This window comes from Prionailurus bengalensis, chromosome C2, assembly GCF_016509475.1.
Source record: "Prionailurus bengalensis isolate Pbe53 chromosome C2, Fcat_Pben_1.1_paternal_pri, whole genome shotgun sequence".
NCBI lineage: Eukaryota > Metazoa > Chordata > Mammalia > Carnivora > Felidae > Prionailurus > Prionailurus bengalensis.
In genome coordinates, this window is record NC_057350.1 from 39,826,343 (window position 1) to 39,898,431 (window position 72,089).

At 37.3% G+C, this 72,089-nt stretch overlaps 1 protein-coding gene across 4 annotated transcripts; it reads right to left on the reverse strand.

Moving 5' to 3' along the window:
* Positions 1-7,688: 7,688 nt before the first annotated feature.
* On the reverse strand, positions 7,689-56,530 carry VGLL3 (vestigial like family member 3). Of its 4 annotated transcripts, none has more exons than XM_043593888.1 (4): positions 55,991-56,530; positions 42,142-42,424; positions 33,137-33,667; positions 7,689-13,808 (listed from the first exon to the last, which is right to left on the reverse strand). In XM_043593888.1, the coding sequence occupies exons 1-4, from the start codon at positions 56,114-56,116 to the stop codon at positions 13,765-13,767; spliced, it is 984 nt and encodes a 327-aa protein (XP_043449823.1). In that variant the 5' UTR covers positions 56,117-56,530; the 3' UTR covers positions 7,689-13,764. The 4 variants fall into 4 exon arrangements, with proteins under 4 accessions (XP_043449823.1, XP_043449822.1, XP_043449825.1 ...); XM_043593887.1 differs by having other exon boundaries at positions 42,142-42,427; positions 55,991-56,521; XM_043593890.1 differs by having other exon boundaries at positions 42,142-42,259; positions 55,991-56,492.
* Between the last annotated feature and the right edge of the window lie 15,559 nt (positions 56,531-72,089).

Genomic DNA, 72,089 nt, shown 5'->3' on the forward strand with positions numbered 1-72,089 from the left:
ACACAGAGCAAAAACCACTGCCCAGTGAGGAGCACATCAGGTCCCATGTATGCAACCCATATATAATATGTTTAGTAGGGGGTGAAAATTGGACAAGGATATGTTAGGATATTTACTAGGGGTAAGAAATTGAGGATAAACCAGTATTTACTTACAGATGAAGGACATAAAATAAGATTAATATGGCAAAATTATTGCTAGAAGGCAATGTGATTGAAATCCAAATACATGGTACCCCCAGACTAATGAGGTTGAACATATTTTTAGGGCACAGGGACTGAGTCCATTTAACTCATTTTATCCAACATGAGAGATGGCTCCCTGAGGAGATTCAGATTATGATGATAAATTTTTCTTCTTGATGACGTGTGAGTGGCTATAGGTATTGGACACAAGGAAATTCCATCAATGAATGTTTATTGATATTGAAATATATTCAATCATTAGTCTTCCAGTGTAAATCATAGAAGCTAAGGTGGTTTGTTAAAATTAAACTGGACACATTGCAAGGATTTTGTTTTTTAAACCAGTCATAGCTAACTGAGTGGGGGGGGGGGTAAGGAGAGATAACCTGTTACGTCTTTAATAATATATGTCTGTAACTTTGTCTACTGTGTTGGACATAATTAGCAATAAGTATGCTGTAAGCAAATTTTTTTTGATTTCTACATTTCTATTTTCCACAGCTGACTAATTCAAACCAGGACGTGGAACACATGGGATGAGCAAAAAGTCTAAATTATACACAGGTTTGAACATTGGCTCCTTGAGGAATAAATTGTGTTAGAAATACAAATTCCAGAATGTCTAATTTCTAAAGGAGTTGTGTCTCTCTCTCTCTCTCTTTTTTTTTTTTAAATCTTCAGATTATATAAATGCCAATGGCATTTGTTACAAAGAGATTCTTTGGAATTTTTGTTCCACTCTGTACAATAATATCATGATCGAATTTTTTTATAGCTCAGACTTACATTGACATCTGAAGAAGTTGTCAAATAATCTTTTCCAATTAGGTTATTCTTTCCAAAGTATTTCAGCTCCAGGAAAATTTTAATTCTGATGCCTAAATAGGTTAAAGTATTATATTTAAAGAAAATACATGGAGAATCACAGAACTTTTAGAACTAGAAGAAGCCTTAAAGACTGTCTAGTTTTAATGTCTTTGTTTTACAGATGAGAAAACACACCAAGGACATTTAGTGATTTTTCCAGAAACACATAGCTTGTTAATGACAGAACTATGTCAGAAATCTTTCCCCCTCCCCCACCCCCAGGTAATCTAAGAAAGCATTCTTTGCTTCATTATGTAGTAAGAAAATGTTATATAGTTCTGGTTCATGGTCATGAATAGTTGCAAACATCATATAGTCTTTTTTTATCCTTAAGAAACAAGACTGTTTTTTCCAGGAGGTAACTCATTCCTCACTGTTCTCAGCTTCAGGTTATTTGCACATGAATTCTTCAGTCCAGTCATCTTTTAAGCCATTTTCTCCTTGTTTGTCTATGTTGAATAACTTCCAAAAAAATTCAGCCTTTTATTCCGTCTCTCTCTTTCAAACTGAAGCCTTTTTAAATCTTGGTTATTCAGTATGGAACTCTTATCATCTTATCATAGTTTAATATACTGTAATAGATAGGAATCAGAAAATTAACAAAGTGAAGCCACATATCAGTGCTCTTGTAAGTAGGACTTTTTTTGTTGTTGTTTCTTTTCCTTTTTTTTTTTTTTTTTTTTTTTTTACCATGGGAGACAAGTTGAAGAGGCCTGTGCATAGGCAAATTTGCCCTAAGCTAATGAGGATAAAGCTTCTGAGCCTCTTATTGGCATAGGCCACCTTCCAAAACTCTGAGATTTAATCCTAGCATTCATATTGACATAAGTTATGCAAATTGAAAAAAAATAAGCTATTTTAACCCCAATCATATAAAATCACTCTCTCTTTCACTCAGGTGTCCCTTCTGAGCTGTTCTCTTTTTGGGGTGGTAAGGATCAAGCTAAGGGAAAATTGAGTTGGTAGATACATATAGGTTGGATTTGGATTTAGTGGGATATGTTTATACCATTCCCAAACACTTCTAGGTATAATTAAGAAATCATGTCCCAGTGAGCAAACGGTGTCTAGAAATACTACAGACCCCTACTACATTGTTTCAAGAGGGGCTAAGAACATATTACTCTATGAACAGAACCTACCTTTTCTACCACTAAATATAAGAAGGTAAAGACACATGTTTGAAATGTACTGAAGTTAAAATGAAGGTAAATGTGTTGTTGGAAGAGTAGCATGTTACGTTATACATGTACCTGAGCGGGTAGTTAATACAAATTTACATGATGTTTCTGAATTTTGTGTTTATGGTATTCATTAGATTTTCAAAGTTCGTTGTCATTTTTCATTCTAAATAAATACTTTCATGATTTATTATGCCTTTGTATCTTCTTAAAAAGCTCCCCTCTGTATAAACCTTTTATAGGTGTCAGATCCTAGATCAGCCCTTGGGTGATTAACTTGCCAAAGTTAATCCATTCTGCCTTCAGAATAGCCTGATCCTGGTTCACTCCAGAAGATAAAATTCAGTGGGGCTAGGGCAGGAGAGATCTATTATAAGCAACCAAAGAAGTCAAAACAGGTAAAAACTTCTGGGAAGTGCAATAAAGATCAACATCAGAGAATTTGAATTCTATTGACAAATCTAAGGGGATCATCATGGAGCCAGGAAACACAGACAAGTTCAGAAGCCTCACAGGCCTAGACATACAGCAGAGAGCAAGCAGCAGTGGTTGCATCTAAGAATGTGTCCATGAAAAAGCTGGTTTTAAAACTAGTTTTTTCTTTTAATATTTATTTATTTTGAGAGAGAGTGAGCAAGTGGGCGAGGGTCAGAGGGAGAGGGAGAGAGGGAATCCCAAGCAGACTCCATGTTGTCAGTGCAGAGCCTGATGTTAGGCTCGATCCCATGAACCATGAGATCATGTCCCCAGCCAAAACCAAGAGTCAGACACTTAATTGACTGAGGCACTCAGGTGCCCCAAGACTTGTTTTTATGAATGGGCACTGCCTAATAAGAAGGTAATTGGCCTATTTCAAATAGTCAATACAGACACTATATCTACTATCAACTATCTAGGTTAAGAGATTTAACATCCATATGACTTCAGACAAGGGCTCCCAGGAATTGAAATCATTACTTCACTTTACTTGTATGAATATTATTAGCATATTTAGTTGACCCTGTAGAAAAAGTAAATGAAGAAAAAAATATGTTACATACACATACACATACACATACACATACACATACACATATACACATTAAGTTCTGGGATTCCAGGAGTGGAAAGATTTCTACTACTCCATTTTCATAGGATTTCATAGGATTTGTAGAAAGAAGTTGGCTAAGAAATTATTAAAATATGCTCACAGCAAATGCATTCATAGATGTGACAATAGCAAAAACCTTAGAGGGTAGTGTCGTGGTGTAAGATTCTTTTTTTCTTTTTTGGTTAAATCTGAGTTTGAGGGGCACCTGGGTGGCTCAGTCGGTTAAGCATCTGACTTCACCTCAGGTCATGATCTCATGGTTTGTGGATTCAAGCCCCATGTTGGGGTCTGTGCTGACAGCTCAGAGCTCGGAACTGTTTTGGATTCTGTCTCTCCCTCTCTCTCAAAAGTAAATAAACATTACAAAAAAAAAAAATTAATCCAGGTTTGAATCCTCACTCTGTCACTTGAAGTCAAGTGCTCTTGGGCTGTCTTAACTGATTTCCTAAATTCCTAAGTTTAGGAATTACTAAAAAATTACTAAATTTACTAAATTACTAAAAAATAAGCTTAATAAAAAGAAAAGCCATAGTATTTACTTAGTGGTAAATGATTTATAGACTTTATTTAATTCCTTTAACAATTCTATGAAGTAGTTACTTTGCATATCTTCATTTTACAGACGAATACACTGAGACTTAAAGGGGTTAAGGAAATTGTCCAAGGACATCAGCTTCTGAGTTGCATCACTAGACATTAAATCCTCATGTTTTTTTATATTTCAAACTTCCTCTCAAATAATACTCTCTACATATTGCTATTTGTGATATTTCCTTAACATAAATTCATGTAATGTTCATGGTATATGGAAGAGTTTTAATAAATATCAGTTCCTCTTTGTATCTGTGCAATACTTTTACTTTTCTCAAAGCAGTTTACATTTATTTCATCTGATCTTTACATTACTGGTAAGGAAACTGACCAAATGCTATCAACAAATTACCAGTAGAACTGCTCCGAGAACCCAGGGTTTCTCATTTCATATTTGTCATCTTCTCATCTCCATCCTGTTAAAATGATGTATTACGAGAAGAGACCTTCATTTTTAACTTTTCTTGGGTCCTCCCTTCCTCTTTTAGGCTGTAGGCAGAAAGCCGTATGTGCTTATTTTCATAAATGAATGAGTGCCTTGATTTTACAGAAACTGATAGCACACATTTAAAATGATTACTCTGTGTTCTTTAGGATCATCATAGGAAGGCCAGTCTCAACCAGACATTCCCTCTCCTTGCAAGGACAAGCCTTAATGGAATCTGGTCTGCAGAGTGTCTGGGCTGTGTGCAAGGCTGGTGTCAGAGCAAGTGCAAGCAAGTTCATGGAGCTCAGCCTTTACAACATCCTGTAACTCAAACAGTCCTTCAAGGCACCACCCACCTTTTCCAGGGGGAATCTGTTGAAATGATTCTCTTGGAAGCAGCATGGAAATGGGGGGGGGGTGGTGTTAAGTATGTGTTTTTGTATGTGGATGGGTGAGTGGGTGGAGACAGGGGTAGGACGGTGAGGGAGACGAGAAGCTAAGATGAAAAAAACAACCATCACTGCCACCAAAATATTCTGCTCAAGGATGAGGGAGTACATACACCCTACAGCTGTTAGCACTGTTCAGCATATTTTGCATATTTACATATACCAAGTATTTCCAAACAGCCTTGTGTTTGTTTTAAAATCCCACACGAAGATGTCTGGTAAAGCTGTCACTGGAAAGCTTATTTTCTTGGTGATGTTTGCAAAACTGTTTTTAAAATTCTGTATATACATCATAAACCAAGCAGAAGAGTTAACTGTCATGACCAACATTATAATCTAGACTAGTCAGACGACATTCAGAGCAAAACACCCATGTTCTAAGGCCTTTAAAGAAAGCACCTGTTGGTTGAAGCCAATTTAAAAAAAAAATTTTTTTTGGTTCAATGCAAAATGAAACACAGAACATCACCCAGTGATACATAGTTAGTATTGAAACTAGCAAAGTGTGATTTTCTTAATTGCTGTTGACTCTCTTCTTTGATTTAGAAACATTTTCGGTTTTGTTTGTTTGTTTGTTTTGGCAAGGAACATGATTAATACTGGATGGATTTCGCATACAGCCATTTTCTTTAGGAAACATAAAACACAAAACCACACATAGCCCATTTGAAAAAACCTAGGAAACTTTCAGCAGAAGGAATGGGGTAGTTTAGAGCTATATTTTCCTTTTAGCAAGATCCACAAGAAAAGGATAGAGTATCGTGTTTAAAGGGGAACAGATTTTGTATTTTTTGGCAAGATAATAAATCCTCTGTTGCTATATTTGGCTCCCTGCAAATAGTCTCTTTTACAAGTGAGAAGCAAAGATCAATGCTGGTGTTCTTCATTCAGCCACAGCCAAACTTGGTGTGGAAAGTAAAACAGTTGTGTTTGAGTGTTGTTTCTAAGACAGTCTAGCTCATTTATTGATCAACAGCATTCCAAAGCACAGGAACCTACTTTACACATTAAATGTATCAAAATATGTTTGCTTTCCATAACAGTTTTTCCACTGCTTAACTGATAACAGATGTAATGATTCAATCTGGACAAAAATGTAAAAGCTTTACCATGTCAATGTGGTCATATATAGATATTTTGTCAAATGTGTATAAGCAGGTCAAATGAGATGCTTGGAGACTTAGGACATCACAGGATGATCATGTTCCCAAAAAAAGGAAGCAAAACAATTAAATGGTAGTTGATTGTCCCCAGAGAAAACACACTTCAGCTAGGAAGAATCTGCACCAGATGTCCTTCTCTCCACCCCGCCCCCCAACCCCCTGAGTGTTTGTCTGACATAAATACCACATAGCCCTTTAGATTCCAAGGCACTATAATAACCACGTGAAATGTTTGAAATAAGAACAGAAATTCCCTTTGTATGCAATTATTTAAGTGAATGAAGACGAATCCTACACAAACGACCATCGTGAACATGGAACAAGCCTTGCTAGTTTCAGTGATGTATTAAATACTCCCAGATTATAAGGCTGGTAAAAAAATAAATAAATAAATAAACTTAAATCTAATAATAATTGTGGTAGTAGAATAGTGCCCCCCCCCAAAAAAGTACTCACATCCTAATCCTTAGAACCTGTGAATATGTTACCTTATATTTAAGGACTTTACAGATGTAATTAAATTAAGAACTCTGAGTTGAGGAGATTATCATGGTAGAGCCAATGTAACTACAAATTTCTTTAAACATGTAAGAGAGAGGTGAAAGAGAGGGTCAGAATGATGCCTTGTGAGAAGGACTTGATGGCTAATCGCTTACAAGATGAAGAAGGGGGCCTTTAGTCAAGGACTCTAGAAACTTGGAAAAGCAAAGAAAGAGATTCTCCCTTAGGGCATCCAGAAGGAATGCAGCCGACACTGATTTTAGCCTGAGAGCAGTGCCAAATGTCTGACCTACCAAGTGGTTAAGATAATAAATTTGTTTGAAGATGTTAAGATTGTGGTAATTTTTACAGCAGCCATAGAAAACTCATAACACTAGTCTAGTCTAAATATAGCAACAATTAAGAATGCCAAATTATTTCACCTATAATGTTGGAGGGTCTACTGATTTAAACACTTATTTCTAGACTTTTGCACTTCCACATTAAAAATTCATTGAATAAGAAAGTAGATGCCATTGTAGGAAAACTCTAACTTCCTTCAAAAATACAGTCTTGGAATTTTCCTTTCTAGGTGTAGTTCTTCACTGTCAATGAATTGTAAGTTTTTGGTCGTGTGTGTGTGTGTGTGTGTGTGTGTGTGTGATTTTCCATACTACTTACAGCAAGTTCTGTATCAATAAGAGTAAAAACAAAACAACAAAATGTACTTTGTGGAAAGAGTCAATTGATAGCTTTAGAAGCATTGTATTAAAAAATTCACGGTGTGCCTGGGTGGCTCAGTTGGTTGTGTCCAACTCTCGATCCTGGCGCAGGTCATGATTTCACGGTTGGTTTGGTTGGTTCATGGGATCAAGCCCTGCCTTGGGTTCCAGGCTAGCAGCGTAGAGCCTGCTTGGCATTCTCTCTCTCTCCCTCTCTCTCTTTCTCTCCCAAATAAATAAACATTGAAAAAACTTCAGAAGCTTCCTGTTGTTATGTAATTTAATACATTTCACTTGTTCTTCCATTATGAACACTTGTTTTATAACCCACTCTTCACTATTAACAACTTGGCCTTAGAAATTAACTTGGCCTTAGAAATTAACTTCATAAAAAAGACTCACTAATATTTAGCTTTAGTTTTCAAAGATATTTATAAACTCCTTAACTGGAGAAGAAGAAAACAGTGAGCTTGAGTTCATTTTCAAGAAAGGCAGACCAAACGAAAATGCTACATTAAAATATAAACATTAAATTCACATTAAATTATTTATTGAACAAATTGAAGGTGACAGTTTTTACTACAAAGTCCTCCATCATCTTATATCACTGACACATAGTTATGTGACCTGCATTTGAAGAGTGAATAGAAATATTAAAATGTCTCTTTCCACAATCCCAAGAAAAACAAACAAAAATTATGATTTCATAATGCGCTTGTAAACCCAAAAGTTTTATGAATTAAAGACTGACAACTAGGTAAGATTAGTTAATTTGTCTTTCTGGAAATGTAAAATTAAGATAGCATAAAATTGCTCATAAAACTCACAAGTCTGGAATTTCATTGTATTTCAATGTTGTAAGATAATATTTCTATTATTATTTTCAGTTTACCTAACCAAGTGACAAATATAGTCTTCTACACTATTTTTTTATAAAAGTATTTCACCTTACCTAGATGTATATGATAAAAACAAATTAATCCACGTTTTCTCTTTCAATATATGCACTTTAAAATGAACAAAGAATTCACATGAAAACTCTTCCCTATATTGTACATCCAGAAAAATGAATGGAATAGTATTTTAAAATCATATATAATATCCAAGATTGTAAATATCCTAAGAAATTAAATCATGTGTGTAAATAATTATTCATTTTTGCCCTAGCCACAGCATAGAAAAAAAAATGTACATCTCTACTAGTATAAAGAGATATCATGAGAAAAGTTCACATCTTACGCATACACCAAAAAAAGAAAAAACCCTAAAGAATCTTATATTCTAAAAGAGTTATTCTTAAGTCAAAATTTAGTAGTCCAGAAATTGTTAAAAAGGAAGCTACTTGATGGTGACTGTCCCTTTTCTAGAAGGTATCATTGTTTACTTACATAATTACACTTAATTCAATAGTATGCCTTGGACCTTTAAAAGGACATTTACATATTATCGGATCAAGTTAATTTGCAATTTTGACTGAACATTAGTTTGATTAATTATTTGAAACTATAAAAATTTTTCAAATAAAAAAGCATAATGGACAATAAAGGAAATAAGAAAATCAAGATATTTTAATAATAATGGCTATTTCTATACTTTGGGAAAGTATATAGGAGTAAATTCCAAGAGAGCACTAAAAGAGAAAAGCCTGAAAGTCTGTTCTGTGACCAATGTCCATGACCAAGTTACTAAGGTAATTAAAGCTATTGAGACCAAGGTTTCCTGGAAGGGCCCACCCATACCCCAATCTTCAATCATCCATTTTTGTGTAGTTTATGTATTTATTTTCAACATACATCACTGAGATAAAACTATAACCTGATTTTTCTAAAATGACTTTAATAATACTTTTAGTACTTTAAAAATAAGAGATTTAGAGGGCTCTTAGGCCATGTTTTTAGAGAATAAAAGTAAATTTCTCAAAGAAGCCTTAAATTTTCTGACAGATGTGTCTTTCATCCTGGAGGAAAGAAAAAACAAAACAAAACAAAACAAAATGAAACTGGATCCTTAGGATCCTGTACGTTAAAATCAGCAGGCTGATTTCAGTGGTCTCATACAGTTTCTGCTTTTCTGCTGTCCTTATGTCTGCTGTGAAGGTGATCCATCACAGGGATTCTAACTGCTATCAATACCCCTTTGTAACTGCAATGGCTCAAGCGAACTCTTTCCATCTTCAATAACTGACACAGTGTCAACATCTGCTTCCAATAAAATTGTTTCTTTTTTTCTCAAGCAGAGTAAATCTGCTGAGATCGTAAAGGGTTTTCTTTCCCCTCCCCTTTTCATGCAAACGATCTTTTTCCACCATATTCTGCAATTTTTCCTCCAAGGCAAGTAAAAGAAAAAAAAAATGGATAACTTCAAAAGAGATGTTTTTATTCCAGGTGCTAAGGAAGCCCAAAATGTAATTGAAAAATATAAACTTTGGTGATTTAATAAAGATGTTGCCTTGATTTGGGATCCTGGATGAATAAAACTTTGGAATATGTAAGAAAACTCACAGTTGGGGCTACATACCACTAAAAGGTTATTTTCTTTCATAAATGACACACTAAAGTAACAGAAATAATTAAGAAATTTACATTTTATCTTCAACAAATAGTAGTGGGCAAAGATTCTCTTGCAACAATTTGTCATGAAAAAGTAGTCATATATCTATTGGATTGCTGCAGAAATAGATATGGAAAGTATAGAGAAGGGACATTTGGGAGCTCAGTTTTATGACCTACTTAGAAAATTGATAGACATTTGTGGTGCCTGTCATTTATTAAATACCTATAATGAGACAGATATGATTGATCACATATATATGATATATATATATATATATATATATATATATATATATATATATCATATAGATATGATTTCCACACTTCACAGCCTGCCAGTTAGGTATTATTATCTCACTTTCTTCATAAGATAAACCCCAAATCACACATATCTAACTGTGGCCAAGGCAGAATTCAGAGAATGACCTAATATACAAACCAATGATCTTTTCCATTAATTCGTTCTACTTCTCTATTCATCCCCCAGTCAAAACTCCAGCATGTATACATTCCTTTACCACCACTTAATGCCTCATTGACTTAATTTGGCAAATACAGTGTAACAAAGGGAGGGACATCCAGTAAGAAATAGAATTTAGTTTCTTAAAATATAGTTTCTGACTGCAACTTTAAATGACACATGTAACACTAAACCACAGAACAAATGCAAAAACTAGATAGATCCAGTCCTATTCTGCAAGTCTTAGAACAGGAATAGGAAATATGGTTTGCAAAATGAATAATGAGCTCCTCAAGGGCATGTTTTACACCAGTGCCTAGAATTTGTTTTGTTTTTTTGTTTTTTTGTTTTTGTTTTTGGTTTTTTTTTTTTTAGGTTTGTTATAAAGTTCAAAGAACTAATTCCTCAATTATTTGCAAACCACTGGCTCTTATTTGCAACATTTGGAGCAACCCTGGGCATTTTTGCTTAAATGACAATGTAAATAATTTTAAGAAGAAAGAGAAAGAAGAAAAATTACAGATGAAAGTTAGGAAGGGGATGATTAACCTTCTTAAGAAACATTGATTTTTAAAATATTTAGAGGCTCTTTCAAATAAACGATGAGGGACAAAGTAGCCTGTTGAGATCCAACTCATGAGTTGTTCATTAACTTATGATAGTGTAGTGGCCAAAGCCTGGATTAGATGTCAAATAAATGAGATGATTTTATATGGTTTAGCTCACATCTTCCAAAACCTTGAATAAAGTCTAATTTTTAAAATAGTCAAAGGTGGAGTGGTTTCAAATGATTTAGGGAGGAAGCTGGTAGCCTCTTTAAAGCAGGTTAGAAGCCCATAAGTTCAACAGCATCGTTTTGATGTGAGGAAAGCAGAACCAGAGAGTGATAGCATTTTAAACTTAAGGTCAGAATATCATGCTAAATTACAACCCATTCTCTTTTATAACTTCTGGTGGTAAAGGTAAAATGCTCATAACAAGGGGATGCCAGGCAATTATAGAGACATGCACTCTCTTTTTATTTAGACTTTGATCTATTCCTTATCTTGCAAGGATCTAATCCTTGCAATATGTCAATGATGTCTTTTCTCAACAAGAGACCTCACTTGCAAATCTTTCCTAGATACAGCAGAATTCAGGTCCCCAACTTTTCTTGGGCCCCAGAGCCAAGGAATGTTTCATCCTACATTCTACTGTGCACAATGTACCATCCTACAGTGGCACAGAACACAGTCCAAATTCAGGGTGAAGCTATCCAATTGTCTGCTCTCCTTTTGAATTCAATTCAATGGAGAAGAAGGAACGGAGCAGAGAGTTAATACTTTTCTTCTCCCTTAATTGGGAAAATCCAATTGCATGATATGAATGAGTTGGAGTACAACACTGTTCTAAGAGAAACTGCAAAGGAAGTTAATAGGTTCCAAAGGAAGAGGAAGGAAATAAATAATCCCCAATGAGTCATCCCATGGGAACTGCTGAATACTTGTCTTTGAAAACTCAGGAGGACACAAGAGGAAACCAATTTTATAGATTCAATCAACTTCATGCTCCACAGATTGGACAAAGTACATACAACCATAACAAATCAAATTATAGATCAAAATATAGATAATTTAACCAAGCCACTCCCTAGAACTCAAAGTTCGTGTCATTGGTAAGTGGAAAATTCCTTAAGTTTCAACCTCACATTAGGTAAAAATATGCATATTGTGTTAAGGTGAGTCTAGGTAAGAAGAAGCAATTTATGGAGTGATAAGAATACCAAGAGAGTGTATAGATTTATAACTCACAGGAGGCACCAGGAAAGACAACCAATGTAAAAAACAGAGATAAGGGAACTACTTTAAATTATCTGTAAGAACCCTGCCTAGCTGAGCAAAGGTTGTGTTGTTCTTATAGCTAAAATCTTTACACACAAGATATACACAATTTAAAATGGAAAGTGGTATTTCACTAAACACTGTATTTCATATTGGTGAAGACAAGGATGGGGGACATTTGAGAAACTTTTACCAAACTAAAACTTCTATATAGCCCTAACTCTTTAATGTGACCCATCTCTGGAAGCAGCTTTGAGAGAATGGACTTGAATCAAAAATCCCTAAAATATTACTAACTGCTACTGTTATAACCCTAATCTTTTCCCAATAGGGTCTTAATGATAATTCCAACTTCACCTTATTTGGGTCCTGAGGGCCATGTCAAGTTGAATCCTGAGTTTTCATGAATAAATTTCAAATAATAAGTGGCTAATTTATTACCCCAATTTAAGTAATTGTGGCATATTCTAATTTAAATTTCATTTTACCCTAAATCATTTTCTTAAAAAGAGTTCAATCAACTAAGACCAGATTTAAACAACCAAAAAAAGACTTGAAAAAAACCTATGTTTAAAATCACATATACAATATATTATTTTTCAATATATAATGATGAGTAACATCAGAAATAGCCACTGAATTAAAGGCTTGTGCTGTGTCTAGTAGCCTCCCAAATATTTTCCATTAAAAATATCTCGGAAAATAAAAACGAAAACAAACAAACAAACAAAAACATCCACTTAAAATACGACCTTAAAAATTGCCATGATTGAATAATTAGAAACAAGGAAACTAAGTCACTGGCAATCAAAGGTAGCATGGGTTAATGTATTTTTTTTTCCAGTGGTTGGATACAAACCGGTTCCATTTATCAAAGTTGGATGGGCTAGAAAGACAATTATATACTCCAGGCAGTCTCTCCCTCTGACTGAAAGTTGATGCAAACTTTCTTCTTAGTCAAACTCCAAGTACTCTTTGGGACAAATCGAAGTAATGAAATATCCTTTCTTTAGTATGGTCATTAAAAAACTTCCTTTTCAATCTATACCTATAACTCAAAGCTAAGTGAGCTAACATGGAATTAAATCTTCGCTGAGATTTAATGTAAAACAATACTATCTTGGCTTGGCTATGCTGCTACTTTTGTAAAAAGGAGGAACTATCAAACACTTGAGGTAACCTAGAAAGCACAGAGCATATCACAGACATTTTAAAGACAAGCATTTTTAACATTTTTGCCAGTGCTTCTCTGAGAGCAAGTTCTTTAAACAGAACTTACCAATTTTTACAATATTAAAAAAAATACATCCCTCAAAAATAGCCCATCAATGCTAAATCAAACTTTCTGTATTCTACAAAAATAGATACACATAGAGCTACAAAATTGTATTCCTGAAAGGATGAGCATTTTCATATCTGGTTCATCTTTTCCTGACAAGATGGTTGGTTCAAAAAGGAAAGAGAAAAAAAATCAGAATGAAACAAAAATTAAATCATGTATTGATAAAAGCGAGACAAAAAAAAAAAAAAAAAGATTTGCACAGTTGACAAAGGCTCAGATGAGGGGAAAAAAAAAACAAATAAAAATGCTTTTCTTCAATGTCTAGGACCCACTCTGCTTTCTCAAGAAAAGGCTCCAAACCAAAGTTAGCTGGCTGACATTTCCTCTTCTTCTTCCATGTCTATTGTGTCCCACTGCAGAATGGGAAATCCTGGCAGCCTCTTTCCCAGTAGGCCCATGGATTCACACTTCAACCTGACTTGCTAATACTGTGTTTCAGTACCAGGGTGATTCCTTGCTCTTGTCTTGATGCTGTAGACCTAGAAAAGGTGACAGTGAGAAAAACGAAAAGCATTAAAACAGGAATCACTCAAAACTGGGCCTAATCTGCTAGACCAGAGCAGTGCTATTTGTGCAGTATAAATTCTTTACTGTGGTTTTCATTTTCTTGGAGTATAAATGAATAATCAATAAGATAAAATAATGTAAATGAAACCTTTTTACTTCTAATGTCAAAAGGAGCTGAAATTTAGAAAAAACAATGTAACATCTTTGGGGGAATTTAGGTAGCATCTCAGTTAATACTTTTCAGGAATAATAATGATACTTTTGAACTAAAATAGTATATTCTGGTGCTATTTTGAAATGTACTCCACATATTTTGTATTGCTACAAAATATGGTGAGCAATTAGACATGGTTAAAAGCTGGATCTAATATTGCCAGTAAAATAGACATAGTTGGTTCCCAGCTAATAGCACACACCTATATTGTTTTAGAAGTTTACTTATTTTTTTCTCCAGAAAATATTTAACATGGCTTATAAAAATCTATACTTCATAGCAAGAAAATACGATTTACAGATAAGTTTCTAAAAGTAATAACAAAAGGAAAATAAGCGAACATGTATAGCTTCCAACTGAAAACTAAAATGAGTAGGAAGAAGTCTATCAAACAAGAAACAGAAAACGTGACTGATTTTGTTCTAATGGAGTCAGTTGACTAATTTCTGATATGGGTAATTAGCATAGCACCTTCAGCTTATACCCATTTGAAGTCACTTACCTCAGTTTCCTTTATTTTTGGCATAATCATTTGGAAGAATAAGACAGGGAACTGATTGCTCTTAAGTTGTTTAAAACCAAATACTAAAACATAAAGGAAGGCTATGGACTAAGTGGGTGGAAATGCAACAGCACTGCCGCTGGGAGAGTGCTCGGATCACAGGATTTTTTCTTGATCCTTGATCTAAAATTGTGTTAAGTCTGGGCTGGTTGTCAGACATTGAATGATTAAATGGGCCAGTATGGTTCTAAATTATAATTGTTATGGGGCGCCTGGGTGGCTCAGTCGGGCGGCCGACTTCGGCTCAGGTCATGATCTCACGATCCGTGAGTTCGAGCCCCGCGTCGGGCTCTGTGCTGACAGCTCGGAGCCTGGAGCCTGTTTCAGCTTCTGTGTCTCCCTCTCTCTGACCCTCCCCCATTCATGCTTTGTCTCTCCCTGTCTCAAAAATAAATAAACGTTAAAAAAAATTTTTTTTAATAAAAAAAATAATAAATTATAATTGTTACTAAAACAGCTGCAGTGATTTCACTTCTTGTCCCTCCAATTTGTCAAAGAATTTCACAAAACAATGAGTGCCATTACAAAACAGTCAGTGATGGCAGACATTAAGACAATCTACAAAAAAATACTACATAAAGGGAGAACAAACAGAAAAAGTCAAAGAAGCACCTCACAGAACCACAAGTCACTATCTAAATTCTACAGCACTTGCATACTGGGGAAAAAGCAACACTGGCTGAAAAAAGGTTAGTTCCATCTTAATTTTTTTTTCTCATGTGACTAGTATTATGTTTAGATAGAGAGTCAATAGTTTTCCTTTCAAAAAAAAAAAGAGGAGAAAGAGAAGATGGGAAAAAAAGGGGGGAAGAAAGAAAAGGACTTTGGAGTATACCAATTCACTCTAAATTTGCTTTACTTGTTTTCAAATGATCTTGTGGTCGGAATAATTTGCAACCTGACACAGTCTCTGTTTGGTGACTCTTATAATCTAAACCACCTTAACTGACAATCTGCTGACTGCATAAATATTTTTTTCATTATTGAAACGTCTCATCTTCTGTATGACTCAGTATTTCCACACTTGAAGACTCCATCAATCTATAGAATGTCAGCACGGCAAGTCATGAATAGTGTTGGAATCATCAAGCGGTTTCAGTGTCTTTTTTTGTCTTAAACAAAGGCAATCCCTAGTTTGCTTTGCAAAGACACATGAGTCCTTCAAAATCATGTTTGTCTTTTTCTGTGGACAAGTATTGCATTACTTAACATAGCTCTGCATTTTCCAACCAGAATAACAGAGGATATTTTCTCATATTAAAATTTCATCTCTTCAATTCTTTTGTTTCCAAGTCTTTGTATTACTCTAATGCAAACCTTAAAAAAGCCAATTCATCTGTGACCTAAAATGTATTAAATATCTGATGTGGTCCCTATGGTTTAGCCTCTTCTTGGTGATGGTACATTAAATCAGACCTTTGTTTTAACTACCAGGTATTTTGAAAATATCCATAACATTCAAGAATAAGTATAAGTAAAACACAAGAAAATGAACAACCACAAACAAAAGACCCTACTACTAATAAGTTGCAACAGACAGAGAAGTGGTGCTACGATTTTTCTTCTTAGACAATTGATGAAGATAGATCAGGATATTTAAGAGTCAGCTAGTACATTTAGTTTTCTCAACAAGAGTTAAAGGGGACAAAATCATTAACCTATTATCCTTACGTGGTCTCCAGAACCCTTATGTGATCTACATACATTTGGGGTTTCCCCAACTCCTTACCAGAACACGAAATCTACTCTGCTGTAATTTTGCTTCTATTCAGGCTTGTTTTGCCTCTCACTTTCCTAACTCAAATCTATGGGATACTGGTTCATAACATATCCTGAAATCTCTCCACTGGCTGCCTGAAATCACCCATGTTTTTCTTCTTGATACCAGTAACTCAGTTTTAATTTTATTGTTTAGTCTGTGACATTTTTAGTAGGAGGGAAAATAAACATAATAAAAATGTCAGTGAACATCTTCTTCGGGCTGAATATGACAGGCACTGTGTGGAGTACTTTACATGAAATATCTCATCTAATGCTCTCAACTATGCTACAATATTTATTTAATGAATGAGAAAATTGAGATTAGGAGAAATTATGAAACTATTAAATGGTAGAGCTAGGATTTAAAACAAGGTGGTCTGGTGTCAAGAGTCTAAGGTCTTTCTTAGTCACAATGTATATGTCTCCCCCCATATGGATTATATTTGTCATAGACTATGTCACTAGCCTATACCACAACTCTGCAAGTCAAAATCCTTTTTTAAAGCAATATGAGGAAAAAATAATAAAGTTTTATATTTCTTTTTGCACTGTTTAAAAATACTCTGATTTAATAGAATCAATATCAGTTAAAAATATAGCTCTGTTAGTAATCTTTTTAAACTATAAATCTTCAATGTTTTTCCTAAAATGCAGTAACTGATTACACAGTTTACTATACACTTCAGATGAAGATTACTTCAATTGTGTAATAGGATATTCCACATTAACTGATACGGTTTTTTTGATATATAACCTCCTCCCCCCCCCCCCCCATAACTAAAAGAAACCTTCCCCAGTGTGAACACTGAAAACACAGGGTGGTCATTCGGTGGTTTTCAGAAATGAGACCAGAGAACAAATACATTAGATTGTTGGTTTCAGAGTTTGAGAATCTGGGATTCAGTTAGGAAAAAAGCCTGAATGGAAATGCAAGCCCACAGACCCAACTCCTCAATTCAGTTCCAACACCACTAACACCTGACCACCAAAAGAAAAGGAAAAAACGAAAAAAAAATCCAGACTTAAGACAGCAAAGGAAATATGAACACAGAAAAGAAGTGTAGAATAATTAGAAGCAGGAGAGAAGTCTTGGTCAAGGAAGAAAGATTGTAATAGAATCTCCCTTTAAAATCTGAAGTATTTGATTATATAACAAGGCATCATAACTCATTTTCTCACTTTCTAGCTGAGGTTTTTGGGAGGCAACAGCTTCAGAGGCTCACGTCTTACAACAGACTCCAGGAATACGAAAGTATAGATAGCAACAAGGTGTGTCTAAGGGCGAAAGCCTGGAGACTTCCCCCTCTCTAGTTTCCCTCAACTCCTGGGTGTCTTATGAAAAGATCCTAAAGTTTCCATGTGACCCCAGTATATCCAATAGCTATGATATGGGTACCCCGCAGCAGAAGACATGGCCCAAGAAACCCCAACTGAGAATCTTGGAAGAATCACAATGACTAGGAGATGAACTGGACTTAAATAGGTCATTACTTAGTTGGGGGGCGGGGTGGGGGGACTGTACAGAGAATGCCCTGAGAAACAGAGTAGGGGGAGGGAATATGTTTGGAAACACAGGCCAGGATAGGAAGGAAATGACAAAACCAAGCAGCAATCAGCAACCTCTTAATTGACAGTTTTTGTGAAACAACTGATTCTAGGAATACAGAGGCAAACTCAGGGAGAGGGTGAGGAAAGAATCTGAGAGGAAGTGTCAACTCTAAATTGGACATTGCAATAAACTGAGAGCAGCAGAGATATCATTAGACTAAGAATACTCAGAATTAATTAGGTTAGGTTTTCTGCTATTGTGTAGAAATGAATAATCAATTAAGTTACTGAAAAGCTACACTCCAGCACACCTGAGTTTTAGGGAATGTTTGATTGTCGGAGTCACATCCACTATGAAAGCATGTCCTACTTATAAGAAAGCACAATCACTTGCCAACACCATTTACTATAGCTCTTAAGTTGAACATGCTTCCAATTAATTTTATTGCTATAGATAAGATGTAATGTGGTAACCATATACTGGGGAACATGATCCTGATAAAAGGAGAAGATGAAAAATAGGAATGTAAAACCTGGAAGTGTGGGTAGAATGTTTTATGACCTGAAAGTCAAGAATTGCTTAGATGCATAAAAATAAACTTTTCATTTCACAGGTACTAAGAGTCTAGATACTCTTTTGGATCAGAATTCTTGCCATTAGACTAAAAGAAGTTGGTAGCTTATTCCTACATTAAAAAAAAAATGAATCCCCTGCTTTATCCCTGCTTTAATAAAGATAAGTCATATTTATTATAAATACAAATATAAAGATATCTTGTGTTGGATACTGTATCAAAATATCCAACCTTTACCAACAACTTGACATGTAACACTGACACAGTGACAAATGATCACAAACCGATGTGAGAGACAGTCATACTATCTTCTCCTACTTTATAACATTATCACTGGTAATGATCATACAACTGCATTTGTTTGTCTGAGCCCCAGGGCAATCATTTTAAATGCTAGTTAAGAATTTCTAAGTAAGATCTACGTGGAGATAGCACCTCAACACTAAGTACGGGAAACACAAAGTAGAGGAAACACAAAGTGGGGGGAAAAATAAGAGTTGGAGCCATCCAACTCAGGAACTGTAATTTCATTTCAGGTAAATATTTAGATCATGTTTAACCACATAAAAACCTCCCTTCTTTCTTTTCAAAAACCTCCTCTTTTCAAATTTCAAAACATCACAGATTTCTTGTTTAATGCTAAGTTGCAGAATATTTAGAAAGTGTAAGTTCTACATAATATCCCTTGTAACCAAAAAAATTCACCAAGTACACTTTGGATGTATATACATACTCACATCACTATTTATACTGTGCTAAAACATGCTTATTTCACTAGCAATATTATCTTGGAAAACCATTCCGTGTCAGTATATGTAGATTAACCCCTCTGGAGGGATTTATAATATTCATTCTACCCTGTAATATAAATTACCCAATTCTCTATAGATGTACAACATTTGGATACACAGACATGTATACAAATATACTTGTTACTTACGTGATCATTTGGTAGATAAGATAAATTCCTAAAAATATGTTTAGATAATTTGTTGAACCTAAGCATATATATACACTTACATATTTCATTGTGAGTGCTAAATATTTCAGCAAGTTTGTACCAATATTCACATTATTTTTTACTACTAATTATCATTATTACAGATTAAAAGTATCTATTTAATTTGCATTTCTTTTCATATTAGTGAAGGTAAACATTATGCAAATATAGCATTCTTTTCTCTGTGTTTTGTCTTTGGCCAACTTTCTATGCATTTAAGAAAGCGGTGTATTTATTTCTAAATGCTTTTTGTATTGTATGTATAGAAGAATTATTTTTCTCATATTTTACAAATATTTTTGCCAGTTTGATGAGCACTAAATATCTTCATAGTTAGTACTTCAATGTTGGACAATAATTCTTTTTAAAGTCATCACAAGCAAAATGTATTCTTGAACCAGACCAAAGATTAAATTTATTATGACACGTGAATTACAATTATCTTCTTATTATTACAACCCTTGCACACGAAAACAATGGTAAAAGATACTTAACTATGGTAGTGAAATAATTTATTAGCAGAGGGATGTTTTTCTGTGCATAAAGATGTTTTCTCAAGACACATTTAGAACTGACTTAAAAATTTCCATGTAGTAGTACTGTCAGAAACAATGAGGTGAAAACTGTCTAAACTTGCCAAAATATCTTTAAGCTCAGATTCAAAAGAGGAGTAGAAACATAAAACCCACGGAACCTAGCAGACCATAATTTACTGCGTTTTTGTAAGAAACACAGCACCTGCACACCGGAGGCAATCATCGCAGGTTGACAAGCAGTTCAGTGCCCAGGTGTTTCCCACCACCCTGTTTTCCCAGACCCAGACTGCAAGCCCCGCTAGCTTGGCTGCCCTCTCAGAACCTCCCTCCCTCCAAAAACCACCAACTCTTCTGTGCACAGAATCTCCAGCCTTTGCCTTTAGTGACATCCACTTCCTCAGATTTGTGTAGGTTAAAATGTCCAGCTGGAAGGAAACTTGGCAAGTACTGAAACCATCAGGATATGGTCTTTCGTGTCTGAACCAGTCATTTTAAAATTGACCTTGTGGACAAATATAAAATATAAATTACAGAGTTAGGTAGTTTTCCATCACGGTGGCAATTTACTATGTGCCAAATTTGAATATGAATTTGGTAACCTCTTAGGTGAGAGAAACCAGGTGAGAGAAACTTAGGCGAAAAACCAACTAGGAGATGCAATATGTAATAGACACAGCTCACCAATTCCAAAAGCAGATATTAAAACACACACACACACACACACACACACACACACACACACACACAAACTTTGAAGACAAGAGACAAAGAATAAAGGAAAAGCAGAGTGGGGAATAGTGAAATGGAATACCCTTTGTAATTTCTTCTACAGATTTTCTCCCAGAACTAGAGAGGAGCAAGACCAAAAAATGCTTGGATCACTTATTGTAACTGAAACCACAAGTTATAATACTCTAGAGATTCTAACTATCCAGACATCTGTTGGATAACAAATGCAGCCAAACATGCATCTTTAAAGAGGTTTCTAGGTTATGCAGTGACAGCTTTATGATCCAGAAAATAGATAATCCAACCAGAGGAAGAGCTAATCTGGATCCATTGCTTACCCATAAAAACATAATTAGGGACACAACACCAACACAGAAAACCCTGTACCTAGGATTAGGAGTTATTTAAAGACTGCAAAAATTAAAAAAATTACTTGAGAACTACAGAAATACCAATGTATTTTTATGCCCATTTGATTTACATAATCAATCTCTCCATTAAAGCAAAACATATTGGAAAATATTTGGTAAGAATAAGATATGTTGCATATCAATCAATTCTACATTGACATCAATAATTTTTCATCTCACTTATATGTGATATAAACACAAGCTTGTTCTGACATTTTCCAGAAAAGACTGTCCAATCCAAGCAAACATAAATAGGCCTTCAAAGATTATGAAGATAATAAACACTGCCTGATATTGCTCATGCAAAGCAAACATGAAAATAAGCATTGTAACACATGCTTTATACTTGACAAAAATTATGAAGGTAAATAACATAATATATCAGGCTATTTCTAAACAGCACATTTTGCCTCTTAAGTGCAGTCTCTCCTAAGACTTTCCTTGGTCATATCTTTGCCAAGGAATTCACAACATGTTGGCTACAGACAAATGTTTGTGAAACCTTATACTGTTGATAAATAGAACAATAAGAAAAGAGTTAGCCTGGAAGGGAATAAAAAGAATCTGTAAATTCCATAGGCCATATAGAATTTTTGTATACAGTCTTTGCAGCCTATTTGAAAACTGATGTGAAACTCTGAGAACAAGTTCTGAAACAGATTTCTTCATTCAAGCTGTTTCTTTTATATGTACCCCTATATGTGATATGAGAAACAGTAAAGCATTAGTGAAAAGATAACTCACAATACAAATACACTGACCCTGAAACAGGACTTTTAATGCTTTGAGTGATTCTCCATCTTCTCCATTCAGAGTCACACTAGATTATCTTGGGAGTTTTTTCAACCTCTATAGCTCCCCTGTCAGATGAGCACCTAAGTTTCCCTTGGGAAGATATGGTGTAGATTGAAAAAGTATCCAACTCCTAATTATAGCTAGTTGATGAAGGCTCCTTTAAGACAACAGTCAAAAAATGATGTCATTGCCTAATTTTGCTTTCAGTTTTTAGGAAAATATTTCAGAAAGCAAGAGATGCTACCCAATTTATACAGCAATACACAGAAACTTGCTGACTAAATTAATACTGGAATGGAAAATGAATCAATTTTTAGCACACAGCTTTTAAAGATTAGCATGTATTAATGGAGTTTTGGTGAGTCTAATTATACTTGGTCTGTCTCATTCTACACATAAAATTTCCTTTTCATCTATATGAGTGATGAGGATAAATATCTCAACAGTACTTAAACCCAAAGGGATAGGATTTATTTTTTGGTGTCCTCTCATCCTACATGGCAGAGTGTTTTAAACAGAAAAAAGAAAAAAAAAAACAAAACTATGTTTAAAACTGTCTTGGAGATGCACATCCTGATACTCTTTCAAATTCTTTCTTCTTGATTCTTTTTTTAAATTTATTTTTATTTTTTACATTTATTTATTTTTGAGAGACAGAGAGAGACAGAGCACAAGTTGGGGGAGGGCCAGAGAGAGAAGGAGACACAGATTCCGAAGCAGGCTCCAGGCTCTGAGCCATCAGCACAGAGCCTGATGCGGGGCTCGAACTCACAAACCGTGAGATCAGGACCTGAGCTGAAGTCGGACACTTAACCGACTGAGCCACCCAGGTGCCCCTCTTCTTGATTCTTTATCACATCTCTCCAATTATCTGCCCAACCAATACAAAAGCACCCAGTTTTCATCATATGGCAAATAGCAGCGAACAACAGTATTAGGAAATTTAGCTCCAGCAAATACCACAGCTATTCTTCAAGAACAGAAACAAATTAAGGCAGATAAAGTCAGGAAGTGACAGAGGCATTCAAGGCTTGCATCTCAATTATTCATGATGTCTCACATCTCCAGTGTGATTTTCTTTTTCTGTTTTACACGCATGTATGTATTTAATAAGAATAATGAGAGCTTTAGTTCTCCCTCAAGTATACCAACTAGAAAACACAACCATGTGCAATAGTTCATTGGAATCTCCCAGGGACAGCACAGTAGGAAGTATTATCTCCATTTTCAATCTAAGGGAGAGGAGGAACATACAGGTTATGAAACTTGTTCAACATAATACAGCTAAGTGGTGACATGTGTCTTGGAATTTCTTTTTTGGTCCTCTGCTTTTCTCATACACATCTCTACATCTCTGTGAAGATTAAAGTTCTCGTTCTCTGTACTGACCATTAATGTTATGATCCCCTAAGTGATTAGGGGTGCAAGTAAATTATTAATAAGATCAATATCTCTCGTCTACTCTTGACTCTTTCTCTTTCACACACACACACACACACACACACACACACACACACACACACCATTATTTGTATTATTATGTAAATGATCCTGAAACATTTGGAATCTTCTCAGAAGGCTCCTGCACTTGTTCTATAAAGTAGGAGGAAGATTCATGAGACAAAATCCCCATGCTCCGGGCATTGTGACATTATGGAACCATTCTATGGATGAAGGCCCAGAAGACAGCATGGGCAAGATCTACATGGCTATGGGAGAGCAGAGGAAATTCATTAAGGCTCTACAGAATCCAGCCATGCATACTTGAAACTGACAGCAGTGTTCTGGAATGCATTTCTCCCTCTGATTCACCATCCAGTTACTTTTCATGCAGATCTCACTCTCTGGCTAGGATCTCCTGGAATTTTGCATGCATCTCAAAGATGGTTTCCATTACCCTTCTGGTCACGAAATTGTCATTCTGGACATGTGCCCTATACAACTAACACCATTCAAGAGTGCGTAAATATTTTAACATACCTTTCATGGTTTTTTTTTTTTCTCTCAATGGAAAATAGGATTATGACTTATGCCAAAGAAAAAAGTTTGCAGAAAGTGTTAAGCAGTTGGTTGTTAAGTACTAGAGTCTTTATTATTACCAAATCATAATAAACTTTTAAAAGTCCAGAGAAAAGTATTAGTTCAAAAAACATCCCCACATATTTTTTTTAATCTGCAACTATTGCTTTGTGACATCTTAACTATCCTAATTGAGATAATGCCTTCAAGATAAGTATCCAGAAATCTATAAATCTTTATTGAATAGCACAATTGCCAATGACAAATCACATAATCCTATGGGCTGGCTTCTATATAATATTCCATTTATTTTTTTTTAATTTTTTTTCAACGTTTATTTATTTTTGGGACAGAGAGAGACCGGGCATGAACGGGGGAGGGGCAGAGAGAGAGGGAGACACAGAATCGGAAAACAGGCTCCAGGCTCCGAGCCATCAGCCCAGAGCCTGACGCGGGGCTCGAACTCATGGACCGCGAGATCGTGACCTGGCTGAAGTCGGACGCTTAACCGACTGCGCCACCCAGGCGCCCCAATGGTGTTTTAAAATAGAACAGGCACAGAACCTTACTTCTAATCATATGATTTCAGCAGGTAGACATATTAAATGGAATATTATAGGGGCGCCTGGGTGGCGCAGTCGGTTAAGCGTCCGACTTCAGCCAGGTCACGATCTCGCGGTCCATGAGTTCGAGCCCCGCGTCAGGCTCTGGGCTGATGGCTCGGAGCCTGGAGCCTGTTTTCCGATTCTGTGTCTCCCTCTCTCTCTGCCCCTCCCCCGTTCATGCCCGGTCTCTCTCTGTCCCAAAAATAAATAAACGTTGAAAAAAAAAAATTTAAAAAAACCACCATTAAAGTTGGGGTGCCTGGGTGGCTCAGTTGGTTGAGCGTCTGACTTCAGCTCAGGTCATGATCTCGTGGTCTGTGAGTTCGAGCCCTGCGTTGGTCTCTGTGCTGACAGCTCAGAGTCTGGAGCCTGCTTTGGATTCTGTGTCTCCCTCTCTCTCTGCCCCTCCCCCACTCATGCTCTGTCTGCCTCTCTCTCTCTCTCTCTGTCAAAAATAAATAAAACATTAAAAAAATATTTAAAAAATAAAACACCATTAAAGCAAATTTCCTAATTTCTTCATCACTTATAAAAATTACTAATAATGTCAGGAAAGGCTGCAATGAATCACTAACCCCATAGCTTTCATAATTTAGCATATATATGCTCCATGAGAAGACATGAAGAGGAAAAGAAGGAAATTGTTTTTAGTTGAGCACCACCATATATGTATATGTTACTTTGATGCCCCCTTTTCTCTAGAATAAAAATTACTTTAGTGATTTAATATTTTATATAAATCATACTATCCTGTCAATTATTACTGAAGCTTCCTGTTGATTTCTGCCCAAGCTTACCACATTTCTGTCTTATTGTAAAGCCTGGAATTGGAGCATTATGATATCAAGTAAATATCCAAATGCACAGAGTTGGTAACTACTGGTTTCCTATAGTCTTTTTTTTAATTGTCTATTTTTAGATAAATAATTTCCAAAAGGGCAATGGATATAAAGCTCCATGATGTTAACCCTTTGATATCCCCAGTGAAATTCAAAATTTGGCAACATTTTACAGGGGATGTTAAAATAGTTTAGCATAGTTATTTTGAGGACTTTCATGCAATCACAATCTTATTTGCCCAGGCTTCTCAGCACCAGACCACTTACAAGAAAGCACAGGTCTTGAGATGGGATCTAGAGAGGTGGCAAACTTACAGGTTGAATGACAAAGCAAGTGGTAACTTGATGTCCATCTCTCTTTCATGGAGATAAACTGCCTCTCCATTTGCTGCTCTAGTTCTCTAGCTACTTTTCATCTTGCCTTTTATTTCCTGTATTTGATAAAACAAAGATATGTAGGCTTCTACTAATGGATTTCAATGTAAAGCATCCACACAGTATTGAACAAGACTGACCATCATTGTCTTAACAACCAGTCATTTGACTAGTCTATTTCAAAGGGATCACTGTATAACAATCTTGAGCAATAATAACTTAAATTGCTTTAAGATATAATTTTTGCCATTTGTGAATGAGGTCCTTTCACAAAATATTCAGATTAGAAGATTCAAATAAAACCTAGTTTTTAAAAAACTGTAGTACACAGAACTTATACAATGAAAAAAATAAAAGAATATGCTGATTCTTTTATAATATTATCAGACACCAAGTGTCCATGGAAAGAAAAAAAAAATAGATAAAAAGGACATTTGTATATTCCTAACTTTCCCATTGGTACCCATTGCTCCCTATCTGTTATCAAAATTTAAGTTCTCAAATAATTTTTTCCAGAGTCCTTGACAGAGTCACTTTCCTTACAGGTTTATCAAAGCCATTATTATTAAAGTATTTTCAGAAATAATTCAGTTTCTCTAACATCTGAGAGAATACTAGAAATATAGCTTCTTGTGCTTATGGAAAATATCACAGCCTGTAACCAGAAACTTGTTTTTAGAATTAGTAGCCTTTGTAGTTTGTTTTTCTGTCTTGCAAGAGCCAATGTCCCATCCTATAATACATAATCTTGATTTCACTTGATATCTGAAGATATGCTCATTAGTGAGAGATAAACCGGACACTGTTAAATATCTGGCTATAATCATAGTTTGGAGCAGAATCGTATCATGATCTCCTCATCACATCTATTACTTGCGCAAATGTATGGCTAATGCTTTACATGACACATTTTTTAAGAAGCCAGAAGACACATCAACACATATTAATTCCCTTTTAGAGCCAGATTTCCCAAATCTGTGTTACAGCACAGAATTGTTGTTTTATTTTGTTAGGCTACTTAAATGTATTTTAGCAAAACGCTGTTTATGTATATTTTATATTGAGTTATTATGGCATTCCTCAAAGTAAAAAAATAAATTTGTAACAAAATTGTAGCTAAAATAACATGAGGGATCCTAAGAAAAATAAATCTGTGGATCTGCAGATGAAAACAATCTCAAGCCATGAGCAGCTTGTGTTTATAGAGAAGAAGTCATACCACAAACATGACACTTGCTCCTTTTGGTAAATTTAAATCTAGTGGATGAAGTGGAACGTATAAATAAAGTCAACTTTGTATTTCAGTAAAAAGGCCTCATGAGCAAAACTTTACTTGAAAAATTAATTCAAATTGGCTGGAATGTCTTACATTGTATATTTTACATTAAGTCAATTATTGGCAATAACAAGAAATGCGAATGACACCACTTCAGTGAAATGAATTGTATGGCTCTGGCTACTGGAAGGTGAATACTAGAACAGAATTTACTTAATATCATCATAAAACAATCTGAGCATGGTTATATATCCATCTGAGCATAGAGATATATCCTTTTATTTATATGTACATACCAAATAACATGTTGTATCACAATAAGATAAAACCAAGAAATACAGAAGTATGTAAAATAAAAAGTGAAGTTCTCTCAACCCCATAATTTCACCCCTCGGTACATACCTAAGAGAACTGAGACTATCTGTTCACACAAAAACTGGTATGTGAGTGTTCGTAGCAGCATGAGTCATATTATTCAAAAAGTAGAAACAAACCAACAAGCGAAGAATAAACCAAATGTGCTATATCTATACAATGGAATAACATCTACTCCTAAAAAGGAAATGAACTTCTGATTTGTGCTACACAAATGATCTACAAAACACAGGTTAAGTGAAAGAAGGCAGACACAAAAGGCCACATACCATATGATTCCATTTATATGAAATGTCCAAACTAGAAAAATCCATGGAGGCAGAAAGTAGATTAGTAGTTGCCCAGGCATAAGGGGAAGAAAGAATGTATGTTGGGGATATATTTTATATCCCTGAGATATACAGATTTTTTGTTGAGGTGATGGAAATGTTCTGGATTTAGATACTGGGGATGGCTTCACAACATCATGAACATACTAAAACCATCAAACTGTACTTTCAAATGGTAAAGTGTATGATATGTGAAATACAGCTCAATAATATGTTTTTTTTTAAGATTTTACTTTTTAAGTAGTCTCTACACCCAAATGGGGCTCAAACTCAACCCTGAGACCAAGAGTCATACGCTCCACTGGCTGAGCCAGCCAGGCACCCTGTCAATAATTTTTTTTAAAGCTACAAAATGTGAGTCTCTGATCACCTTCTCTTGTATAGCTAAAATGTATATAGTACCTATTGTCAGAGCACATTTGTAAATGTTTTAGTTCATTAATTCATTTAATCCTCAAAACAGCCCAATGAAGCAACTTTTAAAGATAAGTTGAGGCACCAAGGAGGTTCAGTACTTTGTATAAAGTCCTGTAGCTAATTAAGTGATGGAGCTCTGCTTATAAAACCAGGCAGTCTGGCTTCAAAGCTCAGGCCACACACTAATTACCAGGACCAATGACCATTAAAAGTTGTGATATATACTTCCAGATATTTTTATTTAGGGAATGGAGGTACACATATGCATACGTGTGGGTGCAGACGGATAAAAACTATACACATGGAACTATACTAGAGGTCAGCAAACTATAGCCCATGGGCCAAATCAGTCTCACTGTGTGTTACCTATGTAGCCCATGAGCTAAGAATGGAAAATGGGATTTATACGTTTACATTTTGGAGAAAGAAGGGAATTAAAAAAAAAAGAAGAGTAGCATTTCATTATCCATGAAAAGCATTTCATGACACATAAAATTCAAATTTCAGTGCCCATCAATGAAGTTTTATTGGGACACAGCCATCTTCCTTTATCTAAGTAAGTCTGTGGCTGCTTCTACACTATCAAGACAGAGTTGAGTAGCAACAGACATAGTATGACCCTGCAAAGCATTGAATATTTGTATCAGACCTTCTATAGAAAACTTTTGCAGACTCTTGGATTATACCATACATGATACTCTAATATTTGTCTCTAAACATTATGTCATTTTCAACATTCCAGATTTCCTTAATTTCTTTAAATGGCTGCAAAATAAAAATGCACCTGAAATTATCAAACCTTTGCCCTGATGCAAATGTCATATCCTTCACCAAATTGCTCTCAAAATAGTGGTATTAATTTATTTCCCTCCTAACAGAATGTGAAAATGACCTCCATTTTGGTGGCCTGGGTACCAGCATTTCAAGAAGTTTCATACCTGTCTCACCTGAATACAAGTTCTTCCCCCAACTTCTTAGTAGCCACCCAGCATTGATGCTGAGTTCTGAGCTAAGCCACTCCTTTGGGCTACCTGGTCCAATCAACTTTAGAGGGACCCACTTTGCATTCTTTTCAATTGTCTTATCTTCTTAGCTTGGACCTATCACATGGAAACATTTCTTCTTTTTAAGTGTTAGAAAAGTGGAAAGGTAGCTACCTCCTGTACTTGTCCCCCTGCACTGGATACTGTTGTGGGCCATCAGATCCCTCCCCATTCCATGTTGAGACTGGGGAATTGCCTTCAGTAGTACAAAGCCACCTTGCCTAAAGTCATGTCCCCTTTTCAGAGACAAACACATCCAATAACTGGTCAATGTAGTTGTATAAAAGCCCATTCACTTCAACTTAAGGTAGTGCAATTAAAAAGTATCACCCCAACTCCAGAGCTCCTTACACAATCCACTAAGTCTCGCTGAATTTAATCACAGTGAGATTTCTCTTGCCCAACTCGCTCATTGCACAGAGATGCATTCCTGAGAACACTACCACACAAATTGTCTCCAATCAAATCTGCATCTTAGAGTCTGTTTCTCGGGGAAACTGACCTAAAACACTCCTCTATAACTCTTCCCAAAGGAAGACAGATGTGATATTTGATATGACTCCTGAGTTTAGGAGAATACAGTGAGTACACATAGCTCAGCCCCTCCCACCGTCTCATTTTCTGGGCCAACATCCATGCAGACAGGTGCGTGCCCTTCCTGCCACTGTCCTTTGCAGGGCAATCACCCAGCTTCATGCCACAGACTATGCTTTTCAAAGCAAATCCGAGCAGCTACCAGTCTCTTTTCAGAGTAATGAGGCTTAAAACTATGTGACAATGGAGAGGTAGGTCTAAGGGAATCTTCTCTGAAGTCTACTTTTCCTAGGATTCTACCTTCCAGAATCTAAACTTTGGTGAGGATACTAGAAGTCCAATTGTGGAAATAAACCTAATTGAGGATCTCCAATTTGTCAATAATTATATCAATGATGTGATCTTTATCGGCTTTATTCCTTTGCCTTTGTTTTCAAAACTATGGGACAGATATGAATCATGAGCATTATCCTAAACCACACTGAAACGAATAGCACCATGTACTTCCAATAGGTAAATCTTCATTTCTCATTAGTAACTATTAACAGTCTGACTTAACAGTCTTACTTAATAATCTAATTTACCTATATTTACAGAGATGCTACTGCAGCAACTCCTTAGATTTGGGGAAGGTTTTAGTTTAAATCTAGGTTGAACATTTTAGACTTAAAAAGCAGTTTTCAAATAGGAAAACTAAGCCTTGTTTCCTTATTATTAATGAATCTGGGAACTACCAACTAAGATTTAGTTTAAGAATTAAAATCAACAACACAAATAAAGTGCCTCTGACAAGACCTTATAAAGTAGGTATTCAATAAATGTTAATTCACAACCCAGTAAGTACTAAGAACTATTATATATTATACCCAAATGGGTCTGCTGTAGGTTTTTCAGAAAAAAATAAAAATACTCTCTCCTTCACTTCCAAAAGATAGCATGACTTTTTATCCCAAGGAGACTGTTTCAAGTCAAAATTCTGAACAATGAGTAGGTGAATAAAGCTCATACCAAAAATAAGCAAAAGTAGGTAACAGGTGACAGAGAATTAGAAACAGAGCAACAGGCAATCACGTCCATTTTCCCCTTTATGTTATGGAATGCACAGAGAGGATGGTATATAGCCTGAATGTTTGTGACCCTCCCAAAGTTCATATGTTACATCCTAACCCCCAAGTGATGGTATGAGGAGGCGGACATTTTTAGGGAAGTGATTATGTCATGAAGGCAGAGCCTTCTTTAATGGGGTTAGTGTCCTTATAAATGAGATCTCAGAGAATTCCCTTGTCTCTTCTACCGTGTGAGGACACACTGAGAAGATAGTGTCTATGAACCAGGATACAGGCCCTCACCAGACACTGAATGAGTTGACACCTTGATCTCAGACTTATCAGCCTTCAGAACTATGAGAAGTAAATGTTTGCTGTTTGAGCCACCCAGTATATGGTATTCTGTTACAGCAGCCCAGACTTACTAAGATTCTATGCCTTTGAAGAGCACTGTTAGCTTTGGCCACACAGTATCCCAAAAATGAGATAGAGAAGAGCCTCCACAGACTGGCTGACCGTGATGGCAGTTACCAGACTGGGACTCTAATCAGACCTGGCCCCATGCATCAAGTCACTTAAGAGCTGCCTTCATTCTGTTAGTATGTGGCAAAGAAAGAAAGTATGTGGTGATTAGCCCCACTATATTCTCTTCTCCTAGAGAGAGAGAATCAAGTCTCCTGATACTTTTTTAGAAAAGCAACTTGAGGGGTGCCTGGGTGGCTCAGGTGGTTGACTGTCTGACTCTTGGTTTCAGTTCAGGTCATGATCCCAGGGTTGTGGGATCAGATTGAGCTCTGCATGGGGCTCCATGCTCAGCGCAGGGCCTACTTAAGATTCTCATTCTCTCTCTCTCTCTCTCTCTCTTTCTCCGTCTCCCTCTCTCCCTGTCTCTCTCAGGGTGCCTGGGTGGCTCAGTAGGTTAAGCATCCCACTTTGGCTCAGGTTATGATCTTACCACTGGTGAGTTTGAGCCCTGCATCAGACTCTGTACTGACAGCCCAGCACGGAGCCTGGAGCCTGCTTCCGATTCTGTGTCTCCCTCTCTCTCTGCCCCTCCCCCGCTCATGCTCATCTGTCTCTTCAAAAGTAAATAAACATTAAAAAAATTAAACCAAAAAAGATTCTTTCTCTCTCCCTCTGCCCCCTTCCCCACTTGCACACACTCTCTCTTTCTCTACAATAAAAAAAAGAAAAGAAAAGCAGCTTGAACCCAGGGACTTAATAAGAAGCTGAACTGGGTGTGTTTAAGCAATGACCAACACTTGAAAGCTCACCAGAGAGAACCACTTAACCAAGATAAGAATGTTCACTTATGTCAGAGTGAATGCAACTTGATGGTAAGCATTTATTACTCTGGTGACTTCTCTGCTGGGAACCAGCATTCACTTGAAAGATCTTGCACACTAAGAATAGAAGAAAAACTAGAAAAACTAAGAAAAGAGTGAGTTCCTTTAAATGTCTGGACAGTCTAGGACAAGCACCTGGCACTGGAGGTGGAGGTGGGTGACTTTGGGATGCAAACTCTGGGGATGCAATCAATGACTTGGTTTGTATTTTTAGCCTCTGATTTTTGTGAACTCAGAACTATTAATACTATTAATATGAGTCATCTGGTCTAAAAACTAAGACCAAACTTCACACACTTCCTTAAGAACTAGTGAATTCCAGAGAGGAGCTAAATGTTCCTTAGCAATTTTATTGAAATCTGTTGAATATAAACTTTATAGCAGTCTTTTAAGTCCCGTGTTATTTAAAACAGAGAGAGAGAAAGAGAAGGAGGAGGAAGAGGAGAAGGCAAAGGAAGGAAAGGAAATCCATTCCTTTAAAATATGTTCCCTAACTCTTTTCAAAAGACCATGATTATATTCCATGGGTTATAATCCAGAAGGCAGTTTGTTCTACAAATCATAAGGCCTGACAAAAAGGACAGAAGGAAAAGTCACCACAGCACACTCTCTCTGAATTCTATTAGGCATTCCACATGGTATGGAGCACAGAGACAGGGGAGACTTACAGAATGTGCTCAACTCTTTGTAAACATAGGGTATGAGAGATTCCAGTTCAAAGGAAGATCACTAGTTTAAGAAATGGGAGAAAAGTTTGGAGACCTCTCTCAGGCCAGTCATACCGGTTCCTGCAGGAGTGGAGAGATTACTGCAAAGTAGTTAGCTCCATAAACATATCGGCAAAGCTTAACATTATACAGAAGAGAAAAATACTGCACAGCATTCACAAAACATCGCCCATATTTTTATACTTTTTTCCTTGCTTTCCCTTCTTTTTTTTAGACAGGAAGAGATTCTCCAGCTCACCTGTTTCAAACCCCACACTTGGCACTAAGTCCATGGTTCCATGAAAGGCTCCGGCCCACGCTGAGGTAGCAGTGGTGACTGTAGTCGGGTCTGTCTTTGTGATGTCACACTGGGGAGCAGGAATCCTGGCTGCACGCACTGATGGCATCAGCAGGGGCCCATAGGACGGATCCAGGGCAGAGCCAGCAGAAGGGTGGTGGTGGTGATGGTGGTGGTGGCGGTGGTGCATGTGGGCGTGGGGGTGGTGGTGCCGCATGTACACATCATGCATGTGGCTGTAGGATGGGCTCACCTGAGATGCCAAAGGATAGTGCCAGGACTCGGATGCGGGCGGGGGAGGGGCTGGGCCAGTCTGATGCAGGCCGTGTCCTGGCCAGGGGCTGGGGTCGGCCGCAGTAAAGGTGCCAGGGGGTGCAGTGACCTGGAAGTCAGGATGAACACCCCCCAAGCAGGGTGCAGGTGGGGGCTGGTAAGAGCTGGTCCAAAAGGAAGTCGGGAAACTATTCCGCTGGCTTGAGAGAGCTGAGCTGTCTGAGAAGACAGAAAAATTATTTACATAAGATTCAGTTCTAGGATAGACTTGCCTCTACTTGTCCAACATTTTACAGGCGGGCTAATTACCATGCACTCTTTTCTCCGCACACAGAGGTAAATTGATACCAGGTAAGCCTCTGAGCTCCCATACCAAGTCAGTGCACACGGTTCAAGGTGCTGAATGAGTGCCCCCCATCCCTTGTTTGCTTAGCTTATGCAGTCACAGCCTATGCTGAAGTTTGCAAGTATGAGATTCGAAAGCTTCATTTCCTACTGGGCAGATCGCTGCCACCAGGTCTGAGCAGAGGTTGCAGGTACATGTGTCTCAGGTAAAGAAAGCTTATGCCACAGGTGTGATTCAGGTGGTTGGAAATGATGATGTTTACCAAACTTCTTACAAATGCAAATATAATTTTCACTCGAACTGAACATTTTAAGGCTGAAAGTAATAAATGGAAGATCACACTTAATTATGCTCACCAACACTCATCTTCCTTCAAGAAGATAACAGTTGCTAATATTTAATGACAGTGACCAAAAGCCCAATCCTAGTCCAGGGCTTTTCATGGATGATCTTATTGGAGCCTCACTCCAACCCTATGAGTTACTGTTATTATCCCCATTTTAGAGATATGGAAATTGAGGCAGGGAAGAATCCTAAGGCTTCACAGCTAGCAAGTAGGAGACTGGGCTTTGCAGACAGGTAGCCTGCCCCAGTGGCTGGCACTCTTCATAACTGTGCCACAAGAGGGCACAATTGCAACCATAACATGAACATCTAGAATTTGGTCATCGTTCTGTGGAAATCATGATTGGAGGAGATTCAAGCAGGGACAATAGATTTGAGGAAGGGTTTGGGGGCGGGGGGGGGGATATAAAAAATAGCACTTAGAGATAAATAAAGAGGGAAAACCCTCCCCAACTGTTGCCTTCAGTTAAATTTCTCCAATCAATCATCCTAACTTATTTATAGACGACCTACTATGTACCAAATAGAGAGAGGTCAGGGATGAGCAAAGAGACATCATTCTTAATCACAATCGAGCAGGGGACATATAAATAAATAAACACATGCAATGTGTGACCTGGTAGGGCTCTCATAAGGGGAAGCACAGAGAGAGGGCACAGAAGCAGCCTAAGAAAAGATCAATTGGAAAGGTGGGGAGGGCTAGCTTTGTGAAAAGGTAGGGAAGAGTGGTTTAGGCCAAAAAGTACATGAAAAGAAGGCCAAAAATTGCACAGACCCGAACACACACACACACACACACACACACACACACACACAAAATAGCATATGGGGAACAAGAATTCTGTGGGTAGAAGGTGGCAAAAAAATTAGACTAAAAAGTCAGACTGGGTCCAAGAAAGACCCAGATGGGTATGGCCTTGCAAACTACGTAATGAATGTGGGTGCTGTCCTGAGAAGGTGCCAGTGAGCTTTGGAGGGTTTTAATCTAGGGAATGATACAGTCAGATCTGTGACTATAAACATCCCTACCTCCAGCCATAGCCTGCTCTGTACTGTGTGGTGTAAAAGAGCAAGCACCAGACAGGGAGTCTAGAGAGCTCAGCCAGAGAGCTAGCACCTAGCAATTATCTTATCTGACTTTATGACCTCACATGGATCTGTTGATCTCTCTGTGGCTCACTTTCTTCCATATGAGGTATTTGAATGAAAATGCCAAATATCTTCTGGCTCTATACTTCTATCATTCTGTGAAGTGGCCTACGATGTCTATCTATAGATGAAGATTAGGTTGCCTAGCACATTAGTCATGCATGTGTGATACTATTTTCATACAGGGTTCTAGAGAAAAGAGCCTGGCTAGATCTTTTCATTGAATGAAGAATATCCTGAGAAGTACTCTGAAATAAAAGTATTCACAACTCTGACATAGCCATGTTCTCACTTCATAAATGTCCAGGACATAATTTCCTTACCTCAGAGGAAAGCTTCTGTAACTTGAACCAACCATAGTATATGTAACTTGAACATAATTAGGGTATCAACATGGTGTTCAAATGTTTCCTTTCCCTAACTCCCCAAAGGACGGTGCCACTAGCATTGCAAACGTCACTTCTCTGTCCATCAGCCCTACAGCAGGGCTATCATCATTCACCCCATCCATTCTATGGACAGACAGCTATTCGGTATCTCGCATTCAAGTCTGTCCCCACAGAATCTCCAAGGATCTCAAAGCCCTCGGGGAAATAAAACAAATAATCATATTCTCCTAATGGGAAAGGACAGAAGCACACATTGTTCTTCGAGTCTTCAAACAGTCCAGGCGAACTTTTAATTGAATGACTTTGTTTTGTCACTATCACACCTATCAGAAAATAGCACTTAAAGTCAAACTTGCTGGCATCGGGGCAAATATATTTTATTTCAGAACTGTCTTCCTTTGACATATGAAGAGTGGGTGCTAATGACCAACAAAGAAAGTTGTGTAAGCTGTGAGAAGAAAATTCAATTTGCCTTAAATGATGGCCATTTGTAGAATATTCTGTCAACACCCACAGTGCTAGCTGTCAATGTTTAAAATTAAAACCCATACAAAAAGTGTATAGAGGCTCCTTATATTATACAGTGCAGCTTTGCCACCTCAGGGTGCCACTTTTCTGCCACTTTGCTGTCATAGACTCAATCTTTGGTAGCAAGCCCTTCATTCTGCTCATAACTTTCATCTCCTGGTGGGGCCACAAACCCATTATGAAAATTGCTAAATCCAACCCAGAGGTGTGTGTCAGAGAAACTGAGTTCCCTAATGAAAATCCCCCGTTAAAATATCAAAACTATGTCATTTTCCTGCGTGCTTTTATTTCCTTTCATTTATATACATTTGGACCCAATTTTATAGATGTTTAAGCATTTTGCATATGCATGCACAAATGTGGACAATGAACAAATTCCTTACCCAAAATACTACCCTATTTATGAATTATTGTATTATAATTAGTGAGCACATTATCAATGAAAGTGGAAACTTATTTTTAAAAACGTGCTCTAAACGTGCTGAACAAAGCTTTAAAATACCTCAGGGAAAAATAAAATTAGAAGCAACTTAATATTTTCCTAGTCCTGCTATGTCTCCTGAGATTAATATAAAGTTTGCAGAGATCTATGCAGCCTTTTTCAAAGACAATGTTGCATTTTACAAGTAAATGAAACAATATTGAAGAGAAAATATGTTTAAGGACAAGTCTACACTTCAAAACCACTATTTGGTATCTTGTTAAAAAATAATCTTAATACAAAGAAACAGATGATATGCTTTGTTTCATGCCTGGGAATCAATGTGCTTATTTCATATGTATGTAAATTTTTTTCATTACATGACTCTTTGCCTAAGAGTACTTAATCACAGCCACATTTGTTTGATGAAAAAACATATGAAAAACTTGTGCACAAACTATTCCCATGCCATATTACTTTTCAGGTTAGTAGAGGCAATTCACAATTGTCAAATGTTAACACTCTATGGTGATGTTGGGCTTAATGTTACTCAGTATTTGGATGATGTTAACACTGACATTCTGGCACATAAAAAAATCTGAATATACTTTGGTTCAATTTGCATTTGGAATTTAAAAATATCACACACACACACCTTATTTCTAAATGACAAAAATGACAAAATTGATATGCTGTCTGATACAACCCACCCAAGGCATACCCAGTAATCTCACTATGTGAATTATACAGAAATATATCTTAAGGACACAGAAGAGTTAGCATGGAACATGAAGTTGTTCTTTCAATTTCATAATAGCCGGGATATCTTTTGTATTAACTGTAAATATTTCTGAAAAAAAAAATCTAAGGGCAAACAACTTAAGCCAGAGAAAATTCAACATTCAATTTCAACCTTTAACATTTTACTACTTAATTAAAAAAAAATAAAAACTATATTAAAAGGAAAATGGGACAGTAAAATGTTGTAAAACCTCTATCTGAAGTCATCTTAAAAGTCTCCAGAAAACACATTCTTAGAGTAGTGATTCAAAACATTAATGTTAAAAGGTAACATTTACCTTTTTATTAACTTCAGTGAAAAAAAAATGCCACTCAATTCTTAACCCAAAGTGTCCTTGCTGTAATTTAATTCCCATCCTCTTATTCTGCTTCCCATGAAAACAAAGTGTTGGGTCAGAGGTGAAAGGCTACATTTTCCAATGTTTCTGTCACTCAGGAATTAGTCATTTCCATCATGTCCAAAGATTGTCCTCTACTTTGCTCTAGAGTCGCTCAAAATGGACATTGTGACTCTACAATGAGTTTCAAGGAGGCAGGATGATGAAGTCAGACCACTCTTTCCTTCCATGTGTTTGTCCGAAACTTGCCATCAGCAATAACCTCCAGTGCCTCCTGGAGGTGGAGCCCAGCTGTCTTTTCTAGTCTCACCCAGCTTAAGAGACCCACCCTCTTTCCCATACTCCTCTTTTGTTATTTTAGGCTAGTACTCATTCTGAGAGGTCTTTCCTATGAGAATGAGTTGCTCTAAGCAGACACTATGTAAATCAATTAGCAATAAATTTTTACTTTGCAACAACAACAACAACAAAATATCAAGTTCTCACCATTTAGCATGGTTTTTAAGTTAATGACATATTTTGCTAAGCGTCAACTACTACTCGGCTTTCCTACATAGATAGACACACACACACACACACACACACACACCACACACACACACACACTTTCTGTAATAACACTTGGGCACTGAGATCAATACACAGACATATTTGAAGCCAGTGTTTCTATTTAGATGGGGATAACAGGGCCATTAGATTCATTAGGTTTTCTCAACTGAGAAGCCCTATTAGTAAGAATGTATACTGGGATAAAAGGTCATTGATGTGATGTTGTGTCAAATAAAGTACAAATATTTCCTATCAATTATTTGCCTAAAAGCTGCAAAACACCTAAAGAGGACTTTCCTAACTCCATCAAGACACACACTCAAAGTATGACCATTATTCCATTATTAGCTGACACTTTATCCTTGTCTAAAGATTTACTGTGGAAATATATTCTGCAACCAAACATAACTCAGTTTTAAATTCCTTCGTAGCACTATACCACTTGTGTAGCACTGTAAAAACTTCATGCCATAAATTAGACCCGTTAATTTAGTACAGCTGGCTAGTGCTCCTGCATAAACTATCACTGCTATGGCCATCAACATTGTCAATAGTGTTGAGTAGCTACTTTGTCCAAGACACTGTATTTTTGCCAGAAATTCAAAGAATATTTCTGGGTAAAAACCCAAGGTTGGTTTTCTATATGCCAAATGAGTGGAAACTTACTTAAGGAAGAGAGAAAATGCATCATTGTTTAGCACCTTGCATAAAGCCGTGTGCCACAAATCATTCATATGCATTATCATAGAACCCTTACAATAACCCAAGGAAACATATCAATAAACACATAATGTAATTTAAATTGAGTTCAGAGCAATGTTAACTAATTAATCCAAGATCATGTTGCCATCAGACATTGTAAGGCCCACACTAGAACCCCAAAACAAGGAGAATCCAATGACCGCATTATCCAAACCTGTGTTACTTTGGCAATTAACACAAAGTTACTGGTAACTCTCTTCACTAACCATGGGAATCTCAATTTATTACACCTCTCTTAAAGATATTATTTTCTAAATCTTTATTTATATTTTTGTGGATCTCCCTTTAAATCACATCCAAGTTATTTCCGTTTATTAAAAATCGACTAATTCACAACTAAACAACTATGGAAAAGTTGTACCACAAATGGAAAGTAAAAAACACACTTGAAATCACAGAAGCTTGCAGAGACAAGATTTGAGCAATCATTTCATTCATCCCCCTTATTTTACACACAAGGAAACTAAAACCAAAAATTTCATACCCAATGCTAATAAATTCTACATTGACAACTTTTTTATTTTCTAATCTGGGATAAATGGTATGAACTTGATTCATCTAATTCAGTCATAATCATTCAATTCATATTTATTCTTTATTTTCCAGGTAGAAATGCATTATGTTGAGGGAAAATGAGGTGAGAAAACTAGATACGATATACCTAGTCTTAGTGGGAGAGGAAGAGATGGAAATTAAAGTATCGCCTGCATTTGCCTGCACTACCCTGATACACTAAACTGACACACAAAGCCCTAAAAATTCTAGTCTCTGCCTGTCACTCTGCTTCTCATTCCACTCATGGCAGCACTATTGCTTCTCATCAGACACTCTAAGCTCAGTCCTTCCATAGGGCTTTTGTACCGGCTGTTCCCGCTGCCTCAAATAACTTCCCCATAGATATTCACATGATGAAGACCACTCTTATCACATGTAACAGTCTCAGAGACAGCATCTATTGTCACCCTAAGTAAATCCACACCTAGCATTTCATTCTATACTTCGTACCTTTCTCTTTCACTAAAAAGCTCCATGAACACAGAGGCTTAGGCTCTCCTGTTCACTGATATATTTCCACTACATAGCAGTACCTTTAACATTTGCTGTGTATGTCAAGGAATGAAACAGGAGGCAGGTTTGAAGACCAAATATAAAATAATCCCAAGAAAATTGTAATAATAGTTGCTGAAACATTACCATTCTCTATCCTTTCTATATGGAAATTTGAAATCAGTCCAAAGATTTCTATTTAGTCACATGGATAATGGGAAAACACTGGATTATTATAGAGTTTTTGCATATATACTATACCTCACTTAAAACTATCCTGATTTTAATACTTACTAATCACTCACATCTAACTATAATTTGGGACTCTTGTTTCTATATTCCAGATTAAATGATTCCTAGGCTGTGTATACCACTACGTTTAAAAAAAAAAAAGAAAAAAAAGAAAAAAAATAGGCATTGTATTTAATACTCTCCAATGACAGATTATCCTCACATGATTTATTATTGAGATACAGACTTTATGAAAGTCAGCCAATTTACTGAAGTTTTCCTGTTTTTACCTTCCACACATATTAAAAGTATTTACCACATGCTACCAAACAGGATATTGGTTGATTCCACAAACATCTTAGGCCTCCAAGAAGGACTCAGTTCTCAATTTTGTGGGAAATCTGTAACATTTACTAATCAAATAAAGCAATTATGCTTCCTGAATCATTTCTATCGAGGTCTACCATTTATTGAATGTGCATTTCACCTTCCTCTCTACAGTCACTACGATCTTAGTGTTCTTCATATGTACTAAAAGGAAGAAAGGAGGAAGGAAGGAAGGCAAGCCGGCAAATAGGTCAGGCCTGGCAATTTCATCCAGCATAACCTCCCCTACAGTGGAGCAGAACCATTCCTCTGATGCTGACAGGAAATGACCATGTAGCACCTGCCCTCTTCCCTGCCCTCTACCACAGGTGGCCAGCCTTTGCTCACCATAGGATCACTTGGGGCACTTGTTAAGATGTGATTCCCAGAGTCTCCCTCTGAAGACTCTGATTTAATAGGTCTGAGTTGGGGGCCTGCAATCTTTGTTTTTAACAGCACTAGATTAAGGATTTTCAAACTTGAGCCTGTATTAGAATCACCAGGAGGGCTGGCTAAAACACAGTTTGTTCTGATTCAGTAGGTCTGAGATTCTCGGGTGCGGCCTGAAAATCCTGCATTTCTAACAAGCTCCCATGTGATGCTCATGTTCTTGGTACAGGAAACCACACTTTGAGAATGATTTTACTAGAGGCTTCTTATAACCAGGTGAGTTCAAAAGAAACATCCATAACTCATTTCTCTACAACTAGCATTAAATGATGCGTAATTTTCCCCTAATCTTGTCATTGCCCAATTAGATGTCATCCAATGATCTTCTGTGAGCCAGTAATCAGTTCAAACACACCTCTGTGGCCTCTACAGAGAAGGAAATAGAGAAGAGGATGCCCCATGTACTGCTTTACCTTGACCAAGGCAAGAACAACAGCCTAAACCATGTAGACACAGTCAATAATGTCTGGACTGTAAACTGAAAGAGTTCATACCACAACAAAGCAGGACAGAGAAAACTATCAAGAAAACACTGAAGGCTTTTAAAGTTTGTACTCCTGGGTCAGACTCAGATTTCTGCTATGTCACCACGTAGCACCTAGTGGAATGAGCAAGAGCTAATTTCTAAAAGCTGATCCAGGCACGCCTATTATTTAGAGATCCAAATTGGGCCACTGGGGCTTAAGGAATGGTGCTTCACAGCTCCGTCCTGCCACTATAAACTCAGGCTGGTTGCATCACTACTTTCCATGAGGAATTTAAGGGGTGTGACTGCATCCTTTCCGACCCTGCATTCCACATGTGACAAAACTGATCCAGCTGTTTGTCTGAAAGAAATTCCTTGCTGTCCTTAAAAATTAAAAAGCAAGTGGATATCCGTCCTCCAGGGGCAAGTCTCCAGCTGGAACCTGGTACAGGCAGTTGCAAAACAGAGACAGTGCCCTGGAGAGCATCTGCTTTTGAATTCTTACCTCGCCATAGTGGGGTTAGCCCCATCTTGCTTTTTGAAATGGCAGATTCTGGATGGAGGGTGCTGGCTTGGCCCAAAGCTCTTGAGAAGTGTTCATCCACTACTGACCCAATGTCTCCCTGGAAATAAGTGAAAAGGACACAGCGAGAGTTAAGGTACTCCATCTCGGCAGGCTGGTCTTTCTCCTCCTCCTCCTCCTCCTCCTCCTCATCCTCCTCCTCCTCTTGTTTGCTGGGAAGGGTGACTTCCAGAGAGTCCTGCATCTTGCTGTATACCGCTAACTTCTTCTGGGATGGAATAAACAAAACACGGTATCAAAGACAGTTTGTAAAAAGCATTAACTACTTAACTTTTCACTTAAAAAAATCTAAATATTAACACATGTTTGCAAACTGATTCTTCATCTGTTTTCTTCCATTCTTTCCCCTCCCCAAACCAGTCTTCTCCTTCCCACCCTGAAAGAAAGGTCACTTATTATCAGACAGTACATTTTCACAGTGTAAAAGACAGGTTTGGTTTTTTGGTTTTGTTTTATGTTTTTGTTTTTTGGTTTTGTTTTTGTTTTTTGGTAATCTAAATATATCAAAAGGAGAATGACTTTTAAAAAGTGACAGATTCCTTCCAGTTTCTGATCCATTTTCTTTTTTATTTTAAAGTTTTAAATGTACATCAACATTATAGTTTGGGACAGAGAGGAATGGGGGCTAAGAGGGGGTGCCTGTGGGAGGAGTGGAGAAGAAAAGAACTTTCCATAAATGAAATAAACTAAAATAAAAACAGGAATGTAGCATCTTATGAAAGGATTTGGCAGATGTGCCAAACTCATTTCTCAAAAATCAAACTAAAATGACAACATAAGTCTGTGTGAAGATCCATTTTTCATGGAACATATTTTGCAGATGTCCCACTTGCCACCATTATCATGGAGGGGGGAAAAAAGATAATATTATGGCTTACTGAAAATAATACAATATGCTACCAATGACTGGGGTGGCTTTCAAATAAAAATGAGAAATTTTTGATGATTTTAAAGTATTTTTAAAACATATGATCATAGCTATAATAATAGTTAATACATATTATGCCAGGCACTCTTATAAAACTTTGAATTTATTACATCACTTAATTTTTATAATTCTGTATCATGGTTACTACCACCATCCATATTTTAAAGATGAAGGAACAAAGGCACAGAGAATTGAGGTAACTTGCTAAAGGCCACAGAGCATGAGAATGGTAGAGCCTGAATGTACAATAAAAACATGCAGGTATATTTATGCGTGTTGTAGAAAGGCAGGGGAGGCGTATTTGGTGTGTGTGGGGGGGGGAATCACCAACATGATATGTTATTGTTTTCCGGTTAGTAAGTTTTGTATTTGTTAGTCCTGCTTTTCAATATTTCCAAATGTTTTCCACTGAGCACATATTATTTTTATAAGCAGCAACTTCATTGTGAATCATATATAAGAAAACACTGCTAAAGATTATAAAATTTATTACCCTAATCATTGTATACCTCTAAAATCTGATTCTTTGTTATACCATTTTTATTTCAGAAAAAAAAATATATGCTGGACAATAAATGTGAGTAGAAAAAAAATCATTCTAGAATACTCAGTAAGCACACAGTTTTGCAAATGTTATCAAAACACATAACCTAGACTCATGTTTCTAATGTAATTACTAGCTTCAAAAACCTACAGCCCCAAATTATAAATGCATCATTCAATAAATTGAACCCTTTCCCCGAGCAATGAATATGCTGTTCTTGTGTGAAGTGGGCCCTGAAATGTATATTATGAGCTGTTGGTTATTATTTAGGAGCTGTTATTTATAAATATATGTATTACTTTTTATTTAAAATCTGTGTCAATATGGTTATCGCTGGTTGATGAATAAATAATTCATTCCTGTGAGTGAATATGCCTTGCTGATGAATAGGCGATTGTAATGACTGTGTGGTGATATTTCTTCCAATCTGTTTTGCACAGGTTTGAACATGTTTAAACTTAACTTCAATAGTAAAAACACCACAGTAACAAAGGTTATGTATAAAATAAGGGGATTGAACTAAATGGCCTTGAAAGTTACTCCTGACTTTAAATTCCATCATAAAATAAACAAATATTACAATTTATTAGTCAAATCACAGTGCTATGTCTCTGTGTGCATGTGTATTTATCTGAAGTTATACCATTAAAGCATACACACACCCTCTCTGCTGAGTACTCCGGCATATTAAGAAGCACTGTTTTTATAAAGGAAAGGAGTTTAAAACTCATCTAGAGAGTGACTTCACTGTCCACTGGTGTTCATTATTATCTATGGAACTGGTTTTTTATTCCTGCCAATGTCCAGTTGAGCATCAGTGTGTGAGAGTAAGATTTTTCATCTAATTGTTTCATTTGTTTAAATTTACATTTATTCTTTAAGTGAAAGAGCCCTGGGCTGGGCTAATGATCCAAAGAAAGGCAGTGTTTTATTCTATCCCAAGGAGCAAATATTTCTTAGAAGAAATAAAATTAATTAGAGCATTATATATATGTAAAAGATTGTCAAGTGAAAATCCTGATAGAAAGGTAGCATATTATTATAACCAATAATAGCAATAATAAAATGTCTTAATTTATTAATTGATGGCAGTGGAATTTAATCTATAGATATTTAGTTTATTTAAGACTATCCAATTTTCTAAATGTTACATAATTTCATGTTATTCTTTTTTGACCAATTGTTGAATGGTTGTATACAAATGAATTAACTTGAAATTTACATATGAAAAATTTAATATGAAATGGGGAAAATGTGAACAAAATCTGCCACTGGATCAAAATACCTTTCATTAGCTTATTTTCTAAAAATCATTTCTCTGTTTATGGATGCATATATCCCCTATCATTAATATTTCATACACATGTAACATATGTCTGTATTTACACATGTGCATTTATATAAATACACACTTATATATTATTCCTCTTAATAGGCAAACACCTGTGATTTTATAAAAATATATGTAGAGACTCTACTTAAATACAATTTTTTGGAATGAATTTAAAATACACTTTTTGTTTTTCTCTCCCAGCTCTTTCAGACAGGTTTTCTATGAAGTAGAAATAAATTTAAGTAAATAAATTAAGAAAAAACACATCAAAAACATAAAATGGAAAGGGGGCCTATGGTCCAGTTCCCAATAGGCAGGACATAAATCACATCTATCATTCTCGCTTTTCAGATAAAGTTGAGTCAACTTTCACAAATATAGTGAACCAACTTAAATATTTACATTTACCACACAAACACACACTCTCTCTCTCTCTTTTAGCTTCACCATCAATACCACTAAATATTAAAGAATTCTAAAGTATCCAAATGACCTGAAAATTTCCTAAAATGCTAACACTGAATTTGCATACTTTTTAAATATTTATTGAGGAATGGTATAAACAGGAAAGGCTACATATCACAAATGTATAGTTCATAAACTTCATAAACTGAGCATACCAATGAAACTAACTAGAGATCAAGGACTAGAACATCATCAGGACCCAGGAGGCACTTACTTCCTTCAAGCCACTACCTCCTCAACAGCAACCACTATCCAGACTCCATCAATGTAGATTAGCCATAACTGTCTTTTGCACTTTATATAAATGAAATCATACAGCAGGTACCTTTTTGTGTCTGGCCTCTTTCACCCCACATCATGTTCATGAGATTCATGCATATCGTTGCATGCAGTTTTAGACGTTCAGCCCTAGCAGATAGGGCTGATTTTAACCAATTTACACATCCAATGCCAGTTTATGAGAGTTCCTGTTGTTCCATATCCCTGTCAACACTTGGTACTGTATATCTTTTTTTTTTTTCCAGTTTTGCTCTCCTGATAGATATCCCAATTTTCTTAAACTTTTTTTCATTGAGGTGAAATTCACATAAAAATTAACCTCTTAATTTTTTTTTTTTAACGTTTATTTTTGAGACACAGAGACAGAGCACGAGCGGGGGAGAGGCAGAGAGAGAGAAGGAGGCACAGAATCTGAAGCAGGCTCCAGGCTCTCAGTTATCAGCACAGAGCCCGATGCAAGGCTTGAACTCACAAACTGTGAGATCATGACCTGAGCTGAAGTCGGATGCTTAACTGACTGAACCACCCAGGCGCCCCTAAAATTAACCTTTTAAAAGTGAATGATTCTGGGGCATTTAGTACATTGAGAATTTTGTGCAGTCACCATCTCTATCTAGTCTAAAACATTTCATCACCCCAAAAGGAAATTCTGTACCTGTTAAGTATTAACTCCACATTCTTTGACTCCTCTCCATCAGTCCATGATAGCCACCAATGTGCATTCTGTCTCTATGAGTTTATCTATTCTGGATATTTCATATAAATGAAATCATTCATATGTGACTTGTTTGCTTCTAGCTTTTTTCTCTTAGCATAATGTTTTTAAGGTTCATTCACATTGTACCAGTACTTCATTCTTTTTATAGCCAAATAATATTTCATTATATGTATATACCACGATCTGTTTATCCTCGTATCCACGGATGGACATTTGAGTCATATCCACCTTCTGGCTATTGCAGATAGTGCTGTTACGAATATGTGTGTACATGTATTTGGTTGCATTCCTCTTTTCAATTCTTTTAGATAGGTATATATGATAGCTGGATCATATGATAACATGATGCTTAACTTATTAGGGAACTGCCAAACTATTTCCACAGCAGCTGAACCATTTTAGATTCCCACCAGCAATGTACTATGGGTCCAATTTGTCTACTTCTTTGGCAGAAAAATAACACTTGTTATTTTCTGGATTCTTAAAAGAATTATTATTACAGTTATAACCATCCTAGTGGGTATGAAGTGGTACCTCATTGTGGTTTTGATTTACATTTCCCTAATGACTAATGATGTTGAGCAATTTGCATACATTTAAAAAATATGAAGTGTGAACACAAAGAAAACAGGGACAGAATTTAAACAGCAATTGACTCATATGCTGACAATCACACCATCTTAATATTCTTCTCTACAGGCTCTTAAGCCTTAACTACTTTCTGGTATCTGTGCTTTGGTGACTGTAAATCAATTCTTTGCCTATTTTTAACTAAGTAAATTATTCATGTACACTTTTGCCATATTCTGTATTCACTTGGTGTTTGCTCCTTGGAACGAAACTTGCCTGGTGTCACATTCTTTCTTGAGAATAATATATAACATTCAAAACGGTAAGAATAAATCTCAAGTCATCAGAACCTAGATTTCCTGAATCGAGGTCAAAAGGCAATCTAGTTGATATTTTTCTCAAGAGGCACAATCACTTCCTAAAAATATTCAAATCTCAGAAATGTTGAGGCTTTTCTTCGGAGACCGAAGAATCAGAATCCTTAACTAAATAAAGACGTCATCAAAAGGGACTTCAACACCTACAAGCTGGTTTACTTAGAGCACATTAACTGGCTCATCTCCATTTCAGAGTCATGCCGAATTTCCCCCAGGCGAAATGACCCTCAGGTTACGTGCAACAACGGCTAAGTGAGCAGCCACAAAGTTAAAACTAACTCACAAAAAGAGGTTAAAGCCACAGTATGAAGGAGTAGGCCCAGGCAATGTAAGCCATACCCAACCACTTTACAGCCTGCCATAAGGCACAGCAGGAACAAACTCTCACAGGAATGTGCAGGGGAAAGGATTTGTCTGACAAGAGAGACTTCCATGTCAGGAGCCAAATACCACTAACTCCCCAAGGCTTAAGCTTACAAAATGCCAAATGATTACTGTGCATATGTGGAAACTTCTTTTCCTAAAAAAACAAAAGTATTTTAATGAATCATTGGATATTTGGAAACAGCTTTTACTTTTTTTTTTTTTCATTCTTTTTTCTTTTTCTTTTCTTTTTTCAATTTCTACTGGATCTCTTCTCCAAAGGCAATGCTTCTTTTATGTTCAAAAACAAGGTTTGAGCCTATAAGAAAGGACCACGAGCCTGGAGTAAATGTTTCAAAATGTTTGCATGTCTGAAAGGGTAAAGTGCCATAAAAGCAGGTAATTGCTCCTTGATCATATTTTTTTCTGAATTCACTTGGCAACAGATTTTTAAAAATATCTCAGAGAGATTTGAAATTTTGGTCCTTAGCCTGTTTGGAAAAGGAGGAGGAATCAGGTTAAAGGAGGGTGGGTTAGGATAAAGAAGCTATGCCACAGACCTTTTATGTATATTATTTCACGCACCTCTCTCAAACATTCACATACAAATATTGTCCAAATAATTATTTCCAATTTACATATGCAGAAACTGATTTGCTTGGCTAGGATCATCTAACTAGTAAATGGCAGAGATAGGATTAGAACTCATTTCTGTCTGACTCCAAAGCATGTGCCAAGACCGTGGACTGAAGGAAAAGGGTCTCTATATACTTATTCTAATTGAATAAGTAAACAGAAGCCCCAGACCAGCAAGGCATCAAATGGCATCACATAACGAAGGAGAGTCAAAGTTACTTGTAGTATTAAAAAAAAAAAAAAAAACTGAAATGTGGGAGCACCTGGGTGGCTCAGTCAGTTAGGCATCAGACTCTTGATTTCTGCTGAGGTCATGATCTCACAGTTTGTGAGTTCAAGCCCCACGTTGGACTCTATGCTGATGGTGTGGAGTCTGCTTCAGATTCTCTCTCTCCCTCTCTTTCTGCCCCTCCCACACACACATGCACGCATTCTCTCTGTCTCTCTCAAAATAAATAAATAAACTTAAAAAAATAGAAATGTAAACATCTATCAGAGTTTTGGCTACTAAAACATGCAGCACTCTTCAAAATATATGTGCATCTAGATAAAACTGAATTCTGTATCTAAAAATGTACTGTCCCCTTGGCAAATCAGATACATAATACAATTGCCTACCATTTTTCTGAAAATCCTATTTTGAAAATGTGAGCAGAGCCTATTTTGTGAGATACAGTCACAACTCAAGATTCTGTGTTTGTTTTGTCTTGTTTTTATTTTTCTTAACAGTAGGGAGGAGCAAACCAAAAATAATATTAACTTGACCAGCTATTTTTGAGCATACTTGCCTCTCAATGATTCTGGTCATTATCAAAAATCAAAACCTTCTCCTCCAAGGATGAAAATTTTCCAGTTTTGAGGATTTTCAAAAAGAAAAAAAATGTACCACATGCTTACAGAGAATTTCAAAATTTGCATTCCCAAAATACTTTAAGCAATGATCACATCTTAGAGGTATGTGTTCTCTCTCAAACTGACTACTTTGAATGAAACAAGTTTTCAGTGTGTGAATTTCTGATATGTTTTTATAAGCCTATTTACTAGACATAGGGTAGGACTTCATTTTTAAAAATGTATCTGTTATTTATCAAATTGTCAATTAACTTCTGCTTCATCTCAGTAATTGTGCAAAGACATGGAGCCACTAGGTGAAAGTCATAGCCTATCCGTAAACTCAGGCTGCTTATAGTTAGTTGGCAGAGCATGGGAAGGGCAATGGTAAATAAAGAGAACCTCACAGTTTATCCATAAGGCTAATTGTCTAATTTCTCCAAGGAGCTAATATTTTAAAATTTTTAAATAAGAAAAGTAAGAAGGTAAGAGGCAAATTACTAATTGTTTTCTTGTGCCAATGAAGTCAAGACAGGAAGAGCACATAATAGAAAGAGAACTGGAATAGGAAGGAGGATTTGACTAAAATCAGTCCAGGAATCTAGGTAAGTCACCGAGCCCTCTAGCCCTTAGCTTCCTCTTTTGAAAATGAGGAATTTTGAGACTTGATTATCTCAGAGGTCTTGTCCTATTCTGTATCCTAATAAGCAACATGCTGGAGCTCTAGACAAATTCACACTTAATTTTGTTTCTTACATTGGCCGCCTCTTCTGATTTTTCAGGACACTAGCCAAAAAAAACCCTACAGACCATCGAAGACTAACTCATTTCTAGACACGGGTCATCTAGCCCAATTCCTAGGAATTAGTTTTGGTATCTCCTTTATGTAACTTCATAGTAACAAGAAAGGATGCATCCTTCCACATCCCCGCACCGCGCCACGCCCCCCCCGCCCCCCCCGACCTCCACCACTCCATCCCGCAAGGACAAGTGTTTTGGCATACCAAAACCATACAGTTTTAAGAGGAAAGGACACCTGTTCACTTTAGGTCATTCTTCCTTTCTGTTCTTTCTTTTTCATCCCCTCTACTAAAGCATAAGACAAGTGAAAAATAGTTCAGCTACCCAGTTCAAACCACACTTGTAAATTACTGGCATAAATCTGGTGTCCACTGAAATATCTATAAATATGGCATATATGACTCATTTTTAGCAGTAGATGTTTGGATCTAATGGTTCAAGGCATTGTTGGGTCTTCCTAAATGAATAAAGCAGAAAATCAGCTGCTTAAAGAGGTGCTTTTTGAAAGATTCAGGGCAGAGTTTTGCCCAAAATTATTTCCTTCACTGTCTCTCCCAGAGCTTGAAATTCAAATGTTAGACTGCTTTTGTTTCTTGAATAAAAACATTTCTCTGGAGATAATACCTTAAGTTATTATCTATTACTGGATGAATTAGTTTGGCATTTTTTTTTTTTTAAGCTAGCTGGAAACAGGGCCTATGGGAATTGGATTCAAGTTCAGTGCCCAGGTTTTAGAATGACAGACAAAAAGTATGATGTACAAGTTTGCTGTCAGATCTGCCCTAAGCATCCTTAGCATAAAATTTACAGTCTTGTTGAACATTCCCTTTGCACAGAAAGATACAAGACAGAAACACATATACTACCCAAAGGGGTCAGCTCAGCATCTTTGCTGTAATAGCCCAAAGAGTGACACTGAGGATAGCAAGGTTTTACCTTGTGAACACCCTCATTTACTTTGGCATGGCTCATGTCCCTGCCATCCCCAGCTTTGTGAGATGGGGGACGTTAAGTGTTAGGTGAAGCAGGACTTCCTTGCATCTATCCAAAATACCCTTTCCTTTCCAAAGAATGTCATCTCATCCTGGCATTTGGTTTCCTGGTGAACATATCTTCACCACACGCGATTTTACGGATTCCAAGCCTTCCTTTACTATCGTTATTGTAATCTCTATTCTGGTTGACTGCCAGAGACAACAGTTAAGTTGGGTTATTTTAAAGTTTAATTTTTTTTCTCTAGCTTTGAATTTTCTGGTGGAAAGTTATTGGGAGCATAAAACCATGGGGCACTTTAAGCTTCTAAGTCTCTGCAGGCAAGTTAATTTGTGTAGGGTGGAATTATAGGGACTGTTCTTTCTCAAATAAGTCCTGTATGAATTCTTATAAATCCACTTAAGTCCTTGCTTACAGTTCCAAGAAAGTTGGATCCTCCACCTTAAATAAGTTGGCTGTCTATTGAAACTATTTAGGATATAATTGTATTCTTTCCTTTTAATGAATCTAAACTTATGTTGGAATAACAGTAATATATGAGGCACTTAAAGCTGACTGCTAATACCACTTCCTGAAGATTATTTTAAAATAAATAAACGTTCATTTACTAAGTGGATATTCTGCCCCATCAACAAAGGATGCAGAATGGATAGCAAAAGTCATTAGCATAATACAAATGCTTTCAAAAGGACTTTGGAATGCCTAAACTAAAAAAGTACACTACCAAGGACTTGGAAAGAATTTCAAGTTCCAAGGCCAAAGAATCTACTGCATATTAATCTTCTTTATCAAAAAGTTGATTTGGAGCAGTAAAGACAAAAATAAGCCTATTGTGCAATGGCAAAAAAAAAAAAAAAAAGAATGAAAAGAAGAGCCTAGGAGACGGGGATGGCGTGGTGGAAAGATGCTACTTTGGGGAGCAGGGCATCTGGTGGTCTTAATTTTGTCACCGAACAGTTTTGAATTTTTAGCTAGGCATTTCAACCCTATTAACATACATTTTCCCATTTGCAAAAGGACGGGTTGAAGTATGGTTTTTCAGGGTGTCTTCTGACAAAAAGAATCTTTGAGGGGTTTTTATGACCTAAGCAAAGTAGCAAAGTCCAGAGAAATAGTTTGAAAAAAAAAAAAAAAAAACTCCTCATAAACTTATAACTGGACTTCTGCCTCCTAAGAGCATTTAATTCTTTTAAGTGAAAGCATGCATGCAGATTCCTCCAGCTGTCACCCTTGAAGAGGACGGAGTAAATATGCTCGAACTTATATGAAGCTCAAAGTGTAATTGTTAAAAACTCCTACACACAATTAAGAAAATGGCGACGACTTTTTTCTGCTTTCATCACCACGTCTATAAACTACACATTTCTGAAAGCTTTAAGAATCTTTCTAATGTACACCTTATAAATAAACGGGGTAGGGGGCAGATTTAGACAGTAACAGACTGTCTACATTTAAGATGCGACATCCACTGGGTATGAAGGGAATCTATGATTTCATATCACTTCCCTCAATTTTTCCTGACACATATTTGGAAATTTTTTGTCTTAGTTCCTACTGTCACTGTTAGAATACAAGCACATTCCTTTCTGTACATGTTCTGCAGCGTCATCATGCCTTTGGAGTATGTGCTGAGAGACTGAGTCAAGAGTTCCCTTGAGGAGATGTTAAAGAGATGGTGGGCATGAGGACCAGGGAGCTTAGCATCTCTCAGCAATTCCTGGCTGGATAAAGCACACTACGAGATTTACTAACAGCCATGCAATTTCTAGTAATTTATGTCAGGCACTACAAAATTTACTCTGCACACATATTTACAAATTATTTTAATTCATGTAGCCTACTGTATGCCTAAGTAACATATCATAGTACAGCCTGATGTGAATGCAGGCAACTATGTTTTTAAGACATTAACCTATTACCCACCTACAATGCATGACATGCTTGACAAAAAATCTGAACTTAAAATTTCAGGTGCATGTTTGTGCTTTTATGAGAAAAGCAGAGTATACATGCCTGTAGTATGATATCCTATTACTTCAAAACTAATTTTCAGCTACATGATCATACACTAAGAGGAAAAAATACATCTATGTATGAAATACATCATAATAAACCATTATGATATATTAATTTACAAGGACTTCTGAGCTACACAGGTTTGAGAAAAAATAAATTCAAAGTTACACTATTACAATCAATTACAGAAGTAATACAAAATTTAAATGCTTTCTCTTCTAACATTTTATAAATGACCATTCAACTTTCTTTATAACTTTATCACTTTTTCGGCTTTTCTTTTTTCTGCTTAACAAATCAATTTTTCAAATGCAGTAGGAGTTGTAGCCCTTATTTTTGTCTCCGAGGCAAGATGCTATTAGGGGTCACTTCCCATGTACGGAGAAAACAATCTTCATGGATAATAATGATAAAACCTTATGGAATGCAAAAACAACGAAAATATGTATTCTCGGATGACTGCATTAGGGCCAAGTCAATATTAGTCCCACTTCACCCACGCACCACATAGTCTAAAAATGCTGTCAGCCTGATAAGAATTTCCTGATTTGCTCTTTTTTCCAATAGAAAATATAGGTCATCAAAATAAACTCCTGACAGTAAAAGAACAGTAGTTAGACTATCAAGTCTCTTCATTTCGCTAGTCAGTTATAGTCAAATAGTTTCTTTACTTAACAACAACAACAAAAAGTAACCTCAAACAAGTCATTTTACTAAGAGTGACATGAAAATTTCCAAGCACACCTCTCAACTTAGTTCTTAAAGTCAACTTAGCCTAATTATCTACTTGAATGATAGCCACAGAACCCTAATGTATAGTAAAGTTGATACTTAATAATGTGTGCCACTAATCAATGTGGACTACTCAGGCAAAAAAGAAAGCTCATTCTTCATTTTGTTGATGGTCTTAGCAAAAGAATGAAATTTGGGGATTGAGTTGTAGCGCTATTGCAAAAGTGAGAGTACTGGAGTTACTTCTTACCAAAAACTGTATTTTATGATGAGTAACTTAGAATTTTTCTGATGCTGAATTTTATTTTCTAGTTCAAGAGTCTCACAATCCTAAGCTCCACCACATATTCATATATTAATGAAATTATTTTCATAATTCTATAAAACAAAACCCTATTCATAACTTCTATAGCTCAAGTTATTTTTAAAGGGGAAAATACATTTTTTGTATGGTTAGTAATTTTGAGTCTGTTGCTTGTCCACATTCCAACTGACAATTGAAAGGTTCTACAGTCTCCAAGATGGAAGAAAGGAGAGGAGAAAATAGGTTGGTTTAGCTTGGACTGAGTGTTTATAAAACACATAAAACATATCCAGCATCTCTGTGCCTCACTTGCCTAATGTGTACCTAAGTGGTTACCTATGTCTTTTCTATTTAAACCCAAAGAAAAGCAAACAGCATAGCCAAAATGTTTTCAACCCATCACCCTTGACCATAAATTACAAAATGCTTTCCCATCTCCTCTTTATATCTTGCTTTCAATGCTGAAGCTGCTGAATATTAAAAAAAAAAAAAAAAAAAAAAAAAAAAGACAGCAAGAAAGTGGGGCTTCTTCCTCTCTTGCTCTACTTGGCCCTGTTAACCTTATATTGTTTACTAGGTAAATATTGTTTAGCACGTACCCTGTTCCAGAATCAGCTGAATTTTACAGCCCCTAAATTCTAAGCAGAAATTACGACTTCTTTCCAAAGAGTAGCACTACAAGTACAGCAAAGAAACAGACGTAAAGGGAATACAGAAATTAAAATTAAAATATTACCCAACTATATCAATAATAATAAAGAGCCAAACCCTTAAGACCATAATAAAACATACGGTTCCAAAGAAATTTTAAAAATCCAATCAATAAATTCTGTGGATGGTAATCTCCAAACCATATCTAGTTCCCTGATAAGTGTCTCCACCTCAGAGTGTGTAAATTGTATTTTTTTAAATCTCACCAAATCAACCCCCCCCCTAATTCCCAAAGTCTGAGGACTCTACTTTGGTACAAGCTAGTGCCACATACTCACATATGTGTTCTCTGTAGCACTAAGTCTTGACACACACTGTTGGTGTCCAGAGAGGAATGTCCAGGGGTACCTAGTGCCAAATTCTCCACACCCTATCCTCCCTTCTAAAGGAACTATATCATCTCCCTGATTCTAGAACCCTTTTTAGCCACAGCATTCTCAGTCACTCTCACCAGCATGGTGAAGATCCAACATCCCGAGATCCAAAGTTACTTCTTGAAGACCGACACACTCCCAGCGGACTGAACTATAACACCTCTGCACTTTGATAGAATTAAAAATGAATGAGGAACTTTGGGATCAATTCCTGCCCTCTAAGTCACAGTCATGAGAAGACACACTCTACAGAGAAATTCTAGTAACATTTGACAGGCGTTACAAGAGACCGATATTCCACCATAAAAGTTCCAGAAAGGTCATTCCATGAGCTCACTGTCCAGGTAGCCTCCCCTATTGTCAGTGACACATTTCATCCTCTTAATCCACAAAACCCTGAAACACTCCACCTTTCCAAAGGAAACAAGATATTTGATTTAAAGGAAGTTTACTCACATACTCCTAAGACAGATGCCCTTGGTGAGTTTCAGAAAACTGAGCCCAAAGAGCTAAGGTGCCTATGAGGACCAGCCTCTGAGCTCCGGCGACAACAGCCAATGAAGCCCCCAGCCAGGTAATGAATCCCCACCCGTCCACCAGGCTGCTGTGCTCGTCCCTTCCCGAAGCCTCTCCTCTTCCCTACTAATGGCTTTCGGCTCAAGGGCGCTCCCGCAGGTCCCAGAGCATCCTCCGCGCCACCCGTCCCGGCGGGACGTCGCCCCAGTCCCAGACAGATACTCTCGGTGCCCCTCGCCCCCGCCCCCGCCCCCGGCGGGCTGCCCGGTCGGTGACTCACCTGCTGGCCAGGTTGGGGCGCCGGGTGGTAGTAGGCTGTGGGGCAGGTTGCAGCTGCCACAGGGTTGGGCAGATACTGGGGCGCTCCATACGGCTGGGGGTGATACATCACCTCCGCACAACTCATGGCAGCCGGGGCAGCGGCGGCCCCCGAGCTGCCGCCGCCGATCTACGCGCTCCGGCGACGGGCGCCGCCGCCACCGCCGTAGCTGCCTCCTCTGTCGCTGCTCCAGCTGCTACTGCGGCGAAGGCGGGTCCTGGGCGGCCGCGGGCTCCGCGCTGGGCGCGGGCTCGGGAGGGGTTGGCAATCAGTGGGGGCCCATGCGCGGGCACCTTCATCTTCAGCCCCTCCGAATGTCCCCTTGCCTGCGCTTATATAGCGGCTCCGGGACTCAGCGGCCCGCCGCGCGGCGGGGGCATGACAGCGCCGGGCTCCGGCGAGGACAGCAGCACCCACCGCAGCTCCAGCCGCAGCCTCAGCCCCGGCCGGGTAGGGCAGCCCCGGGGAGCCGGGACTCTGGTTTGCATATACACAATGCACGCCCGGAGCTCGTCCTATCACCGGAGCTCGAGCCTGGGCGAGGACCGGGAGGCGGGGGCAGAGGGAGGGGGCCGCTGGGGAGGAGGGGGAGCACTTCGCCGCTCCAGGCTCTGACGCCGAGCTCCGCAAAGTTCTTCCAACTGCGTCCGCTGCGGGCGGGTCGCCCAGCAGGGGACCCCGGGGAAGGCCGGCTGCGGATTGGAGCTAAGTTCGAAGCCCTCTCCGCCTCCCAGCAGCGGGATGATGGTGGGAGGGGAACGGTATGCGTGAGGCTCCGCGCCCTCAGAGCTCGGGCTTCCCACCCTGTCTCTGTCACCTGGCTGTCAGGGCGGGGTCTTCCCACCCCCGGGGGAGCATTTAGGGGGAGCAGCAGCAACACGGGGCCAGAGCTAAACGAAGGCCAAGTGTGCAAATAGGTAAAACAGAACAGGCGCAAAATAAACTGGCATTAGCCCCTCCATTAAATCTAACAGTAAGTGAAAGTTAACTTTATTGCCAAATGCACACATGCCAAGAATGCAACACAGTTTTCTACAAGTGATCTCCGCTTTAAGTTTACACCTTCATGGTATGACATTCTTGTGGGACGTCAACCTTTTCTGGCTTTTCCTGCCTGGTTTCCATAGAGCAATAGGCAATAACAACCAATTAAACCCATTCAGCTATGACAGGTTTATCTACTTGCAAGTAGCTTATAATCCTCTCCAAAATGAAAAAGAAAAAAAAATCTGTAGGAATATGATTGTATTTTGATATAACCAAGTAAAGTGGAAAATAATTATAATTATTTACAAATCAGTAAACTCTTTGACCTTTACCAAGCATATCTCTCCCTTCAAATATAGGTATCCTCTTTTATGACACAGAACAGTTTCTTTGTTTTCCCAGAGACTACCCTTTCTCTGAGAAAAAAATTGATGTGGACGTCAAATGCACTGATGTTGTTATGGACTGAATCGTGTCCCCCCAAAATTCAATGAAGTCTAACGCTCATTGTGACTATGTTTGGAGACAGGGCCTATCAGGAGGTAATTAAGATTACTAACTGGTGTCTTTATAAGAAGAGGAAGGGACACCAGGGATTGCTCTCTGCACTGGCACAGAGGAAAGGACTTGTGAAACCCAGTGCGAAGGTGCAGTCTACAAGCCAGGAGGAGAGGGCTCACCAAAAACTCACCTTGAGGGCAGCTTGATCTTGGACTTTCAGACTTCAAAACTGTGAGAAAGTAAATTTCTGTTGCTTAAGGCAACCAGTCCTTTTTGTTATGGCAGCCCTAGCTGACTAATACAGATGCACAGTATTAATTTATTGCTAATCTTGATATGAATGTGTATGTGTGCATACATAACTACATAGATATACATACATCAATACATATATATTCACACATGCACACACTATACACCCAAATACACAAACTATAATAATTTGACAGGAACTCTTTGCTATTATAACAACTCTTATTCACTCATTCATTCTTTCATCTACTAAATATTAAAAATATATTTATGACAGGCTTTCACAGCTTGGATTTTGTGCTTTTTGTCACGAAGAAGTATTCCTATCAATAAGACATATGCAAACTTATTTGAAATGTTTATCACTGTCTTTTTAAAAATTGACATCCTCTGGCCATACTCCTTTCCTGTGTTCCAGGTTCATCTATCTGGCTTCTGTCTAGATGCTTCCACATAGATGTTCCATAGGAACCTCAGTCATAATAGCACTAATATTTCCCCATAGCCCCAACCTGATCCTCCTCTTTTAACTTCCAGCTCAGGTATTGAAACTCCCACCTACCAGTTGCTGAGTTAGAAATCTGAGAATCATCAGACACTTCTTTCTTCTTCTTACGGTCCCTGCTTCTGGTCTAAGTCCACTTGATCCCAACTTTTACACTTCTGACTCTGTGCCTTCATCTTTTATCTCGGTGGCTATAATCCTTAGTTCACTTGGCATCTTTCACCCAGACTCCTGCAGGAGGCTTCTACCTGATTTCTAGGCCCCAACCTTAACCCTCTTCTGATCCATTCTTCACACAATTTATCCTCTTACTGTTTTCTGTTCCAGCCACTGCAGATCCAAGAGAGTAATAATGTTTTGTCCCTCTTTAAAAAATATTTTATAATAGCTCCCTACAGTGTATAGTCCCAACTCTTTAATCTTCAAATTCTGGTCCCTGTCTATGTCACCATCTCCTATAACTGTCCATTCAGCCACCTGAGTTTAGACCTCCCTTTCCAGGAAAGAGCTTGCTAACTCCTATGACCTTGTCTTATTATATATTACCAGAACATCTGCACCAACACCCTTTACCTTCTTCACTTGCTACCTCCTTTTTGTTCTTTAGGGAACCATCTTCCAGAACATCCACTGAAGACCAGCTTTGATGCCTCTACTCTTGGCAACTCCAGCACCCTGTGAACACTGCTCTCACCACACCAACTACTTGATTTGAAATTTCCCATTTGCTTTTTTCCCCAGTATGACCATGGCCACGTAAGAGCAGGGACTGTGATTTCTTTTATCTGTAATCTAAATCATATAATACCTGGCTTAATAAACATTTATTGTATAAAGTATTCTAAAAAGGGGAAAAGAAAACTCTTCAAGGAACTTACAAACTCGTAGGGGATCCAAGCATATCTGAAATCAGTTCAGGTCAGAACATGGAACATGGTTTTAGATTCTGTGTCAGGATCTCCACTGTATGTTAGAATGAGAAGTTCCTTGTTATGTGAGGAACTTTGGACCTAGACTGTAAAGTGATGAATTAGACCACAAAGCTAGTTTGCAAGGGCCCCCTTTCCTCTACAGCAAGCCCCCTGTTTGAAGCACTGTATCTTCCAACTGTATCTTCAAATAACTTAATGTATCTGTAGCTCATTATTATTGGTATAATTACATGTTCAATATATCTCCTCTACTAGACTTGCAGAGAGCACTTATATCTTGTTATTTAACATTTAGAAGATGTTCAGTATATATTTGTTGACTTAGAAAAAAAATCCAGAACTAAATCCAGAATGTCCATACTCCCAATTTCTGCATCTTCCTTATTCCCCCATATGGCCTCTACTATGGTGCAAATATTTATTATATGACAAAGATGTAGTTCTTGGATACCAGTAAGTCATGGCCTCAAAAGTCTGGAGTTATTTGGCAAAATCTTTCTATACTGCAGTATTTTTGGTTTTCTGTTTATTTATTTGTTGTTTTTTTTTTTTTTTTTTTTTTTATTTTAGAGAGAGAGTGAGAGCATGCAAGTGGTAGAGAGGGACACAGGGAGAGAGAGAGAATCCCAATCAGGCTCCAAGCTCAGCATGGAGCCCAATGTGGGGCTCGATCCCACGACCCCGGGAACATGACCTGAGCCAAAATCAAGAGTTGTATGCTCAACTGACTGAGCCACCCAGGCACCCCTGCAGTATCTTTGTTTTGATACCTTCCTTCATTTCTGTATTGTACTGATAGAGGGGAAAAAATGAAAGACTAAAGATAAATTCTGTCCAGAATTAGAATCTAGAAGAAACAATTCCTGTTAAGGAAAGCTAAGTTGGAGCTCTGACTTCCAGGTAGATATTTAGAGTTTTAGGGTGAAAAAGAATCAAAAAAGATCATCTAGTCTAACATCTTTCAACATCTTTCAACAATAAGCAAACACATGGTCTGGTTAATGTCTCCTACAGAATTAATGTCTCCTTTTGGCACACTCTAACCAAAATCCCAAATCTTTTCACTCTTTGCTCAGTTCTCTATCACCCCATGATAAGGATATACAAACAAGCATATATATATATATAGTATCTATTTATGCCTATACACACATGTATGCATGTATGTATATTCATAGATATCCATTTAAGCATATACGTATACAAAAGAAGAGGTTTTAGATTAGATCATCCTTTGGTTACCTTGATGTTTTAGAAAAGAGATGGCATAGAAATGTAGGCCAATTGCATTTAACAGTTGTGAGTCACACAGATCAGAGAATGTGATCTGATCACTGGTGTACTCACTGTCATGTTAATTATGTGGAGGTGTCACAATTATTTGGAATAATTGAGATGAAATAAATGAGATGAAACTTGATTATTTGCACTTCTGAGCTGAAGTTCCTGAAATTTACCCTTTTATCTTTTCTCTTCCTTCTCTGAAACCATCCCACCTCCCTTCTGGCTCAGATGTGGAACCAGATCCTACCCATTGGTGTTGATCCTCTTACTCTTTTCTACCCAGCCACTATAATTCCAACAGAATATTGAAATTACCTTAAATGTTCCCAACTCTTCTGAGCCAGGGGTTTACAGTCCCTATATTTTTGCCTCACTCACCAAATTTCCCAGAATGTTCCCAATTTTACAGCTGGAATTTGGTGTGGTGAACTCCCCAAACCAGTTTTAATTAGAGAGGGTAACATGAAGTAGGTTTCCCAATATCTCTTGGGATAAGATAGGGCAAAAAAGAAAGCAGTTTTTTGTTTTGTTTTGTTTTGTTTTGTTTTTCTGAGTGATGACAGCCAGGCTTGTCTTTAATTGGGGTGCCAGTGTAAGAAACATGGAACCTTCTGTACACACACATGGATTTCTCAACCTGTGTATCTAGCTACTCCCCTCCCAATTCACCAAACAGCAGATCCTTGACCAGCTGTCTGGCCTAAGCTGAGTCCCTGATAATGCAGCCCACTCTACAATCATGGCTCTGAGGAAGCAGGTTTGGGTCATCTGCACAGGAATTTCCTAGGTCTTAAGAAACGTGGTTTTTCTAGGCAGAATGATGCCTGTCCAACCCTCAAAAATGTTGTATTCTAATCCCTAGAATTTATGAACATGCCTATCTCACATAGCAAAAGGGAGTGAGACTGCTGATGGGATTAAGTTTATTAACGAGTAAATTTTAAGACAGGAAAATTATCCTGGATTATCTGACTGGGCCCAGTGTAATCACAAGCATCCTTTTAAGAAGGAGTCAGGAGGCAGAAGAGTCAGTGTCACATTGATCTGAAGTGAGAAGGACTCTACAGACCACAGATAACTGTGATGATGAAAGGGAGCAATGAGCTAAGGAACAGAGGGAACTTCTAGAAGACAAAAAAGGCAAGCAACTGGAGTGTCATAGAGCCACCAGAAGGAACACAGCCTTGCCAACATCATTTTGGACTTCTGACCTCCATAACTGTAAGATAATCAATCTACATAGTTTTAAGCCACTGAGTTTGTGGCAATTTGTTACAGCAGCAATAGGAAACTAATGCAATAGTTTAATGGGGAAAGGGGTATAAGAAGGAAGTTTTGGGTAAGCATGTCCCCTTTGCCCTACAGAGAGCCACAACAGGAAGAGGGCCAGTGAGGACTACTCTAAAACTCAGAGGCCAGGGAGGGGCTGTGTTTGCCTGGATCTAGGGCTGGTGCCAGTAATACCAGTAGAATAGTTGTAAGAACAGAAGGTCAAATCTCACATGTTAAGCAATAAGCCACTTTATTCAGTTGTCCTCTAGGATCACCTGCCTTAAATGGGCCTTCTTCAATGCTCAGCAACTTTACTGTATTTCTCTAGCACATTTATCCATGTTCTCTTGTAACTATTGCCTCCTATCTTCTCTATCATTCTCAAAGCCCTCAAATTCACTTTCTCCTTATTTTCCCCTTCCATTCTCTATTTAGTCCACTTACAGTCAGATTTCTGTCCCATTACCCCACTAAAATTTATTAAAATCACCAATAATGATCATGATAGCAAGTTCAAAGTTCATTTTCAAACTGCATCCTAATTGATGCTTCATTAATTTTGACATTAAGGATTAATCACTCCTTAAAATTCTCTTTTCTCTTGACACCCTTCCATGACACCCCCTCCCCCCATCTTAAACTTTCTACTTACACTTTGGCTATTCTCAGTTTCCTCTGCAAAGTCCTCCTCTACTTAAACTCTAAATATTGAGTTTATTGGTTGCTTTGTCCTAGACCTTTTAGTTATCTTACTCTAGCCTCTCATCCTAAAAGATCTCATCCATCTTCAAATCACCTATACTGAATATACGAATAACTCACAAAAATTAACCTCCAATCCAGAGCACTCCTCAGAACCCAAGACTTACAGAGTGGAGATACATCTTACATGGAGTTCTAAAGTCAATAAATAAAGCAAATGAAACCATATGCAGCTCAAATTATTACTGAAAATTTCTTCAATATGTACTGAGTCTTAATAAGTTCAACACAGACAATTTGACCTTTAGCATTGAAAAGACTACCTTTTTTTGGATTGAACACCAGATGAAGTATGGTCAATGTTTAAGGAATCATGTCTTTTAAGAATTATGCTAATTTTTAAATGCTAAAATCTTACTCAAATTGGCAAGATACACACATAATGGGAGAGAAGCATTGGGAATTTAGACCAACTCAAGAAATGAAAGATTCATGCATCCCATCTTACTCTTACTCTGGGCTAGGTCAATGTCCACTGAGTTGGATGGTGAATATAGTGCCTCTTTATTATAAATTATCTTTCCATCTTTCTCCCTCTCTGTGTCTCTCTGTCTCTTTCTCTGTCTCTGTCTTTCTCATTTCTTCTGTCTCTCTTCCTCTGCCAACTTACCTCCATAGCCTACTATCCATTTCCTCCTGCCTACTACGAGACTTTGCAATAACACATGCCATCCATTCATTTGTTCCAGCACAATGAACTCTCTTTTATTTAGTCTTTGCATGCATTATTTACTTGGATAATTCTTCCCCCCCCACACTTGGTCTAGTTGCCATGTAGTTTGTAGCTTCAATGTGCTTTCTCAAAGACACTTCCTAATCTAAAGTACACCCATCCCATCTCCACTATTCTCTCCAATAACTGCCTTCTCAACACTCCTCTTCCTTTTAAAATACATGCTTTTTCTCAAGCTTTTTTTTCCCCTTGTCTCTTCATTATGATTCATATAGGCATAAAACATATATATTTCATTCACTATTATGGTACCTTATAAACATTCATTAAATATTTATTGAATGAGATAATTTATTTATTTATTAAGGGATAATTTATTAAGGGATTATATATTTTTTTATTTTTTATTAAGGGATAATATCCTTTGGGGTTCAACATACTCACAGTTGTAGGGATAGGCTTAATTTAAAAGTAGATTTTCACCACTTGAAATGTAGGTTATAGACTAGATGATTTAATGCATGTGCTCTTGTAAGAGAATGACGAAAAATGGAGGGAGTTTATATACATCAGGTATTTATGATTTTTGTACTTTCATGAAGAAAATGGTGATAAAGGGAACTCACACTTTATGAGGATCTGCAATGGTCCAGGCATTTGTGTTAAAAATGCTTTCATCTCCCTCATGTGATTCTTACAATAATCCTATGCAGTAGTTGCTATCACCATTTCAGATATGGAAGAACTAAAGATCAGAAAAATTAAATACTTTAAAATCACCTAGCTCATGAGTGACTGAACCAGGATCTGACCACAGTGTTTGATTGCAAAACACTTCCAAAAAACTGTATCACTTAATAATAAATGGGCACTAGGTCTAATTAACTGCATACACATCTAACTTCACATATATGTATTTAGGAGGCAAGAGGCTAGATTTACCAAAGAATTGACAAGCCTCAAGAGAAAACTTCATAGATCAATTATTTGTCTAATGGGTCAATTGAATTAAAATTTCTGCTAAGCCCGGGTTTCTTTTCTTTTTTTAAAATATAATTGATTGTCAAATTGTGTGTACAGTGTGCTCTTGGTTTTGGAGGCAGATTCCCATGGCTCATCACTTACATACAACACCCAGGGCTCATCCCAACAAGTGCCCTCTTCCATGCCCATCACCCACTTTCCCCTCTCCCCCAACCCCCACCAACCCTCAGTTTGTTCTCTGTATTTAAGAGTCTCTTATGGTTTGCCTCCCTCCCTCTCGGTTTGTAACTTTTTTTATCCCCTTCCCTTCCCCCATGGTCTCCTGCTAAGTTTCTGAAGATCCATATATGAGTGAAAACATATGGTATCTGTCTTTCTCTGACTGACTTATTTCATGTAACATAATACCCTCCAGTTCCATCCACATTGCTGTCAATGGCAGGATTTCATTCTTTCTCATTGCCAAGTAGTATTCCATTGTATATATAAACCACATCTTCTTTATCCATTCATCAATTGATGGACATTTAAGTTCTTTCCATAATTTCTGGGTTTCTAGCTTTAAGAATTGGTTTTGGAAATAACTAAACAAGGAACTCCTGAAAATTCCCAAGTTCAACAGGAAAAATAACTGCAAGGGATTATAGGAGCAGCTTAAAATTTTTCTTTTTGGGTTGAATTGTGAGTTTTTATCTCAAAAGTACTTTTCTGGTTAATTTTTCTTTGTTTCCTTCATAATCTGTTAAAAATTGAATAGCATATGATACCACCAGAAACATGGCCTTGGTTTCAGGAAACAAGGACTTTAAATGGAGTAAAGAAGAGTGGCCAGAGTAGGCAGGTGGCCAGGACAGCAAGCTGCATAGGAGAGGGTGATTAGAGAAGTCCCTGGTAACAGACCTCCTTACAAGGAGGGCAGAGCTGGCCAGGCTGTGGGGTGACAATAAAATGCAGGGTCACCATCGGGCTCTCAGATATTCACATGAAGAATTAAAAGAGCATAAACACTGCCTTCAGAAAAAAATGTCAGTTTTCTCATATCTAGTAAAGATAATCAGATATATAGGACTTCTATGAGGATAAATAATGTACATAAATCTCATAAGGCACCACCTGACCCATGCTGAACTTCAAAATGTTAATGCATTTCCCTGTTACAAACCTACCTTGGCAAGTTGTGGAACAGACAAAAATCAAGAACAAGATTTATCATAGAACAATCAAAAATTAAAAAAAACAAACAAACAACCATGGGGCGCTCAGACAGTTAAGTGGTTGGACTCTTGATTTGGGCTCAGGTCATGACCTCACAGGTTCATTTGGTGAGATGGAGCCCCATGTCATGCTCCACACTGACAGTAGGGATCCTGCCTGGGATTCTCTCTCTCCCTCTCCCTTTCCCTCTGCCCCTCCACTTCCTCTCTCTCTCTCTCTCTCTCTCTCTCTCTCTCTCTCTCTCTCTTTCAAATATAAATAAATAAACTTATTTAAAAACCCACATAATTTGCAGGTCTTTTTATGAGTTCTGACCTAAAAACACACAAAGCAAGCATCCATCCAGTCCCATGAATTCAAGGACAATCTAGGGTGTAACACATGTGAGAGTTATGCATGGCACACGCCTGTTATGTTTTGCATTATTTTATTCACTTTCAACCTGTAACATTTAATGGGTAAGCTCATAATAGCATGTTCTCTCTGTTGAGTATTTTAAAAACACCCATGCAAGAATTTCTTAGGGCTTCTTACAGAGGTTTTTTTTGTACTCTGATTCAAGGTGGCACTTTTTTTTCTAATGGTTTTCAACATCTAGTAAAGTGGTCCCTTCTGTGACATATTTACTCCTTTTATAACATCTTTAGGTTAGCGTACACAGTGCAAGTTACAAGTTGAAGACCTCACTTAAAGACTCGAAGGATAAAGTTTCACCTATCTACAATTAATAATGAGGCTACTTCTAATCCCCATAGTTTGGTTTGCTTAATATATAGTGAGGTTTTAAATATCTCCCACTGATCCAGAAGAGACACATAGCAAACTGGCAGCACCTGCTTCCCTAGTTCTGACTTGTGGAAAGTTGGCCATGACCCTCTCTTAGTACCTCTATTTACCACCTAGAATGTATTCCTAAAACAGTCCACTTGCTCTCTCTGTAGAGGTCTGTTTTCAAGAATTAATTTTGGCTGGTATTGTAGGATTTCATAGTATTCCTGATATAGTGTATTTTATAGAGATTTAATAATAAAAGTCTCTAAGTTGGGAAACAATGAGATGAGATGAAGAGATGTCAGGACACTCCTTAGCCTGAATTAAAACATCACCAAAGAATATGTACTTAACCATGAGATAGAATCATTTGTCTTCATGGAAGATAATGACAGACCATTAGTTCATTATGTACCTTGAGTTCCTTGTCTGTTTCTTCGCTGGTTTTCCTGGTAGTAATGGTAGACCTGGGCCAATTTAAGTCCATTGTCTTTGTCAGCCTTTGACAAGTGGAATACAATCACATGAAGTCTGGTCTGGGTGGGGGTATGGTTCTATCCATGAAATGGAACAAAGCTAAGTAGGCCAGGGAGGATTAAACTCTTGATCTTGGCATCATTAACACTCTGTTCTAACCCACCGGGCTAACTAGCCACAGACAAAGACCAATTGGAGTAATAAATCACAGCAGCCAGAACAATGTGGTTTGAATTTATTTCTCATTTTTAATACATTAGTTTTATAATTTGATTTAAATATTTTAGGATTAATGAAGCCAAAGCCCCATGTTGCTGTCATTCAGAAGAGAGAAAGCAGAGAGGAAAAGCTATGCCACATAACTTCCTATGATCACCAGGCACAAAATGGTATTAAGGGCTGTGATGTCACTTTGTACAAGAGGTGTCAACCTAGAACACTGAGAGTAAATAACAATTTTTGAAAGCAATTTATGTTTAATAAACACAAAAGAGGTTTTGCATTTAAGGAAACCTTTCTGGACCACTTTGAATGCCAATAACTTATGAAACAAACAAAAAAAATTACTCCATTGTCTGTTGTTTGTTTGGTTTTGCCAAATTTTCATGCACTGTGTTTGATCCAAAAATGAGGTATGCATGTATCTTCAAATCCTGAAAGTGATTTATTTGCCTCCCAACTGCCTATTTCATTCTTATTATATAAATAGATTACTGGAGAGGATGTCTTAACATTATTATCCCTGTGGCTTTAGATGCCTGGAATATATTCAAAATCCCACTTACTTCCAAGGCCCATTATAAATGGCACCTCTTCTAGGAAGCAGATCTTAACATTTTAAAATTGATTTCTTTTATACCATTATCATTTGTACTGCCTGCACCTTATATTTTGTGACTTGATTGTATGCAATTATTATTATTGTTGTTCGTTACTTTGCCTTGATCATTTCAATTATCATAACTGCCTCCCTTATGAAAAGATAAAACAATAAATTCCATGGGGGAAAAGGCAGAGTTAGATATTTCTTTGGTGACTCACACAGTACCAAATGTAAGTACAGTGTAAACCTGCTGAAGTTAATTTGAATTGAACGACTCTGTCTGTGATCTGTAAATGTTGTGGAATTGTTAATCTATAATGTTTTTGTTTCGGTCTCTTTCAACACCAAATAGGAAGAACACAGATGCTAAGAATATTTTATGCGAACTTTATCCAGAAAATATACTTTAATTACTTTTTAGCCTAATTTTCATTCCCTTTTTGGCGAGTAAATTGTCTTCAAACACGTCTCTTCTCATACTGTCTATAGAATAATGATAAAATGTTAGATGTGGTGAGTATTTTCAATACCTTTGAAAATACTTTTTCTTTCATTTTCTAAGGTTTTTAATCAGTACTTTCTTTAATATAGTACGACTGTAGCACAACTGAAAAATATAAAATCCATCGCAATTTCAGCAGATTCATATCATCTCCCATGACAATAAATTATCGCCATTCATCCTTCATATGTTAGTGTCCAAAAAGATTAAGAAAATCATGTCCACCCTGGTAGTATAGGTACCATACCGCCTGAAGTTATCTAACCACAACAGAAACTTGATCAGGATAAGGAAATGAAGTAACAGTAACAATGGTGATAAAGATAATAATAATGATAATAGTCAACTTTTATATAGTACCTGCTATGTGCCTGGCACTTTACATATATTAACTCATTTAATCCTCAAAAAAGCTTCATGAGCTAAATACAATAATTATCTCCATTATACAGATGGGAAATCAAGGTACCAAGTGATTAAGCGATTTCCTCAACATTATCCACTCAGGTAATCTGTTTCCACAGTCCAGTTCTTAGCCAGTGTGCATACCATATCTAAAAAGGGATGGTGAGAGAAGTTGACGTGTATATTTGGCAATTCTGGATGCTTCTACCCATTCTATCCTAGAAGCAAGCCACAGTCTCTTGTGTACAACGTTTTCTTAGCAGCTGAATAAATGACATCATTTCTAATGTCTGCCATGATGTTCTGTACCCTAGACAGCAGTGGTGCCCACCAGAGGGACAGAAGCATGAGTGACAACAACCTGTTCCACCACAGACACCACCTTCCTGGAATCTCAAAAAGACAGAGACAGTAAAAACAAACAAAATAAAACAGTACCTCTATTGCCTTAATACTTGTTTCACTTTCTTACTTATAATATCCAAATATAAATTTTGTTCATTTCTTAAAAGTGAATAACTGAAATAACGGTATGTCTGCTGCCAAATTGTGGGATTAAATCTCATAAATTCTCAAGGACTGAACTGTTTGTTTATACTTTCCCTGGAAGCACACCATGTTCTTTATGGATAATAACAAATATAAAAAAAAAAACTCTAAAAGTAATTTCAGAGCATTTGATAATCAGGTCATGACATCATCCATATCAGATATGCTGAGAATATGAAGAACTTGATATGAACAGATGGGAGAGATAAAGAAATGTGGGAGCTATTGCTGAGGCAATGTGAGGTGCAATATTAAATTTTAATTGTTACTTCAAGCTCAGGAAATGTACAAAAACTAGTTGTTAACTACAGCACTGTTCCTCCAAGTGTGGTCTATAGTCCAGCACAATTATTATCTACAAAGTAGATAATAGAAAGTAGAAAATCTACTTAGAAGTAGAAAGTAGAAAATTAGAAGTAGAAAATCTCAGGTCCCGGGCCAAACCTGCTGAATCTGAATTTACATTTTGATAAGATCTTCCAGGTGATTCCTATGCACATTAAAATCTGAAAAGCAGCAAACTAGAGTGTCTCCTTATACTCAATATCAAAATGTAGTATCAAATTACTTATATTCAACCTAGCATAATTTTAAGACCACAACTACCTGGTAGAAATAGAGTAATGGTAATATATTTTTGGCAATTTAAATATTACAAAACAATTTTGCAGGAATTTAGCTCACCTAATATCTCATTCCGCTATGAGAAAGTCAGAATATGTGTTTTTCCTGATGAAACTATTGCTAAAAGAGAAAGGATACACGTGGCCAAATATGTAGAGGTGGTAATTTACACTTAGATCTTCTAAATCCAAATCCAATACCTTTTTCATTCACAAGCAAACCAGCTGTAGCTGTCAGAATATTTTTAAGTTGTGTCCTTGGGTGTGCTAAAAAGTTGACAGTATTTTTCTAAAACATAACTTATTCCTTGTTACAGCATATAGCATTCAGTGCTCCTAAAGGCAGAAAAGGTAATCTTAGTCAAGTACAAGTACACTCAGTCACTGATGGATTTTCTCAACTTTTTCTGGGTACACTCATGATTTCAGGTTAAACTGGACATTTCAGATTTTTCCCTTCTCCTGAAATGGCATTTGGCTAATTGTGGGGCTAGGGTGGGGGTGGGGAGGGAGAACATGGTTGCTTCAGTTCTTAGTTCTGACTCCCCACAAAGCCACCTCTACTCATTTCTCATGCTATGGTAACATTCTCGGCAGGCTGCTGCCTCTCAGCTAAACAAAGGGCAGAGACACAGGTATCGTATCCTTTCAAATTTTAGTTCTGACTGACTTTTATTGCTCCTTTTCAGGACCAACTCCAAAGGTGATGGTGGAAGTGGACAGGACAGGGCACAGAAAACTGCTCTCCTATGCCTTCCTCAGTGTCTAACTCTCTAGCTTCCTCTGTAATTCTTCCCTATTTCTTCTAGCCCAGAGAATTATTATCTCTTCAAAGGCAGGAAAAACTTGATCTTCAAGTATTCTTGCGTTGCTTTTTTTTTCTTTTTAAGCTTAAAAGCCAGGAATTTCCATAGTTGCCACTCCTCCTTGAGGCAATGCCTGTGTAAAGTCTAGTGACCTAAATGGAGGAGAGGTGACAGGCTAAAATGGAATGAAGTATGGCGAGCATCAGTCAATACTTAAAAATACTGTCCTTCCTGGTGTTCCATAATTCTCACAAGATAATATGTAAGGCTAGAGTTGTTGGACTCTCTAGAATTTAAATCATGGGAAATTAGGCTCACTTCATCTATGTTTGTCTGACAACATCTGAGGTACTATATTCAGTTTTTAGTGGTTCTCTTGAAATGTTATTGACAATTCAAGGGATGCCCAAAGGAAAATAATCAAAGTGGTGAGGTACCTGAGAATGATATAATGCGTGACCTGATTATAGGAATTATGATTATTTAGCCTAGGAAAAATAAAGACTAAAGGGAAATAAGTATTTGATTGTCTACAATATCATGCTGAAAAGAGTAAACACGCTGTTGTTGTTGTTGGGTTTTGCTCTAATGGAAGACTTAGAATCAATAAATTAAGTTCAAAAACTCAAATTTTAGGGGCGCCTGGGTGGTGCAGTCGGTTAAGCGTCCGACTTCAGCCAGGTCACGATCTCGCGGTCCGTGAGTTCGAGCCCCGTGTCAGGCTCTGGGCTGATGGCTCGGAGCCTGGAGCCTGTTTCCGATTCTGTGTCTCCCTCTCTCTCTGCCCCTCCCCCGTTCATGCTCTGTCTCTCTCTGTCCCAAAAATAAATAAAAACGTTGAAAAAAAAAATTAAAAACAAACAAACAAAAAAAACCCTCAAATTTTAGTTCAGTTAAGTACACCAGAGATAATTCTGCCATTTTTATTTTACTCCTGCATAGAGCAACAGTACAGAAGAGCCCCAATTTCTGACATATCACTTAAAAGAGAAAGTCACTAGAAAGGCAAGCTTGCTGACCCATATTGAATGACGATGTGAGAAAGAAATAAACTTTTTATTATTTAATGCCATTCCCTAATATTTTGTGGTTTTTACATTCTCACAGCACAGTCTCTTCTAGCTTGATTAATACAGTAAGGAAGAACTTCCAAAGAAAAGAGTTCAGCAAAGGACCGAATTTCCCACGCAGAAGTGCCTACCCTATTATGGAGATTGTCAGGCAGTAAGGAATATACATTCTTTTAACAAATGTATTCATAAATCACTTACACATTTATTAAGCAATATATTCAGTGAGTGGATACTGTGCCCCAGTTATTCTGTCGTGCACTGGAGAAAAAGTGGTAGGTAACATCAGTATCACCTATCAGTATTGGCTAGTAGTTTTGATTAGGTGATTCCCACGTTTGTTTCCCATTCTAAGGTTTTTAGTGTCAGTTTATAATAGAATACTGCTACCGCCACATCCTACTCCTTAATGTTCCTATAATATCTAGCCATTCTCATTTTTTCTATATACACGAGAAGAACATGTTTGTATGTGTATATGTACTTTTTGTGTTTATGCAGATGTGCTTTACATTTCTGATCATTCACCTAACGATTGTTAGGAATTGTGAAGAATTTGAGATTTTATCTGAATTGCACATTAAGTCAGCTTGGATGCTAGCAGAAGGCAAAACACTCCTGGATCAGAAACAAAGGACAGTTTATTATTCACAGCAATAGCTGCAGC

Coding starts and splice junctions, on each gene's coding strand:
- VGLL3 (XM_043593887.1), bottom strand. CDS start 56,116: ATGAGTTGTGCGGAGGTGATGTATCACCCCCAGCCGTATGGAGCGCCC. Junction 33,668..42,141: donor GCTAACCCCACTATGGCGAG/GTAAGAATTCAA, acceptor CTGTCTTCTCAG/ACAGCTCAGCTCTCTCAAGC. Junction 13,809..33,136: donor AAGTGTGGGGTTTGAAACAG/GTGAGCTGGAGA, acceptor CACCTTTTCTAG/GTCTACAGCATCAAGACAAG.